The sequence below is a fragment of the Gymnoscopelus microlampas genome, assembly GCF_963454915.1.
Source record: "Gymnoscopelus microlampas genome assembly, chromosome: 3".
Classification (NCBI taxonomy): domain Eukaryota; kingdom Metazoa; phylum Chordata; class Actinopteri; order Myctophiformes; family Myctophidae; genus Gymnoscopelus; species Gymnoscopelus microlampas.
The window spans coordinates 57,254,824-57,308,326 of record NC_139940.1 but is presented as its reverse complement, the minus strand read 5'-3'; the positions used below and the strand labels follow the sequence as shown (position 1 = coordinate 57,308,326).

The 53,503-nt window shown below is 42.0% G+C and overlaps 1 protein-coding gene across 1 annotated transcript; it reads left to right on the top strand.

Moving 5' to 3' along the window:
- Positions 1-37,960: 37,960 nt before the first annotated feature.
- LOC311041943 (beta-1,3-galactosyl-O-glycosyl-glycoprotein beta-1,6-N-acetylglucosaminyltransferase 3-like) lies at positions 37,961-39,247 on the top strand (the record flags this gene model as incomplete). The annotated part of the gene is made up of 1 exon (XM_084052424.1): positions 37,961-39,247. The coding sequence occupies one exon, from the start codon at positions 37,961-37,963 to the stop codon at positions 39,245-39,247; it is 1,287 nt and encodes a 428-aa protein (XP_083908550.1).
- Between the last annotated feature and the right edge of the window lie 14,256 nt (positions 39,248-53,503).

Genomic DNA, 53,503 nt, shown 5'->3' with positions numbered 1-53,503 from the left:
GGGATGCTAGGGTTCAGAGTGGTTAAGTAAGGTAAAAAGAAAGAAATATCACACAAAGATTTTGCGGGCCCCCTGTAGTAGCTCTGAGGACCCCCTAGGGGCCCGGACCCCCTGTTGAAGACCCCTGATATAGACCATACGTCTACGGGGACCTGCCAGAGGTCACAGTCGGGACAAGGTCAGAGAGAGAAGGATGAGCCTGCTGGCTGTAGGCACTGCGTTTGGCACCCGGAACTGGTTGGGAGCAAACTGACACTGTGTGGGAGCCAACCCAGGCAGCCTGGTCGCCAGGAGAAAAAAAAACGTTGTCCCAGTACGCTTTGTAGAAATGTACAGTGATAACATTTGTCATCCCAAAAACGTTGCATGTGAACGTGGCCCGCAGATGAGAACCATGCAGTCAATCGTCGATTTTGCGTTGCATACAAACCTAACCCTACCCTAACCCTAAACTAAAGCAACCCTAACCCAAACTCAGTGGTGTAAAGTAACTAAGTACATTTACGCAAGTACTGTACTTAAGTACAATTTTGGGGTATTTTTACTTTACTGAAGTATTTCCAATTTTCAGTACTTTTTCTTCCACTCCACTACATCTCAGAGGCAAATATTGTACTTTTACTCCACTACAATGCATCGCAACGCATTGTGACCTTGTAGATCTGCTATTTTCAAAAGATTTTTATACTTTTATACATTTGAAAACTTGTGAAATGGGACATTCTGCACAATGCGTACTTTCTACTTTTGCTACTTTAAGTACACTTTGATACCAATACTTTTGTACTTTTACTTTAATTACGGACGTTTAGTTGTAACAGAGTATTTCTACATTGCAGTATTGATACTTTTACTTACGTAACAAATGTGAGTACTTTTTCCACCACCTGCCTAAGCTCAACCCTAACCCTAACTCTAATCGTAAAGGAGAATTTTGCTCCAGGCGTTTTCTTACAGTTATTTGAGGTCGTTAACTGAGTGGTCTAGGACCCCCCCCCACACACACACACACTGCAGCTCAGAACGGGAGTCCGCTAAATCTGCTTAGTTCTGTGGCTTATTTCTGTCCACCGCTCTCCAGACCGGCGGGCGGAAGTATCGCGAGACGAGATTTCAAACGTGATTTCAGTAAAAACAGATTTGTAAACCCGTAATGGCGGCGCCCATGTAGCAATAACACTGCACCGAGACGGTCAGACGGTCCACACACAACAGATACAAGAAAAAACTATTTTCGAGCGACGGAAATAAGCAGATTTAGCCAGGAACCAAAGACTTCTGAGCTGCGGTTGAGGGGGGGGGTCCCTGAAATGGAGAACATCGCTCTCTGCACACACAGACACGCACACGCACACGCTTTGCGACGCGTTGTGAGCTTGTAGATCTGCTATTTTCAAATAGCCTATGTATAAAATAGGGCTAAAGTGGTTAATGTATGTTTCGTAATATCATAATTTATCTCTGAAAAGCAACTAGTAACTAAAGTGTTCAAGTAATTGTAGTGGAGTAAAAGTACAATATTTGCCTCTGAGATGCAGTGGAGTAGAAGTAAAAGTATTGGAAATTGGAAATACTCAAGTAAAGTACAATTATCACCAAATTGTACTTAAGTACAGTACTTAAGTAAATGTACTTACAGCAGTTACTTTCCACCACTGCGCGCGCACACACACACACACACACACACACACACACACACACACACACACACACACACACACACACACACACACACACACACACACACACACACACACATCAAATCATCAATCAGATCAAAATGACAATGACAAATTTCATGATCAATGGATCCAATCATATTGTTGATTGGCTTTGTGTTGACTTTTTTAGGCTGGTAATGTCATCAAGCACCCTGAAAAGACACTGTGGACTGGACTGTGGGCGGAGCTTCATTAGCTTGTTTGTATCTCTCTATCTCTGTGTCTCCGCCCAGCTGGGCTCTTTATATAAAAAGGTAATAGAAAAATATTGTGTGATCAGCTCCTGCCTGACACTGTTTGACACTGTTTGACTGACCACAGCTACAAGACATTCAACAATTACATTTTAGTGTAATTTCATCCATTACATTTACATTTCTTCAGACGAGGAGCGTGGATTCATCAGGACTTTTTTTTTCCATCGGGACTTGTGTGTGACAGGTAAGGACTTTAGACACGATTGAATTGAATTGAATTGAATTGAATTGAATTGAATTGAATTGAATTGAATTGAATTGAATTGAATTGAATTGAATTGACAGGAAACCAAACACACATGTGATGGTGTTACATTCAGTGGTGGACAACGTAGGCCTACTCAACCCCTGTACTTGAGTCAATGTATACATGTCACAGAGGAGGGCTGTGGACACTTCAGAAACCCATACAAAATGTATTTAGACTTTTATTAACGTGAGAACAATGGCTTCCATTATAGCACGCTAACTTTCCAGGAATAAAAAAGCCTGCAGTTTCTATTAGCTCTGATTTTCCATTGACAATGTCACTATTAAGCGGGTTTCTGAACTGTTCACAGAGACACAGAGAAGATAGGTTGAAAATTGGTGAAGTCGTCCTTTAAGTATTCAAAGGTACACCCATGTGGTAAGGCCATATGTTCAGGTCCGGTCTATAATGTGTTATAACCACATTTGTAATTTATTATAATGTTTTTATTATAAAACTTGTTATAAATGTTTAATATTATACATAACAACTTATAACAAGATGTATGAAGTATTATCCATTATAATAATACAATTTGTAAGTGCTGGTCATAATGCATTATAAACTCAGTCGAACAGCATATTATAACAACAATAATCACCTTTATGCATTATACAACTTACTTATGATGCTTCAAAACATTCATTTTAAATGTTTATAATTATACATAACAAAATAAATACGTTATGGTAGTTATAATGTGCTGTTCCACTGAGCTTATAACGCCTTATGACCAGCACTTAAGCTATTAGCGTTAGGTGATAGCAATAAGTTATAAACATTGTTATAAGTTGTCATACATGATTATCAACATTTATAACGAGTGTTATTATGCCTTATAAGCACATTATAAAGCATTATAAATGTGATTATAATACATTATAAACCCGACCTTTAAGCAAAGGCTTTAATATATATATATATATATATATATATATATATATATATATATATATATATATATATATATATATATATATATATATATATATATATATAGGTATTCAAACGTACATTGAGTTTGTTTTCTTTTTCATATAAATGCATTGCTGTTTTACAATAATATGTTACCCCAAAATGATAAGATCATAAGAATTTCCCAAAACAGTGAAATTGTGAGCATTGTGAGCTGAATCTGATGATTCAATCTATTTAATGACATCATCATCCAATTAATGATCCAGTTTACAATGACAGGAACACAACTAATCATCCAATGATCCAATCAGTTGCTGGATTGGCTTTGTTGACTTGTTGACAAAGCCAATCCACACACACACACACACACACACACACACACACACACACACACACACACACACACACACACACACACACACACACACACACACACACACACACACACACACACACACACACAGGGATGTGAGGGAAGCTTGTTTTTCTTTATTTTTATTTTTTTTACAAGCACTGTACTGTATCCAACACAGTTTCTGTTTGATAGTGGACAGTATTGAACCTTTTGTGTGGAAAATAGACAAGAAAACATGTTTGAATCCTTTTTTAACATGGGCATCAATGGGAAATTGTGATATCACCTATTTCAGCATTTTTCAATATGTTCCACCACTGGGATTTCTTAGGACTTTTGATTGTTATTGTTGTTATTACGAACATATTTGTGAAACAAACAAGTTTAAAGAGTTTCTGTTGCAATTGTTGCCCTAGGTTAACCCCTTAACCCCTTATTTTCCATAGAATGGGTGCAGCCAGCTCTCTTGGAGATCTTCCAGTGATTCCAACTCGCACACTACATGATAACTGGAAGGTGATCGGTGCAGGTGGATTCGGTCAAGTCTACAAGGCCAGACATCTTCAGTGGGGACGGGACGTGGCCATTAAAATATTATGTACTGATGACCGGTAAGTGGAAAAGCCAGTGGTGGACAAAGTACTCAACTCCTGTTTTCGAGTCAAAGTATAGATACTCTTGATCAAATATTATTCAACTGCAAGTGAGAGTTGCTTGAGTTGAAGTACTGGTGTACTTTATTGAAAAGTGCTAAATAATAATGAAAATGGCAGGTCTACAAGTTCACAATGAGTCGCGATGCAACGCGGCTCAAGTACCGATAGTTAATTCATATCTCATGTGTCTTCTTCAGATCGAGGGATGTTGAGGAATTGATTCGTGAGGCTGATCTGACGCTACGTGCAGAGAGCCCCTATGTCGTGACGGTCCTGGGGATCTTCAGGGGCCGGATACCCATGTACCCCCACATACTCTGTGACCATGTGGGTATGGTCACAGAGCTGGTGGAGAGAGGATCCCTCACCACCTTGCAGGTCAGGTTTTTTCCCCTCAGAAGCTAAGATTATATCAGATAACAGATCAAGAAGGCAATGAAACAACAACAAATTGAACATATATTATAATTTGCATTACATTTATTATATTGCATTATACATTTTACATTACAGTTATAATTTGAGGAACGTGCATGAAGGGCTTTAAAAGTCATATCTTAAAACAATTCTAAATGTATCCATTGAGAAGTCATTTTCTGTCTCTCTACATTTATTCCTTACCCTTTAAAGGAATATGTTTTTTTTACCTATCAATTACTCACCCCATGAAGCCTTGAATTCATGTCGCATTCCTGAGCCAATAATTCAATAGTAGGTAGGAGACCAATGCAAAACTATATAAAAGAATAATATAAAATCCAAAACAACTCTCACTGATGTAATCACTGATGAGCCTATTGACGAAGCCACAGAGAAGCCTATTCTCTGTGGCTTTTTGTTTGTTATGTTTCTCCTATTAACTTCAATTAGTCAAATATTGGATTATTGGCTCAGGAATGCGATGAAAAAAAAATCTCCATGAATTAAAAGCTTACGTTTTTTTTGGATGAAGTATTCCTTTAAGGTACTCCTTTAAGGTTTTATAAAGCAGAACAACCCTCATCTGAGTTATAGAGTAAGTAGACAGAAATGCCATCTTGTAATGTGCATTAACTGAGGGCCAATTAAGATAAGGTTGAAAATAAGGGATGTGCTCCTTTAAGGATTATAGCTTTATTTGTATTTGTGTCTGTGATTGTGAATTCAATGTTTCTTTTTTACCCCAACCCTCAACAGGCGAAACTAAGAAGGAATAAACTAACGCCACCTTGGTCCCTGGTATTTCGACTGGCTCACCAAGTGGCTCTGGGCATGGAGTACCTTCATAGTCTCAGCCCCCCTCTCATCCACAGAGACCTGAAGCCTGACAACGTACTACTGGACCAAGGTCTAAATGTCAAGGTGAGTCCCAGGCACCTTTTTGGGGGTGATCTTTACCCCCAATGATGGGTCAAGCATGCCCTCCTCTGGCACTGTTCAAACTAATCTCTGTTCTGTTTTTTTTGTACGAAGCGAATGCAACTGAGATTTAATATTAGTACACAATCGTCTTTGTTTATTTAACGTCATCACTGACTGCCTTTTTTTTGTGATTAAACTGAACCGAAGCAGTTTAGTACGAAGGAGAGGGGCTGAGACTGTGGGTGGGATTAACGGACTGTGACGTCAAAGTCCACGGGCCAATCACAGCACTTTTTCTGAGCCTAATTATTCAGAAAACCCCAGACCACAGAAAATCCACTGAATGAAAACCTAAAAAAAGAAACCAGGAAAAATATATATATTATTTACATTTGTTGACATGAAACCTTCAAACACTGCTGTAACACTGCTGTAGTGTCCTACAGGTGTGTGTATTTTTTATTTTTTTGGTGTGGCTATTCTCATGGCAGACCATTGAACATTGTTTGTGCGAAGTTTGGTGTGAATTGCAGCAATGGTGTGCCTCCTTGAGAATGTGTCTCCCCTGGGGGCCCCTGACAAAGTAAGTTTGGTTGTACAACGTGGCCCCTGGTGTGAATGCTGTCATGGTAGAACCCTGAACTGTGTTTGTGCCAAGTTTGGTGTGGATGGGTGCAACAGTGTGCCTTGCAAGTATGGATGTTATGTTTCTGATGTCCACTATCTACCCATTCTGCTATTTTAATATAGGATAGGACAAGATAACCAGAAGTCCCCAGGTATGAATAGGGCTTTCGATTCTAATGACAAGCTTATGGCCTATTTCCTCCTCTTTCTCAGAAAAGTCACAGTGAGCAGGAAATTATTTCAGGTGCCTTGTTCAACAGACTCACTTCCTCTTGGGTCCGTGAATGAATCGTGCATGCTTAGAAATCACGTGGAAAGTCCCACTCAGTCAGAATCATTAGCCTTCTGTTCGTCCACAAAGCCAAATCAATTAACTGCCTCTTGTCCCATAGAGTATATCAGTGCATACGCTGGCTCCTCGTTGAGCATCAATACAAACCCGATACCCGGCCAGTCTTCTGGCTTGGCAAAGTGAAACTGCTCCAATGTCCAAAAATTCTGGACTGTAGACCCAGAAATGTAATTTCCCAATAAGCGTACCATGTCGGCTTCACTTCTGACAAGGCATGAGGAAGTATGAGTGTAGCTCACAGGAATACTAGACCAACATAATTATTTTGTGTGACAGGCCGGACCGGTAGCAGGCAGTGTTTATCAGCCCTTGTTCAACAGTCTGATGGTAGCCACCGGGTACAAACTCTTCAAAAGTCGGGTGTTCAGGCATTTGATAGCCTACTGTGGTAGAGCTTGCCTGGCCGTTGTCTCAGTAGTGTTGCATCATCAGTCACTCTTGCTCTCTCTCTCCTTCCCCTCTGTCTATTCCTCTACCCCTTCTCTCTCTCTCTCTCTCTCTTTCTCCCTCTCTTATTCGTCCAGATCACTGACTTTGGCATCGCCAAGTTTGTCAGCACGGTGACAGGTGAACATGTGGGGACACGCTTTTACATGCCACCAGAGGCCGGCGGACAATGCCCCGGTGATGTCTACAGGTATTCATCATTCCTTGTGCCATTTTCTCTGTAGCTGCAATACAACAAATGAACACTGACAAATACCCTCAAAACAGAAACATACAGTATAATTGGCGATTTTATCCAGTTGCTATTTAGTTATTTTTGTAAGTGTTCTTATTGGGCTAACTATAACACTGATGCTGAGAATTAGTTGCTAATGCTATCTGTCCCATGTGTGATGATTAAGTGGATATGTATGCTAATTGCTGATCAATGTCTCTTTTTATTTTAGTTACGCAATAGTGGTGTGGACCATTTTAAGTGAGTAATTCTCTCCCTCTATCTTCTTTATTTTGTCTTGCTTTCTCCGTCATTGTCTTCATTTTCTGTTCTCTCTCCATCAATATCTCCCTCCTTTAGTGGCTGTGTCCACCAATACGTTTTTTTATCCCGGCTGAAAACGGCAAAGTGCTCACCTATAAACACCTCCAAACGCCCGAGTCAATAACATTATCTGAGCAAAATAAATGCTTAGTGACTCATCACGCTGCAATTCAAAACTGCGCTCAGAAAAAAAAAGGCTTGGTGGAAGCTGCCTCTCAATCACTCATTGTCTCTGTCTCAAAGATTCCGTTCTTTGACTTAATGTTAATTCAATAATAAGAATCATTAGAAACATGTTAGTGTACCTGGTCTCCTTTGTATTACAATTCCCATCCCAATCATGTATCTTTCCCTCCATTCTCTCAGATACTGGCCAGGAACTTGAACCGTATGATGTCTACAGCGGAGAAAGGCCACCCCTAAAGGATATTAAGGATAAATAAATACTGGAGCTGGAAAAACTCATGGTGAGGTGCTGGAACCAAGATCCAGATGAAAGACCCAGTTTTACAGGTGAGAAGACTGCCCTGCAACCATCACTTGGAAAGTTGAATAGTTTTATACCTCCCACCTGTAGCGATACTGGTGAAATGGTCACCAAGGGGAGAAAATTAAATGGCGCTGAATAGAAAAGAATGCAGGAGAAAATAATAGAGTAGGAAAGTTGGGACGGCAGAATCAAAGTAAAAAATTAAAACATTTCCTGGAGAAACTTTGTGCTTGCTGAAAGCAATACAGAAAACATGCTCAGTATCATTTGTGTTCAAATGTACAAAGAGTGTATGCAAACCAGAGAGCTGAGTTCAATTACTGTTAAAACTAAAAGTTGTCTAGATTGGGTGTTAGGTGGTTGCTATCATTAACTGGTAGATGTGTTCCATTCCATACAACACCTTCTAACTTTCTTGTTTTCAGAAAGGGAGAATAAAAAGGAAGGGGGGACAAGGAGAGGGAGCGCAAGAAAAAAGTTATTACAGTATAAAAATCGACATACAATCAAAGATATCTATAAACATAGCAAAAAAACAAAAGATATAGTATGTGTATGAGGTTAATCGTAAGGTGTGAAAGTGGTAACACATCGATAGGTCCACATAGCAGCAGTGACTGCAATCTGTCTGAGCAGCTGAAACAACTTTATGACTTTGTTGTCCCCACATGCGCTGCTGAGACAGGAGGCCTGTATGAGAAGCACACGCCTGCAATTCATGATGCCGTCGACCAAGTGCAAAAGGAGCTGGTAAAGAATATATGATGCATTCTAAACTCATTCACTCACTTTAAAATAATGATGTTACCCTTTTCTGTGTGCCTGTCTGTCTAAATTGTTTCTCATTGCTTCCTTTCTTTCTCTTATCTCCTCCTCCCTCTTTCAAAGGCATAATGTTGTTTAATAGAGCTCATACTGTACAATACCATACTGTACATAATGTTGCTGATATGAAATAACATGACTTTGTTCAACAGGGTGGTCTTTTGGATGTCGGATTTGAGAAGTGGCTTCAAGACGGTTAGTAGAAGCCAATGGGGCTCCTTTTGTACACATGTTTTTACTGTCTATGATCCTGATTAAGATTGGCTTCCAAAGTTTGCAGGAGGGGCCCGTTTTGAACAAAATGCCTCAAATCATGAACGCAGCATCCGATTGCTATGAATCTTTGCGCGCACATTCCCACTGGGTCAAGGATGAAATACATTTTTCCACTCGGCCTCATGGTGGCACTATAACAGGCTGATTCACGTTTTTACCTATAACTGGACTGATCGGTGTGAAACCTTGCACACACACACTCCCTAGAGGCCCAGGAAAAAACCTTTTATAGCGTCACCAGGAGGCCAATTTTTACAAATCTTATTTTTTTATATTACTCCTACTGATTTTTTCAAAACATCACGCAAATCAGAACCCATTATCTCTATAGTCACGTGATCAAGATGAATCTGTCCGATTTGTGACATTCCATCCTGATTGGCATGTAAAGTTTGCAGGAGTGGCTTGTTTTGAGCAAAATGCCACAAATCATGCCTAATGTTTGATTGGCGTGAAATTTTGCTCTCACAGTCCCATTTGGCCAAGGAAGAAATGTTTCAAATTGACCTCATGGTAGCACTATAATAGGACGATTCACATTTTGGCCTATAACTCTTGAACCGTAAGTCATACAATCAAAACTCTTTACCCTTGGATTTCTTGGATTATTAAGGAACTCCACAAATTTCCTCCTGACAAGTTTTCCGCCATATTGCGTTTTTGTTGCATAACACGTTTTTTGTTGCAACTACTGTAGTACCAATGTTGTCCAAACCTCACCCAAATTGGTACACATTATCCCTGAAGTCATGTTACCAAGATGTATCTGAAAGCCAATCGTAGTCAAACAAAATGGAATTTGAAAACCTGACAAAGTTTTCAGGAGGGGCACGTTTGCACATAATAACACAAGCATTGCTGGACCCATCAGTGAGAACATTTTAACGCACACTCCCAGTAGGCCAAGGCAGAACCTCCATTCAAAAGTATTCAGATTGTCCTGGTTTAGCGCCACCATGAGGTCAATTTTAGCTACCTGCATGGCCTGTTGGAGACCTGTCCTCTGAGGAGCACTTTTTCTAGTTGTATACAAAATTCATACTGATACATTTCTCTTGTTTTGTTTTCAAGATCCTGGCAGATATTTGCTGCATCCTGGTGTGGTTTGTGATGGCTGTGAGGGAAGAATTTGGGGGACCAGGTATAAGTGTACAGTGTGTCCTGATTATGACCTGTGCTCACGCTGTCAGTCCACTCGGCTTCATAAGGAACACAGTCTGCGGTCCATCCAGTCCCCATTACAGGTCAGAATATAAGCAATGCTGTTGGCAGAACCCTCATATCTCCATAATTATGTCAATTCTTATGTTTCCCCCCATCCCTCCCGTAAATGAATGTCCTACTTTGTCATACTAGTGTCACACAAGGTAGCATAAATAGCTAACTTGCAAGCTCACAACGCACAGCATTGCAACGCGATGTGAGCTTGCAGATCTACTATTTTTGCTTTTTTTGTGTGTGCGTGAAAGTGATTAAGTGTGTCTGTGGATTTTATAAATATTCAACCAATGAAAAGTATTAATACGAGCTTGTGACAAAATAATAACTACATTGGATCCATTGGAATACAGGTATTTGTTTTTTTATTTCCTGAAATGTAACGGTTTTTGGACATCAAGGTTTACACCCGACAGCGACAGTAAATGTTTTCATCTGAAAACTGTGCAGTTGTAACCTTTAAATACCCCAGGGAATGATTGGTCTATCCCAGCTTAACGCAGCGGATGTCAGTCAACAACAGTTTACTGCCATTAGCACTTGTCTTGCCTCATTTAGCACACATTTTAGTCTCGTCTAGTAGGCATACATCCTCTAATTTTGACGTTTTAATCAGTGTTCAGAGTCAACGCACTGGACAACCCTGATCCTGAGTTGGGTCGGTCAGTTTGTACTTCCAAAAGCACCCATTTATTTACACATACTTTGTAGCCTACAGCGTCTCCAGTGGATCCAATCCAGTCTCCAGTGGATGTTTCACGTCCACCAGTGCCTCCAGGGAGCACAGACAGAAAGGACTTTTTAAAACGTAAGTACATGGTGATTAGTACAATGTTTTTAGACAAACCGGGCATACAGCAGTGTTTCCGCTAGACAATTTTGGGGGCGGCCACCATGGCCAACAGGATTATTTTTTATCGGCCAAAGAATACATTTATCGGCATTTATCGACAAAAAAATATCGGCCATATTATAATTAAAGTCCCGTGTTTGCAGATACATGCACCCAACTGATGGTTACACCTTGTTACGTTAGCACTGCGCTTTTTTCCACTTCTTTATGCCTATATTGACATGGCCAATACAGAAACACTAGGTTGAAAGTGTTTAATTTTGTTGTACATTTTGTCATGTATGTTCTCACAGATTCCCGTTCACTGTCACTGGACCCCGACTCAATGAACATCAGGCTCTCCCTGTCAAAGGACAATAGGAAGGTGACTCTTACCGAAGAAGACCAACATTATCCGGATCATTCAGACAGATTTACCTGTTGCCCTCAGGTGTTGAGTAAAGAAAGTCTGTCTGGACGTTGTTACTATGAAGTAGAATGGATTGGACATTTGGTTTCTATAGCAGTCAGTTATCAAGACATCAACAGAAAGAAGGAGCATCTATCAGCCTTTGGGAGAAATGACAAGTCCTGGCTGTTATGGCACTCTTATGGAAGATACAGCTTAGGACACAACGGCATTAGGACTGCAATGGTCAAGTTGGGGGGCGATGATAGGGGAGTAGTTGGGGTGTATGTAGATCACAAAGCCGGTACTGTGTCATTCTACAGTGTTTCTGACAACACAATGATTCTCCTTCATACAGTTCAAACCACCTCCACAGAACCTCTCTATGCAGGGTTCTGGGTTGGTTCTTCTGGTACGGCAGAGGTGCGTAAGATCTGGTAAATGTTGAGCAGGGCCGGCGCGCCCATTAGGCAGAGTAGGCAGTTGCCTAGGGCGCCACTAGGGAGGGGGGGGGGGGGGGGGGGGATAAAAAACGCTGGCATGGGGATGAAAAACGGTGTTTTAATGCTGGCAGTCAATGTGTTAAAGAAGAAGAAAAAAGGAAATATTCTGAAATATTCAAAATACTAAATCTAGAAATGATGTAAAAAATATTTGTGAGAATTTTTTTTTTTTTTTTGGGGGGGGGGATATTTTGTTTGATGTTAAGTCTTTCTTATTTGAAATAAAACATATTGAATCATAAGTTTAATGTTTTTTTTTCCAAGGCGTATTACACTTTAAGGAATAAATCCCCCATCAGTGAAGAAGTATTCACATATTATTTTATTTATTCATTTACTTTAAACGTAATCTCTCAAGAACAGATTCCGACCTGCGGTGGAATCTGTCGGAGCGGTTCGTCCTAACCAGTGCGCATTGGCTAAAAGTGGGCGTGCCTTCAGATCAGGAAGTGGGCCGCGCTTTACCCAATCAAATGTAGTGGGCGGGATTCACGTGTCCATCCACCATGATCCACCCTCCCCCCCTCGAAACTAGCCGAAACTAATTTAACAATAGCGTCCTCGGAGCGGACAAAACCACGGAAAGATATTCACATTTTAAATGACTCTTTCATCATAGAAACAAGTGGGCTTATAACCAAAACCATCCATGTTCTCTGGGAGAAGTGGTGTTAGTGTTCCGTGTAGAAATATTGTTAGTGGGAATGAAAACATGGTCGCACCAACCGGAAGTGATGCGCTATAGGCAGACATGAAACCGGTGTTTCCCTGCGCTCTAGTCTAACATTATACTCCTGCCAGACTCCACAGAATATCAGAAAAGCAGAGGTCGCTGTTTTTCATTTTCTGTGGGGTCTGGCTACGCGAGACTACTTTAAACGTAGCAATACCACAATGTAGAAATACTCTGTTCCAAGTAAAAGGCCTGTATTTAAAATTTTACTCGAGTAAAAGTAACAAAGTATTGACATCAAGATACACTTCAAGTGTGTAAAAGTAAAAAGGTAAAAGTGTTAACGCTTTGCAAAATATGTCAAACCTTACCTACGTGCTGTGAACTTTACTGTACAAAATTACCGTAAAAGGAGATTGCTTTTATGTTGACGTCAGTCATAACACTGTTTAATTTAAATGGTCTGGGGATCTTAATATCATGTGTATGTTCAATTTGAACCAAACATAGAAAAACACTTTTTTGAGATTTTCGTCCCCTCACAAAACAAACAGAAGTGTGCTTTTGTTTGTTTGTTTTCCTTTTTTCATTCTGAATTGAAAAATAGTGAAAAGGCTAAAGAACAAATCCCTTCTTTCAGTCCTTTTTTTATTTTGTAACAAAAAATTAAGAAATAGCACATTTTTGCCTTTTTTGTTCATAATTGAAAAATTGTGAAAACGCTAATAAGAAAATCACAAAAATGACCCCTTTTTAGGTCCTTTGGTCTTTTTTGATTTGTAACCAAAAATAAGGAATTGCTGATTTTTGCCTTTTTTTGTTTGGAATTGAAAAATCTTGAAAACGCTAATAAAAAAAACATGACAATGCTCATTTTTTTTTAGGTCCTTTGGTCTTTTTTTTTTTGTAACAAAAAATGTCAAATGGCTCATATTTCCATTTTTTCTGAATTGAAAAAACGCTTTACCAAAACGCTCCTTTTTGCGTTTCTGTCATATTCCTTTGGTCATTTTTTGAATTACAACTGACAATGGTGAAAGGTTTTTGTTTTTCAGTGTTTTTAATATTCAGTCCGATTCCTAAAAGTCAACAAAGTTCATGTGACTTTTCTGTTCACTTGGTCACCTGGTGAAATCACGTGGTCTTTGTCCTGCTACAAGGAGACAGACAAGCTGGCAGGCATGCAGGCAGGCAGGCAGGCAGGCAGGCAGGCTGTCAAATGTCTTGCAGAAAACATTGGGCCATACTGCTGGGGACCCCCCTGGTATCCCCCCAAGGACCCCTGGGGGTCCCACTTTGAGAACCAACGTCTTAAATATCTATGATACTGTACAGCTTATTTATTTTTAAGGCAGCATTGCCATGTTGCTTTCAGCTATCATTTCAAGTTGTTTTTTACATTCATCTCCCAACTTGATTCAGTTTTCACCTCATTTAGTGTTGAGGCCCTTGGCTGATATGCTACTGACCACAGTTTAGAGTTCACCTTGAGGTCCTGCTCACTGCTGGGCCTATGTCTGGATCACCAGGCTCACTAGCTGTTTAGTGCTGATATTGAGTGATACCCTATTTGAGTGTTTTCCATTTGTACTGCTGTGTTTATTTGGTGCCGATTCTAAATTGATTTTGTCTGTTACGCTAATCTGTGGGCTAACTCTCAGTGAAGGTTCCATTGAAAAATATTCATTAGCTTTTGTGCTAGCTAGCAAAACATCCGGGGAGTGCAGGGAGGGACGAATGGCGCATTACGGACGGGAGGCATACGTAAGTCCGACATCCCATTTCTCCGACTATGTGGCATCCGCGTGCGGTTAGGGTTAGGGTTCGGGTTAGGTATAGGGTTAGTATAGTAAACGTCGGAGGCACGGACAGGGAGGGTTCGCAATTGTATTTAGTGCGAAGGATACAATTGATATGTATTTGGCCGCGGACCCCCACCTGAAAATATGTTGTGCCAGCCAAGGACCCCCAGAAGCAAAGATTTGTGTTTGAAATGTTCTCCTTAAAAAAAAAAAATGTAAAGACATGCACACATTTTCAAGATTTTACAAAACATAGCAGATCTACAAGCTCAGAGCGTGGCACTCGGTGCTGCGCTATGAGCTTGTAGATCTGCTATTTTTGAATAGCCAAAGTATAAAATATGGATGAAAGGGTTCAAATGATTGTGAAGCTATATTATTTTGCTGGGGACCCCCTGGTATCCCCCCAAGGACCCCTGGGGGTCCCCGGACCCCACTTTGAGAACCAACGTCTTATTTAGTATCATTGCATGCTAAAACCTGTACAGGAAGTAACGTTAACTCTTTATGTAAATATGGCTGCTGTGAAAAAGGCCTATTGGCATTGTAGGTCAGCTATACCAAGTAGGTAGGCCAGCTGGCATTTCTCTGATCATGAAGATTACCTTATGAATGTGCCATATGAAGCTTATGATATTCAGATATAGTTGCTCAGGAGGTATAAAGTGGCTGTCTGACCCCAGAGGGTTCCCGGTTTGATTCCCGGCTCGTTCCCGGCTCTTCCTGGTGTCCCTTGAAAACGCTGAACCCCTAACTGCTCCTGATGAGCAGATTTGTGCCTCGCATGGTTTCCCTACACCGTTGGTTCTCAAAGTGGGGTCCGGGGACCCCCAGGGGTCCTTGGGGGAGTTCCAGGGGGTCCCCAGCTAAATGATGGATAATTAGGAACCAAATGGACCCTTTTGGGTCTGTAACTCTGAGACGGGTCCATTTGGTTCCATTTGTACACTCTCAGAGTTAAATTAACATTGATTTTACAATATAAGTTGGGGTCCCAGAGATAGAAATGCCATTAAGTGGGGGTCCGTAGCCCTAATGCATGTCAAACTGGGGAGTCCTTGAAATTAGACTGTCTATTTGCAGATATAAATTATTACATTGGACCATTGCACTGGTCCAATACAAACCAATACATGAGTGCGCTCCCGATGTGCATATCCAAATGCACCCTATGACATAACCTATGTGCTTTAAAAAAAATGCTTTCTATAATAGCCGATCTACAAGTTCACAATATGCTATTATCCAAAACGTTTCACTCCTTTTGGGGGAAAAGCATACTTTTAATTGCTTTTACTTGAAGTATATTTTGTTGCCAAATCTTTTTTGAAGGCTTGTACACACACACACACACACACACACACACACACGCGCACACACACATGCTCTCCTAGTGTTCGTTTTCTTTTTACCAAAAGCCCCTCCCACAGCACTGTTTTCAATCAACCAATCAATAAATGGTCTTTGTGTGTGTGTGGACAGACAAAATGGTCAGCAAATTAGCTCCGTATTCAGGGAAGATCAATGGATGGATGTGTGGCGTTGATGGATGAATGAATACACTCCAATCAACGTGGATCAATGCTATTGATCGGGGGCTAACGAGCAAGGCACGGCGTTAACCGATCAGCCGAATGGATCCACGCGTTCACACGTCACATTGAGATGGAGGCGTCTCACACTGTTGTCTTAATGAGGAGCAATGCTCTAATATGTACCACTTAACCCATTGAAACCCGGGAACGCATCTGTGTCATTTTAGATTCATTTGGCTATTAAACAAATTGCAGATCTACAAGTAGATACTTGTAGATCTATTTTGTTTTGAAAAGGCATGAAAATGTGTGCAAATCTTTGAATGTGTATCTATTCTTTTAACATTTTTTACTCAAATCTTTGCTCATGGGACAACATATTTTGAGATGGGGGTCCGCGGTAGCCTGGTAAACCCCCCTCCCTCCGGAAATCTCATTTGCATTTGATTTCAGGAAGGAGGTCTGGGATCGCTCAGGGAGTAAAGCTAACCGGTCCGCTGTGTGTTCGAACCAATCAGCGGCTGCTAGGGGCGGGATCACCTGCCAAGTAGCTTGAAAAAATGAAAATGCCGTCTGTCATCGATTCTGCTTCAGGAGTCTCAGATGGAAGTAGGCTGTGAAACAAAATGTGTGTCGCAAGCTTCTTCCATTTGACAGAGTCGGGTTAGGTCCGCGGCAAAATCCATATCATTTTGGGGGTCCTTGGACACATTGACAAGTTTGAGAACCACTGATTATAGCAACGTAAGTTCTTTTTTTTTTTAAACTGTTCAGATTTAGAGGACATTTGTAGATTCCCCAGAAGCAAAGATTGGAGAGAAATGTTAGCTTTAAAAATATAATTATATTCAAAGATTTGCACAAATTTTCACGATTGTTTTTCAAAAATAGCCAAAGAAATCTTAAAATGACACACAGATGCGTTCCCGGCCTTAATGGGTTAAACCCCTCTATTCTCAGTCAAACGTGTCTGATTTAAAACTACTCAGACCCATTTTTTTCCCCCGTCAACACCAAATCTCTTTGCCAAATAAAGGCTGTTAATTTAACATACGATAAGACCTTTATTGAATGGAAATTCTGTCGCCAAAGGCAGCGCAGCGGTTAAGATACAGATTACAGGGCAAGAAAAGCTACTGTAGCAGGGTAAAAAAAAAGACATCACACTCAAAGAAACTCAATCAATAATTGCCCAAAAACCTTGTAATATTCAACACTGTACACCTTCAACATGTCTTTCTTTTACATTTAGATGTAAGTAATGTCTGCAATGTAAAAAAATGTAAAGTAAAAGTATAAGGTATTGGTATCAAAATGTAGCCTATTGAAGTACAAAAGTAAAAGTACTCATTATGCAGAATATCCCATTTCACAAGTTTTCAAATGTATATGTGAGCTTGTAGATCTACTATTTTCCAAAGATATTCTTTTTGGAAAATAGTAGATCTACAAGCTCACAATGCGTCACATCGCGACACATTGTGAGCTTGTAGATCGGCTATTTTTAAATGGTCCAAATGTATACAGGGCTGAAGTGGTGAATGTATGTTTTGTAATAATAATCAAAGTCTACAAAGTAACTAGTAACTAAACGTTTTCAAATAATTGTAGTGGAGTAAAAGTACAATATTTTCCTCTGAGATGTAGTGGAGTAGAAGTAAAAGTGTTGAAAATTGGAAATACTCCAGTCATTTTACAAAATTGTACTTAAGTACAGTAACTCAACTGCAATAAGCCTGACGTTCCTCACCGTTCTCTTACCTGCACACGGCACTCAAAACCTCTGCCTCCACTTTGATGTTTCCATCGTCACCCCCTCCACCCAAGTCTGTATCCGGACCCCACCCTCTCCTTCCAGCTCCGTGTCAACCACTTCACCCAAACCAAATGGTTCCCAAATGTTATAGCTCGAGACCCTCAAGACATATTTTGATGTCTCGCTTGTGAGCTTGTAGATCTGTTATTTTCACTACTTCTTAAAAGGTTTTGGGGGAATCTCTTAGATTAATACAAAAAAAAAGTGACATTTTCAAAAATGTTTGACCTTTTTAATTTCTGAAAAAAAGAAGAAAAAAACGAAATGTTTTGATAGGCTCTATGCACAGCAGCCATATTGGAAGGAAATTGGGCGTCTTCCTTACTTCCTTCACAGGTGTTACCGATGATGCTAATGAAGGCTCTGTTCCATTTCGTGTAACACAGTTGTTCTCAAATGCCTTTTTAATTTCAAGGACCCCCTTTAACTCCGAGAGTGTACAAATTGAACCAAATGGACCCGTTCCATTTGTACACTCTCAGAGTTACACACCCGTAAGAGGCCATTTGGAACCCCCTCAAGGAACCATGAGGGTCCCTGGACCACACTTTGAGACCCACTGGTGTTCCCAGTGAGCCAACATGCACAACATCAGCACCCTGACTCTGTTTGACCCGAATGGAACAGAGCCTTAATTAGTATTATTGGTAACACCTGTTAAGGAAGTAAGACAAGTCCCAATTTCTTTACAATATGGCTGCTGTGCATAGAGCCTATTCCCTCAGGGCTCGTGATGTCAACCTCCTTTACCCCTCAGGACAAAGCACCTAACCTGGGGTCACTAGGGTCTGGTGCTACCCATAGGACCAGTATAGTGGACTAAGTTACTCAACTACTGGTGAAAGTTGCTCTGTCAAATTTGTAGTTCATGTACTGAGCACTTGATTTAAACAAAAAGCACAAATTACAAAGTAGGCTACATTTTCTTTTTTAATACAAATACGTTGCTGTTAAAACATAGTGCAGTACTCAAGTAAATGTACTTTGTTACTGGCCACCACCGCTCACTCCCAATTCACATTAAAGCTGCCCCTTGTAGCCTCTTTGCAAGGCAGTGTTTTCTTGAACAACACTGCTCCCCTACAGGCCGGACCCCACCCTCTCCTTCCAGCTCCGTGTCAACCACTTCACCCAAACCAAATGGTTCCCAAATGTTATAGCTCGAGACCCTCAAGACATATTTTGATGTCTCGCTTGTGAGCTTGTAGATCTGTTATTTTCACTACTTCTTAAAAGGTTTTGGGGGAATCTCTTAGATTAATACAAAAAAAAAGTGACATTTTCAAAAATGTTTGACCTTTTTAATTTCTGAAAAAAAGAAGAAAAAAACGAAATGTTTTGATAGGCTCTATGCACAGCAGCCATATTGGAAGGAAATTGGGCGTCTTCCTTACTTCCTTCACAGGTGTTACCGATGATGCTAATGAAGGCTCTGTTCCATTTCGTGTAACACAGTTGTTCTCAAATGCCTTTTTAATTTCAAGGACCCCCTTTAACTCCGAGAGTGTACAAATTGAACCAAATGGACCCGTTCCATTTGTACACTCTCAGAGTTACACACCCGTAAGAGGCCATTTGGAACCCCCTCAAGGAACCATGAGGGTCCCTGGACCACACTTTGAGACCCACTGGTGTTCCCAGTGAGCCAACATGCACAACATCAGCACCCTGACTCTGTTTGACCCGAATGGAACAGAGCCTTAATTAGTATTATTGGTAACACCTGTTAAGGAAGTAAGACAAGTCCCAATTTCTTTACAATATGGCTGCTGTGCATAGAGCCTATTCCCTCAGGGCTCGTGATGTCAACCTCCTTTACCCCTCAGGACAAAGCACCTAACCTGGGGTCACTAGGGTCTGGTGCTACCCATAGGACCAGTATAGTGGACTAAGTTACTCAACTACTGGTGAAAGTTGCTCTGTCAAATTTGTAGTTCATGTACTGAGCACTTGATTTAAACAAAAAGCACAAATTACAAAGTAGGCTACATTTTCTTTTTTAATACAAATACGTTGCTGTTAAAACATAGTGCAGTACTCAAGTAAATGTACTTTGTTACTGGCCACCACCGCTCACTCCCAATTCACATTAAAGCTGCCCCTTGTAGCCTCTTTGCAAGGCAGTGTTTTCTTGAACAACACTGCTCCCTACAGGCTGGTTGGTGCATTGCATGGTTGCCTCTACCATCTGTAAGTCATGTATTAATAGACGGGTTTCCTGTTAGTAAACATGAGAGGAATATGACCGCGCAGAGGAGGGGGAAGCCTATGGGTGCGTTTGGAAATTACGCACCGGAGCACACTCGCCTATTAGTTTGTATTGGCCAGTGCGCTCACTGCCGCTCAGGGCTGTATTTTCGAACGCGCCTTTCACCCGGACATGCGCAGATTGCGCATTCTGCTCTGTGATGACGTCGCGCGGAAATCCGTCTATAGGCCCTATAGCAGCCATATTGTAAGACATTCACAGGTGTTATCAATGATACTAATGAAGACTCTATTCCATTCTGGTCAGACGGAGTCACTACCAGAGTAGCCTCGGAAACCCATGCTTTTTTTTTGTTACTCCCAGAGTGGGAAACACTCCCAAATACGGGTGTGTAACTCTGAGAGTGTACAAATGGAACCAAATGGACCCGTAAGTCCATTTGTACACTCTCAGAGTTATGGGGGTTGTGGAAATCTGAAATTCAAAAATCTGAGAACTACTGTGCTACACTAAATGGAACAGAGCCTTCATTAGTATCATTGGTAACACCTGTGAAGGAAGTGATAATATGGCTGCTGTGCATAGAGCCTATCAAAGGCTTGGAGTAGGAAGACTATAAACGAGATACCATTGTGTTTTGAGAGACAGTTTTGCAAATGTTTATGCATTTATGTATTTTCCCTTTCAGCAATGGGATAATAATGTTTTGGTTGGTCAAGTAGTTGAAGTCAAAAACATCTATAGTGGTCTGTATCTGTATAGGGGCCAGGTGGTCAGTGGTGTAAAGTAACTAAGTACATTTACTCAGTAATTGTGAGGTACTTTTACTTTATTGGAGTATTTCCAATGTTCAGTACTTTTACTACTCCACTACATCTCAGAGGCAAATATTGTACTTTTACTCCACTATACTCCACTACAATTATTTGAAAACTTTAGCTACTAGTTACTTTGCAAATATAAATGACTACTTTATAAAACATACATTAACCACTTTAGCCCTATTTTATACCTAGGCTATTTGAAAATAGCCGATCTACAAGCTCACAATGTGTCGCATCGCGTCACACTGTGAGCTTGTAGATCTGCTATTTTCAAACATTAGGTACTTTTACTTTTGCCACTTTAAGTACATTTTGATACCAATACTTTTACTCAAGTACATTTTGAATTCCAGACATTTACTTGTAACAGAGTACTTCTACATTGCAGTATTGATACGTTTACTTCAGTAAAACATTTGAGTACTTTTTCCACCACTGCAGGTGGTCATTATATGTAGGACTGTTCAGCAGTGTCCATTGCCGGCATGGAAGGTCCCTGATGAAGCAATAGATGTGTTTGGGCTTAGCCGTCTCCCACTCCTGCTTTCAAGATACCGCCAGTCATCATGTGTTAATTGACAGAGGGTAGCAGCCTCTTGGTCCGATCAAACATAGGCCATTGTTGCAGAACTCAGCCACAGAGGTCCTCCACCACACAACATGACGTGGATGAACCTCTGGTGGTGGTTCAGAAGGCCCTAGTTGGCCCTTTGGTCTTCTGAGCATGTCTTTAAGAAAGAATAATAGATACGATATTTCACCTTGTAATAATGTCAGTTTATAGGGGGTCACTGTTTCAGCCCAGCAACCCTATGTAAAGCATATAGGCCACCAACTAGGTTGCACATGAACTCTGCAGCCGCACTGAGACCACTGCTGGAAAGCATCCCAGCCCAAACATTAACGTAACTAACACAATGAGTGCAATAAACGGTCCGGACCGTTTTTTTATAATCCAAACGAGGAGTGCCGTAAACGGTCCGGACCGTTTCTGACCCAATTTTATTTTTATACGTGGGGCCCACGTGGGGCCCACGCGATCACTCTGCAATGAAGGATCGCATTGGAAATATTATTGTTCCAGGCATTAGTCGGGACCCTCCGCCGTCTCGCACGCACGCTTGTTTACATGCACTTCCGCGTCCGGGCTTCTACAGCACGAAACATACCAACGTAAGTGGATGGAAGAAATGCAGGCACTGAACGTATAATATTTTAATAAACCTCTGGCACCCGATGTGCTAATAATTGGGCCGCGCGACCCGGAAATGGCCGTAATGATCCTAAAACGGGAGCAAAAATATAAAAAAAAAAAATATATATATATATATATATATATATGCCCAGCGGCCCACCGGGCATATGCCTGGTACGCCAAATGGCCAAATCCATCTCCCTCCCTGAGACACAGTCATGTCGTTTGCTCACAACGCCTCGCAACACAAGCCGTTATGAAGCTCATAACGCTTCAACACCGGCTATTTTCACAATGTCTGCCTCTTTCTAATATTAATTGACAATTTGGCCAATGTTTGGACCGTAATGTATAGCATAGTTTGTTCTTTTCTTTAATTAAAATGGTCTTAAAAGTCCTTAAATTGTCACTACACTGTCATCTGAGCCACCCCCCCAAATAAATATATAAATCATATGGGGTCCCAACCCACAAGTTGAGAACCACAGCACTGCACCATGCCACCTCCTTTATCTACATGTGATGACAGACAGTTTACCATGTTGTTATGGTTTAGAGAGTAATCTCAAAAAACAATATTTTAGCCAATTCCCAATTCAATATGACAATAACTATTTATACTTTCAAAGCAGATGCAGTATGGAAACTCAGTAAGGGAAGCTGCCCTCTCGACATCGTCAACACGCGTAGGCATCCTGCAAAAACCCACCTCCACACAGGGTTGCCAGATCTGCGTATTATAATTTCCCCGCAAGATTTGATTTGAAAATAGCCGATCTACAAGCTCACAACGCGTCGCATCGCGACGTGTTGTGATCTTGTAGATCTGCTATTTTCAAATAGCTGATGTACATGTTAAAGTACTTGTGTGGCTCATAGTCACTTCTTTTGGGCTGGTTTTTCCTAGACCTGGTTGCTTGTTTCTCTCACAGAATCTGGCAACACTGCCTCCACATCCTTGAGCTCGCCTGCCATGTTCTTGGCCAACAGGGTGACGTAGCCTCTCGTTGCGAACTTCACAGCATCAAAATAACAATGATATGCATGCTATGAGTTAGAAAACCGTAATGTAAGAGTATTACTGAAGAAAGAAGACAAGCCGTTGTTTCGTAACATAATATATTAGTCATGTTGCCCGCCGTAAAATAAAGGTCGCCATCCTATTTTTTAAAGCAGAGTATGTCTGCATGAATAAATAAATCATTTTCTTAAAGGATCAAGAAGGTGTGATAGTATGCAGTGGTGGAAGAAGTAGTCACATGCTGTAGGCTACTTAAGTAAAAGTACCAATACCACATTGTAGAAATGCTCTGTTACAAATACAAGTTTGGTACTCAAAATGTACTTAATTTACTTAAAATGTACTTGTACTTGTAAAAGTAAAAAAAAGTATTTACTAACAAAATATACTTAAAGTGCTAAAAGTAAAAGTAGTCATTATGCAGAATGTCCCATTTCACAAGTTTTCAAATGTATAATTAATGTATAGAAATCTTTTGAAAATAGATCTACAAGCTAAGAATGCTACGCATCTCTCTGTGTGTGTGTGTGTGTGTGTGTGTGTGTATATATATATATATATATATATATATATATATATATATATATATATATATAGGTGAAACGGGGGTTTCTTAACATTTTTGTAAATGTTTTTATTGGTGCTTAATGTATAATTATTTTCCCATTTAACAACCACCATCTTATTATTTTCTGTACAACCATTTTGCACTGTGCGTTTTACAATTGTTTTCCCCCGGTCCCTTAGTCCATTTCATTGAGAGACATTCAGTGGCAGAGAGGTGGTCACGGGGTCACGCCCAAGGACACGGTCATGGCCAATGTTGCCAGACGTTATGTCACCACGGCACGGACGAATGAAAGAGAAGGAAGGTGTGGTTTTGATAGGTAAAAAAGAGGAGGCGGGACAGTTTGAAGGGGAAGCAGAGCCCAGAGAAACCAAGGTGTCAGAAGGGATTGAAGAGGACAGCAGCAGGGGAGGTTGTGTGAAGAGACACAGAGCAGAACGAATGAATACGTGAGTGTAGTCACACCAGCCACCTGAGAGTTTGGAAGCCGAGGTGTGCGTACATGCTGTAGGCTACTTAAGTAAAAGTACCAATACCACATTGTAGAAATGCTCTGTTACAAATAAAAGTTTGGTACTCAAAATGTACTTAATTTACTTAACTTAAAATGTAATTGTACTTGTAAAAGTACAAAGGCATTGGTATCAAAATATACTTATAGTGCTAAAAGTAAAAGTAGTCATTATGCAGAATGTCCCATTTCACAAGTTTTCAAATGTATAATTAATGTATAGAAATCTTTTGAAAATAGCAGATCTACAAGCTAAGCATGCATCGCATCGTGTCGCATCTCTGCCGTCATGGTGATGATGTCATAATGATGTCAGTCTTGCCCAAATACGGAAAGGCGGCGGCTTGCATTCATGGGTGTTGTTAGGCAACAGTTTGTGTTGTGAGTGAGGTAAGAGCAGAGCTCTGCTCGGCCTGTATAAAATCTTAATTTACTGCAGACTTCCTCTTAATCCCGTTGAGGCCAAAGGTTAGAAGGATCTGAGACTTCCACGTCATCCCATCGAGAGGTGTTCCTCCCATCGAGAAGTATTCATCCCATTGAGAAGTATTCATCCCATCGAGAAGTGTTCCTCCCATCGAGAAGTATTCATCCCATTGAGAAGTATTCATCCCATCGAGAAGTATTCCTCCCATCGAGAAGTATTCATCGTATTCATCCCATCGAGAAGTATTCATCCCATCGAGAAGTATTCATCCCATCGAGAAGTATTCATCCCACCGAGGTAAAAGGATAAAGATATACTTAAGGCTTCCAATTCATCCCACTGAGTCCAACTTTGTCCTGAGAGAAAAAAGAACATAAGGAGATATCTGCCAGCCCCAGCAGAACCAACTCTGTCTTCATCACAGTCCATAGCAGCAGCTCTGACGATACACCACCACTCCTAGAAGGAAAGAGTCTGAATACTTCCTGACTCAGTTCTCTTGCGCTAAGTGTACGTCTGCCTTGACAACTCTCTTTAAACACATGCAGAGGACCCACGACCTCTACTGCAAAATGATGTCCGGACAGATCCCCTCAGCAGCCTGTCAGCAAAACACCACCAGCTGTGGAACCAGCCAGGAACATGAAGACACTGACAAACCAACGTCTTACAGTCATCAACAGTTTACAGAGACTTTCACTCAACCAGGAGAATTAAAGAATACTTACATAAGAAAGAAATCTCACATCTGTAAACAATGTGACAAGAGTTTCAGTCAGTTAAGTGCCCTGAAGAGACACCTGCATATCCACACTGGAGATAAACTTTTCCACTGTAAACGTTGTGACAAGAGTTTTAGCCAGTTAGGTAACCTGAAGACACACCAACGCATTCACACTGGAGAAAAACCTTACCTCTGTCAACAGTGTGACAAAAGTTTTAATCAGTTAAGTGCCCTGAAGACACACCAACCCATTCACACCGGAGAAAAAACAACCCATTCACACCGGAGAAAAACCTTTCCTCTGTAAACAGTGCGACAAGAGTTTCAGTCATTTATATAATCTGAAGTTACACCTGCGTATCCACACGGGAGAAAAACCTTTCCACTTTAAACAGTGTGACAAGAGCTTCAATTAGTTAGACCAGGAATTTTCAAAAAATGTCAGGCCAAGGACCCCTTAGCTTAGAGTGAGACGAAGCAGGGACTGCCTCTACTTGTATAAATCTTTATTTATTTATTTTCTTCTTTTCTTTTAAGCCTTCCATGCAACTTGATACGAGCTTTCAAAGCTAGCTCACTATATGTAGCTGATTGTCTTATCAATGTTCTTTGACCGTGATGGTGATGTCATAATGATTATGTCAGTCTTGCGCAAATATGGAAAGGTGGCGGCTTGCACTCATGGGCAGTCTTGCAATGCTGAATTGGAATGTGGTTGCACTCTATTTTAACCCTTGCATTGTGTTAGAAAACTGCATCCACTTGTGGTGTTAGCGGGTCAAATTTGACCCGTGATTTAAATCAGCCCAAAATACTCAAAAAATAATTATTTTCATTTTTTTTTCTCCCACCTCATAGCTGACTTGTAATGCATTCATATTCATGTAAACACTTTTTAATATATTATGTTGGGTTAGGGTTAGGGTTTCATCTTTCAATATATCTCGTTTTCTATTATGATTTTTTTTGAAATTCACTCATTACATTTCCTATAATGAAGGCAATGGATAATGATGTTATCTAGCTATAATAGAATAATTAAGAATAATAATTGGAACCCACATCCATAATACATTTATTAAAAAAAATCCTTTTTTCGTTTTTTAACTTTAAAAAATGTCAATATCATTAAAAATAGTGACACTAGTGGTGTTAGGGTCCGAAATGACCCGTATACCATAGAAGTAAAAAGTCATTTATTTTTCATAAACTCAAACTTTATTTTACTCCTGATAGCAAATGCTAATTGAGGACAAGTCTCTCTCACTCTCAAACATGTAAACATTGAATATTGACAATTTGGGGGGAATTGAGCCACACTTCTCTTCCGGGTAATTTCGGACCCTAACACCACAAGTGTCACTTTTTTTATAGAGACCATCAGAATTAATTACAAATTATGATAAATAATATTGTTGCGTTAAAATGGCTATTTCTGAGGATATCATGAAGCCTCGTTCCAATAAAGAAATGTAAAGGGTACTTTTTACCTATTTAAACTTGAAAACGGGTAAACAATGACCATAACACAATGGAAGGGTTAATGATGTGACGCGCACGTCGCTTAACACCTACACTACAGGTCACACCATGGACAATTGATATGCGTTTAGGCTCATTTCTATGTTAGTCTACCTGGTGTGAGTCGGGAGCCTTTGTAAACTTTGTTGAGGTGTGAATCTAAAGTTGTTTTAAATCTACGCGTGTGCCTGTGCGTGCTCCTGGTCAAATAGGTTCCTGCACGGCGTCCCATGAGCAATGCAACCCTGCTCATGGGTGTTGTTAGGCATGCATGGCAACAGTTTGTAACTTGTGAGTGAGGTAAGATCAGAGCTCTTCTCGGCCTGTATAAGGTCTTATTATACTGCAGACTTCCTCTTCATCTCACTGCGGCCAAAGGTTAAAGGTATTTAGGACTTCCACCTCATCCCATCGAGAAGTATTCATCCCATCGAGAAGTATTCATCCCATCGAGAAATATTCATCCCACCGAGGCAAAAGGATAAAGATATACTTAAGGCTTCCAATTCATCCCACTGAGTCCAACTGTGTCCTGAGAGAAAAAAGAACATAAGGAGATATCTGCCAGCCCCAGCAGAACCAACTCTGTCTTCATCACAGTCCATAGCAGCAGCTCTGACGATACACCACCACTCCTAGAAGGAAAGAGTCTGAATACTTCCTGACTCAGTTCTCTTGTGCTAAGTGTACGTCTGCCTTGACAACTCTCTTTAAACACATGCAGAGGACCCACGACCTCTACTGCAAAATGATGTCCGGACAGATCCCCTCAGCAGCCTGTCAGCAAAACACCACCAGCTGTGGAACCAGCCAGGAACATGAAGACACTGACAAACCAACGTCTTACAGTCATCAACAGTTTACAGAGACTTTCACTCAACCAGGAGAATTAAAGAATACTTACATAAGAAAGAAATCTCACATCTGTAAACAATGTAACAAGAGTTTCAGTCAGTTAAGTGCCCTGAAGAGACACCTGCATATCCACACTGGATATAAACTTTTCCACTGTAAACGTTGTGACAAGAGTTTTAGCCAGTTAGGTAACCTGAAGACACACCAACGCATTCACACTGGAGAAAAACCTTACCTCTGTCAACAGTGTGACAAAAGTTTTAATCAGTTAAGTGCCCTGAAGACACACCAACCCATTCACACCGGAGAAAAACCAACCCATTCACACCGGAGAAAAACCTTTCCTCTGTAAACAGTGCGACAAGAGTTTCAGTCATTTATATAATCTGAAGTTACACCAGCGTATCCACACTGGAGAAAAACCTTTCCACTGTAAACAGTGTAACAAAACTTTCAGCCATTTAGTTAACCTGAAGAGACACCTGCGTACCCACACGGGAGAAAAACCTTTCCTCTGTAAACAGTGTGACAAGAGTTTTAGCCAGTTAGGTGCCAAACCATTCACACTGGAGAAAAACTTTTCCACTGTAAACGTTGTGACAAGAGTTTTAGCCAGTTAGGTAACCTGAAGACACACCAACGCATTCACACTGGAGAAAAACCTTACCTCTGTCAACAGTGTGACAAAAGTTTTAATCAGTTAAGTGCCCTGAAGACACACCAACCCATTCACACCGGAAAAAAACCTTTCCTCTGTAAACAGTGCGACAAGAGTTTCAGTCATTTATATAATCTGAAGTTACACCAGCGTATCCACACTGGAGAAAAACCTTTCCTCTGTAAACAGTGTAACAAAACTTTCAGCCATTTATTTAACCTGAAGAGACACCTGCGTATCCACACGGGAGAAAAACCTTTCCACTTTAAACAGTGTGACAAGAGCTTCAACTAGACGCGTCGCAATTCAGGGCAATTGCAAAGTGTGGTTGCGCCGACGCCGGTCGGGACTCGAGGAATACGCTGGGAGGAATACCGTCGGAGGCTGCGCCAATTACATTGTCACGTCACTCCTGAGATCACTTGCGTTTCATTTAGAGAGGATTGATCCCGGCAAAATACGTTTTTTGCATCAAAAGGTTACATTTTTAGCATTTGTGGCGCCCCGTATGGATCAAAGTGGAAATTATTTTGGGTATTTGTTGAGTAAACCACCCTTGACATGTGATTCAAATTTGGGATTGACCGGACGTTTCGTTCGTGATTTGTGGGCTTTTTTGTGAAACGGGCCCCTCCCGCTAACTTTGGAAGCCATTTACGGACGAACGGTATGGGCTATCAAAAATCTGTTTCGGTCCAGAGTATCGCATTGGTCCAGAAATCATGTGTACCGATTTGTGTGAAATTTGGACCAAATTTATGGGAGGAGGAGCTAAAAGTGTGTTTTGAAGAAAATTCAAAATGGCGGAAAATCTATCCTGACGCAAATGGGTGTGGCCTATATGGAAAGTTGCGTAATGACCCAAGGAATCCAGGAGGATTACGCCAGGAGGAATACTGTCGGACGCTGGGCCAATTACATTGTCACGTCTCTCATGAGATCACTTGCGTTTCATTTTGAGAGGATCGATCCACCCCGAAATAATGTTTTTGCATCATTTGTGGCGGTTACTTTTTGCGCATTTGTGGCGCCCCCTATGGATCAAAGTGGAAATGCTTTTGGGGATTCGTTTAGTAAACCAACCTCGACATGTGATGCAAATTTGGGATCGATTGGTCGTTTCGTTTTTGGCATTTTTGGTAAAACGGGCTCCTCCCACTAACTTTGGAAGACAATTACAGACGAACGGTAAGGACTATCAAAATGCCGTTTGGATAGGTTTATCGCATGGGTCCATAGATCACGTGTAGCGATTTTTGTGAGATTTGGAAACAAATTGTAGGAAAAGGAGCAAAAAGTGTGTTTTGAGGAAAACATTTAGATTTTTCGACCTACGGTTCAAGAGTTATAGGCCAAAACGTAAAGGGGGCTGTTATAGCGCCACCATGAGGCCGACTGGTGTAATTATTTTTTTGATAATTTTGGACTAAATTATGAACCTCCCCTCAAAGTCTAACTCTAGCCCTTACCGTTTCCGAGAAAAAAAATATTTGAATGTGAGTTTTTTCATTTTCCCATTAAAGTGTATGGGGAAATTTAATGCACTAATACATCAATATCAATTAAAATATGCAACCAATCTCTTAGAAAAATACAAGTGCACGATTCCCGGTGAAGCCGGTCATTTTGACATATGCCACTAAATTAGGAAAAATCACACCCAGTGTGAAGTGGGCGGTGTGTGGTCATCACAACATGACTCACTTTAAAAAAAGGATAAATGACTTTTTTAAAAGTCCATACTGCTAGGGCTGCACATGTGTCATGTGTTTCGCTAGCCAATCACAGTCCTGAATTTGCAAAGTCAGCCAATCACATTACAGTTAGTGGTGATGACACTAGCTGTAATGTGATTGGCTGATATGAAAAAAGTATCGATTTGCATTAACAATGGAAGGGTTAGGGGGTACACAATTTTTTTGGTCGGTGTCCAAAACTCACTTATAGGGGGCGGCTACACCGCCCCAAAAATAAATTGTGGGAGGAGTGTCGCGGCCGCCTGGACCGAGGAATATGCCGGGAGGAATACCGTCGGAGCCCGCGCGACATGTGATTCATTCGATTCGTGATGCGTGCCGTTTTGATTTTAGGAAATAGGCCCCTCCCACAAATGTAACGGGCCGATCATATTGTTACGTAATTCCTGAGATCACTTGTGTTTCATTTTGAGAGGATTGATCCCCCCAAAAAACTTGTTTTTGCATGGAACGGTTACGTTTTGCGCATTTGTGAAGCCCCCTATGTGTCAAAGTGGAAATGCTTTTGGGGATTCGTTGAGTAAACCACCCTCGACATGTGATTCAAAATTGGTTCAACGTTTCGTTGGTGATTTTTGGCATTTTTGGTAAAACGGGCTCCTCCCACTAACTTTGGAAGCCAATTACAGACGAACAGTAAGGACTATCAAAATGCCGTTTGGATAGGTTTATTGCATGGGTCCATAGATCACGTGTACCGATTTTTGTGAGATTTGGAAAAAATCTGTAGGAAAAGGTGCAAAAAGTGTGTTTTGAAAAAAAATCAAAATGGCGGAAAATCTATCCTGACGCAAATGGGCGTGGCCTATATGGGGATATGCGTTGTGAGCCAAGGAATCCAGGGAAAAATAAATTTTGATTTTACAACCTACAGTTCAAGAGTTATAGGCCAAAACGTAAAGGGGGCTGTTATAGCGCCACCATGAGGCCGACTGGTGTAATTATTTTTATTTTATTTTATTTTTATTATATTTTATTTTAATAATTTAATAATTTCGGACTAAATTATGAACCTCCCCTCTTCTTCTTTCGTATATCATCAGATGGCCAACTCAGTGTCCTGCAGCCACGCCCTCGTCTCTGGTCCTAAGTCGAAAAGACCAGCTTCTGAGGGTGGGCTGAATAGGGGGCAGCCGGTGATAATGTGCTCGGCAGTCTGTTCAGGCTCGCCACACTCGCATGCCGCACTGTCCGTTAGGCCCCACTTCTTCATAGAAGACTTGAAGCGCCCGACTCCAGTGCGCAGACGGTTCAGCGAGGTCCATAGATGGCGTGGCATGTCTTCTCCTTTTACACCTCCTCCTGGGTCCTGGATGTGTCGCTGGATACGGGAGGGTCCAGCTGTCTCCCATGACCGTTTCCACGATGCTGCCAGCCAGGCGTCTCTGGACAAGTCCTCAGGGATAGACTGTAGCATCTCTTGTGCTGCCTTGTTGTAGGGATGGCGAGACTTGAGCCTGCCTGGTGGTGCCGGTGTTGTTGTGGCTTTGTGCAGGATGTGCCAGTCGTACTTCTGGGCCTTTCTTGCCAGGGCGAGGGTAGCCGCATCCCGTCGGAGACTGGCTGGGGCGATTCCAGCTAGGACTGGCAGGTAGGACACAGGGGTGGGTTTCAGACAACCAGTTACTGTCCGGAGAGCGCTGTTGATGACAGTGTCAACCTTGTTGACGTGGGGGCTTCTGCTCCAGACAGGGGCGCAGTATTCTGCTACGGGCAGGACCAGGGCTTGCGTGGATATACGTAGGGTCTGGGGGGAAGCTCCCCAAGTTGAACCTGCTAGGCGTCGAATGAGCGAGACCCTTGCTGTTGTTTTGGCCTTCACTTCATCCAGATGTTGCTTGTAGGAGAGCGTTCGGTCCAAGCATACGCCGAGGTACTTGGGGGCTTGCTGGAACTCCAGGCGGTGGTTGCCAACATGCACATCCAGTTCCCTTCTTGCTTCCCGGTTGTAGAGGTGGTAAGCTGCAGACACTGTTTTGCCCATGCTGAGCTGAAGATGCCACTTCTGGAGGTAGTTTGCCAGGATGCCCATGTCTCGGTTGAGGCCGTCTTCCATCGCCTTCCATGTTGGACGTCGAAGCATGATAGCCAGGTCGTCCGCATAGCCGTACTTGGTGGATGTTGTATCTGGCAGGTCATGAATGTAGATGTTAAACATCATTGGTGAGAGGACGGAGCCTTGCGGGACGCCGTTCCTCAGCCTTCTGAGCCTGCTGGTCTGGCCATCGCTGGTCTGTAGGATGAAGCTCCGGTTGGATATCATCTCCATGATGAACCTCACCATATGCCGGTCCGGGATTGTCCTCAGCAGTTTCAGATGTAGTCCACGGTGCCACACGGTGTCGTAAGCGGCTGTCAGGTCCAGGAATACAACTCCGGCTTTCTCGTTGTCCTGAAAGCTGTCCTCTATGTCCTGAGTGAGTAGCGTAACCTGGTCCACTGTTGACCTGCCTCTGCGAAAGCCGGCTTGTTCCGGGGGGAGTTGTGGGTCCACCACTGGCTCGATACGGCTGTGTATGAGCCTCTCCAGGATCTTATATGGGACACAGTGCAGAGAGATGGGCCTATAGGACTTCGGGTCTTCGGGGGGTTTGTTTGGTTTTGGCAAGGCTATGACGGAGGCACGGCGCCAGGTCTTTGGAATCTTGGACCTCCGGAAGCATGATGAGAAGAACGAGCAAAGCCAGTGGGATGTTCTTTCACTTTGGTGTATGACAAACTCTGGATGGATATTGTCTCGACCTGGTGACTTGCCCGGCTTCAGTTTTTTCATTGCTGTCCTTAGTTCCGCTGTCGTGAAGTCTCCCGAAAGGTTAGCATCCACGCTGGCTGCCCTGGAGAGAGATGATACCTCACACGATGTCAGACGAGTGAAGTGTTTGTCTGCCTCAGGGAAGCGGCCATTTTTTAGGAGCTGGGAAGCAATGGCGTCGGCTGACACTGGACACCTACGGGGTGTTGTTTTTCTCCCTGAGAGCAGGTTGATTGTCTGCCATGCCTTCCGGCTGGAGTGGGTGAAGTCGATAGATTCCACTACTTCAGTCCACCTCCCCTCCAAATCTGGAAACTTTTGTTACCAGGTAATTTGAGTTTTTTCACTTTTCCATTAAAGTGGATGGGGAAATTTAATGCACTAATAAATCAATATCAATTAAACTATTTCACCAATCTCTTAGCAAAATACAAGCGCACGATTCCCGGTCAAGACGGTCATTTTGACATATGGCACTAATTTGGAAAAATAAACTGTGGGAGGAGATGCGGTTTGAAATAAATAAAGTTTATCTAGAAAGAAATAAAGTGTATTGAGTACTATAGTCTGGTTGCCCTGTTAGTGCAACCACACTAACTAGAACCAGGAGACCTGGTACTGCTAGACCCCTAGTGGTTGAAATCTGAATGGCCGGACTTCGCATGACTTGTGTATCTGTCTGTGTATCTGTCTTCCCATTTATGCCATATATGGAGAAAAGATGGACAAAAGAGGAAAAGAGGGACAAAAGAGGGATCCGTCTGTCTGTCTGTGTATCCGTCTTCCCATTTATGCCATATATGGAGAAAAGAGGGACAAAAGAGGGAAGAAAGAGGGACAGACAAAGCCTCATGTAGGCCGACCCTCTGGGTCTGGCAAAAAAACATCATGAAATATCTTGGCCCTCTGGTGTGTACAAAATGTAACCAAACTAGAAGTTCGGGCCGCTATGCGGCCCGAACGTCTGGCGTGACGCGTCGTTCACTTTGCAGTGCCACCTTACAGGCACCTCACAGTGTGAGAGAGAGTTTTGTGCTCTCCTAAACTTATCACTATGGAAGCCGTCGAAGCCGTCGAACTGGTGCGATCTGACGGCATCCTAGAATTTATAGGTAGGATGTGATGTCATGCTGTCGTGAGATTACGTCACACTGGCGTTGTGTCCATATTCGGGACGACCGTCTCATCGTGATGTCATGCTGTCGTGAGATGACGTCACACTGGCACATACAACGTTACAACGTTCGTACATACTGACAACCGACATGGCGCAGGATTCAAATTGTATATACTAGAAGCTCGGCCGCCCGAAGCGTCTAGCCCTTCGGGTTGCCGAGGGTCTAGTCGGGGACCGGCCTACACAGGAACGATGTAAATAGGGAATGAATGCTCCACCCTTTAAATCAAACCCCATTATACCTGTTGTCATAGGACCCGTTTTGGCCATCTGTTTGCCTGTGTCCATTTATGCCCATCTGTGTGTGCATTTATGCCCATATATGGAGCTATCTGTGTCTGTGATATATGGACATCTCTGTATGTGTCTGGGTGTGTCCCTTTTATGCCCGTATATGGAGATCTCTGTGTCTGTCTGTGTCCATTTATGCCCATTATCCTAAAGGAGTTCGCTATAAACAATGTTGTCAGTAATGCCCTTGTCATTATCCACAATGAAAACTTTTACAGCGCTGGCTCTCTTTCCTCTAGAGAAGGCTGTGTAGAGTTGGCCATGAGCGAACACAGGTTTAGGCAAGTAGATGCCAACTCGTTCATTCTCTTGGCCCTGACCCTTATTGATTGTAACAGAGAATGCTAAGCGGATAGGGAACTGTCGTCTAATGAAGGTGAAGGGAAGCTCACCTCTGTCATAGTGAGGTATTCTTGGTAGGAAGATTGTTTCACCCCTGTTTGTGCCTACTGCAATCTCACACTCAATGACTCTGTCCATCATTTGCATTACCACCATTCTGGTGCCATTCTTGAGAGTGCGGTCAGGACCTGATTGCAGGTTTCTAAGCAGCTTGACTGGTGCGCCTACTTTCAATTTGAGGTTATGATCAGGGATTCAACATAACACTGGCATTGATGAATCTGGAGATCTCATCCCTGTCTTCAATATCGAGAGTGCCAACATCAACTCCTTTATGGACGTATTTGTACAGGTACTTGATGGTACGGAAGGAGCCAACAAATTCAACATTGATGTGGCATTTATATTTAAGTAGGACCCAAGCGTTGTAAGGAACGACCCACCTGCTGTCAAACAGAAAGTCATTCTTCTTATGGGTGTGACCGACAATGGGCCGTCTGTACTCTGGGTAGCCATGACCATCATGAGGCAGTCGTGTGTTGGCACAGAAGTTTTTAGGGAATTTCTTAGTACAGATACCATTGACCATGCAGGGGCTGTTAGGGTAGGCCGGGCCACAGGGTCCATGTAGCATGAATCGACACACCAGCTCATACAGCTCTGGCTCCTTTTGTTTGTCAGGTATGTCTGCTCTAATTATTTGATCAATGTCATCGACAGTCAAAATCTCATGTAGGAGTAGCAGTATGTGGGCATGTTTCAGTCCTCTCATCTGTCCTTCAATAGTGTGTATTCTAGCCTTCATCTTCCCAAAGACGCCGAGCTTTGTGTCGTGGAGGAGCTCATCCAAACTCCTTTTGAAAACTTTGTTAACAATGTCTGGTCTGTCAGTGGGCTGCTGTCCTGGAAAGATGTTACTCAGTACACCTTCACTCCTTGCGTTTGACGTCATGGTAATGAAGAGGTCAAACCTTCTATATATGGCTGCTATGGCAAGGGCATCTTGAAAGCGCTTGAATTGGTATCTGGGGCTACCAGTGTGTGAGCCTGGAAGAATTATCTGTTGACCAATCCTGGTGGCCTCAGTCTGTCCTGGCTGTGCTTGCTGTGCAGTTAGGGCATCATCCAGACCTGAATACTGGTGGGCCCTGTACTTGTCTTGTTGTTCCCTACTCCTGTAGAATTTCATCCGGCAACTTTCAATTTTGGAGTATTGATCACAGAAGTATTCTTGAGTAAGTCTCCCTGACTTCAGAAGGGTGTTGAAAGAATTAGTTCTTTGTTGTAGATGGAATCTGAAGAACTCCTGAAGAGTGACTTTGCCTCTGGCTGAATTTGCATTAACCTTGAGGATGGGATTGTCGATGCTGAAGCCAGCATCTCCATATGGCAAGATCAAGGGATAGGCAGCTGGGTCATACATAGGGTGGAGTGAATTGATATGTGTAGTTTGTCTGTGATTAGGTGCATCAGCTGGAGTTCTGTACAGAACAATGTCTCGAGGTTGTGTCTGGTCTCCTGGTGCAAAAATAACAACGTCAGGGACATCAGGAACACTGTCTCCTCCTCCGTCTGCTCCTCCTGTCTGGCCAGCAGATGTTGACTGTCCCATCTGATCCCCTGTCATAGTTTTATGCCCATATATGGAGATCTCTGTATCTGGTTGTCTGTGTCCCTTTATGCCCATAATGGAGATCTCTGTATCTGTCTGTGCCTTCGACTGTGTTGCAGACACAGTGCCGGTTCCCCCTTTAATGCAAACCCCATTATACCTGTTGTCATTGGACCCGTTTTGACTTTATTATGGAGATCTCTGGATCTGTCTGTCTGTTTCCCTTTCATGCCCATATATGGGGATCTATGTATCTGTTTGTATGTGTCCTTTTATGCCCATATATGGCATATATCTCTGTCGCTTTTTGTTTGTTTCTTCTTTAAGCAGAATATGCAGCCTGCATAAATCTGCATCATTCAAGTCATCATCCCAGTCCCACGCTTTGTTGCTCTTTTCTTTTTTGTAGCGGGAGAGTTCAGCTTGAGTTTTTTTGGAGAACTTGTTTTTTGTTGGTCTTGTGCTGTTGATTTAGCTTGTCTTATGTTTGTCTCCCCCGTCTGCACCTCATCCAACTCAGATCTTGACTGATCCTTGTTTTCTTCAGTAAAAGCAGCACAGTTAATTAATTCTTCATCACCAATCTCATCAAAAAAACTGTCTCCTCCTCTGTCTGCTCCTCCTGTCTTCCCACCAGATGTTGACTGTTCCATCTTCTCCCCAGGAACACTGTCTCCTCCTCCGTCTGCTCCTCCTGTCTGGCCAGCAGATGTTGACTGTCCCATCTGATCCCCAGCAACAGCATTATTAGCTTTCCATTTCGCATCCCAATCGAGTTTTGTAATTCTTTGGTTCATTTTTCTTTTTTCCTGCTCCAGTTTTTGTATATAAAGAAGGACTTGAGTCGATGTCTTGAAGGCCTGCTCCTGCAATTCCTTCCGGATTTCCATGAACTTGCACTGATAATTTAGAAGTACCAAGTTGTTACGAATTATTTCTCCTTCACCGGGGTTTAGCTTTGGTAGCTTTTCTGGAGTACTCATTTTTTTGAGAGCTGCTTATAGACTATATGCAGAGGTCTGTCAAGAGTGCTGGACTTAGCTTAGAAGCCGGCTTATATACTTTCATCTGACACGTATGCCACGTGATGTCAGAGCCCTTTATGGTGTGATGTCACAATGAGTCAGCGCTTGCGCGAGAAGTGATTGGCAGGTGAGATTGACCACCCGGAAGTAAATTTGGAGCAGACACTTTATGACACTTTATGATTATTTTAAAATGAGGCACATGTGAAGGTTGTAAATTAAGTAGAATTACTTATATACTTTTGCATGAGTGATTTTTGTAGCAAGTTGGGAGGGAAATGGAGCAGTGCTTTGGCCGTGAGTTGTTCCTTAGTGGTTGAGGTTCCAAAGGCGCACGGCTCTCTGATTGTATTGTTGGGATGGGATAGATAGATAGATGGACCCATAGGGGTCAATGGCCAGGTGGCTTGGAATGACACTGCACCCAGATATGGAGATGCCTGACGCTGTACAGTACTGACATCATATAGATGACATCACAATATAATATAAATAGAGACAGTTTCTCAGAACAAGTGAAACAGACGTTTCAGTGTGGAAGTTTGTCAAATAAGCTATTAATAGTCCTGTTAATTTTCAAATAAGAACAGATACAAACAGAAGCAGACGTGGACCAGTTCAAACCGCAGATAGGTCAAAACCAAACCAGGATGAGTGGTAAATGGCTGAAACGCTATGCCTTTCTCTTAGGCATAGCGTTTCTCTTAGGAATCCTATTCCTACTGAATGGGCCCTCTGGATCGCGCCCAGTGGCCCCCGGCCTGCCACGGGTACCACAAGAGGTCTGCTCTGCCATCGTCAACGGAGAGATGGTCGGCAAGAAAGATGAGATTGATCAGCTTATGGGGTCTAAGCAGAGGCTCTCAGAGATGTCATACCTTAGCATGACAAAGGACTGTAAAGCTTACATAGACAAAAGAGGTTTTATCACGGAGCCCCTCAGCGAGGAAGAAAGGGACTTTCCAATTGCCTACTCCATGGTGATTCACGCCGATGTCGAGATGTTTGAAAGACTCCTGCGTTCCGTTTACAACCCTCAGAACGTCTACTGTGTGCACGTGGACAAGAAATCCCCAGAGATATTCCATACAGCTGTGACTGCAATTATTTCCTGTTTCCCTAACGTCTTCATAGCTTCATCCTTAGAAAGAGTGGTTTACCGATCCTGGTCAAGAGTGCAAGCGGATTTAAACTGTTTCGAAGACCTTGTGAATTCTCCGGTCCAGTGGAGGTACCTGCTCAACACTTGCGGCACAGACCTCCCCATCAAGACCAATGCAGAAATGGTTCAGGCGCTGAAGATGCTCAATGGAAAGAACAATATGGAGTCTGAGGAAGTGCCAGACAGTAAGAAGGTCCGCTGGCAGTACGCCTGGCAAGTCACCGATACTGATCATACTCATATCAATACTATCGCCAATACAGGAATCAGGAAAACCCCCCCACCAATCCCCATGTTCTCAGGCAGCGCTTACGTTGTGGTCACGAGAGACTTTGTGAAACACGTGCTGCAGAACAAAGAGATTCAGAAGTTTATTGAGTGGAATCGCGACACGGATTCTCCCGAGGAACATGTGTGGGCCAGTCTGAACAGGATGAGCTCTGTACCAGGGTCACTGCCTGCGCACAGGATGTACCACCTGTCTGACATGAATGCCATCGCTCGCCTGATGCATTGGAGTGGTCATGCTGGTGATGTAACAGAAGGCGCCGCGTACCCTCCATGCACTTCGGTGGTTAGAAGAGGTTTATGTGTATATGGCACTGGTGATCTCCAGTGGATATTTCAACAGCATCACCTCATGGCGAACAAGTTTGATCCAGAAGTTGATGACAATGCTATTAGATGGATCGAGTCAATTCTCCGTTTGAAAGCATTGCATAAACAAGACTGCAATCTGTCAATTGCTAACTTGCGCCTTGAGAAAAAAAACTGAAAAAAAGATTGTAAACAAACCAATGTTATTTTTAAAATATAGTCAAGACTTCAATCTAAAAAAAAATGCAGTGTTAGTAAATAAAAAAATAATTGAATTAAAAAAAAAAACAGTGATTCAAGTATATTATGTTAATGTAGTAATTATTAGGAAAAAAATAGTTCAGTTAATATCAAGTACAACATTTTCTTGGTTTGTAGATAAATATATCCTAATTAAGTCATGATCTGAATAATATGTGTCTTTGACTTCAATAGTTATATTATTTTCTTGACCATTGTTGTAGTACACGTGATCTAGAAGACTTCCATGATCTGTTGTTGGAGAATGTACTAATTGTTTAAAATTAAATGTTGAAAAAAATGTGTCTATATGTTCGTCTTTGGTCTTTAAAAGGTCATCATTAAAATCTCCAAGAATGAGAGTTTGTGTTGTAGATATATTTTTTAACATTAATTTCATTGTGTTCTTAAAAATATTTAATTTCATCTTTGGTTCTCTGTAAATAAGGATTATACGAAGTTACATACCATAATGTAAAAGAATGCTTAAGTATTCTAAGGTGTTAGAAAAAAATAATTCTTCTTTGTGTATCTCATAACTTTTTGTAGTTAAAAACATTAAGCCACCTCCTTTTGCTTTTATTCTGTCTTTTCTCAAAATGTTATGGTTCAATCCTGATAATTCCATGGTAGAAAAACAATGATCACTTTTTAAATGTGTTTCAGTCAAAGCAATAATATCTAATAATAATATCGGTTCAAGAGTTATAGGCCAAAATGTAAAGTGGGCTGTTATAGCGCCACCATGTGGCCGACTGGTGTGATTATTTTTTAAATAATTTTACAAAAAACTATTAACCTCCCCTCCAAGTCTTGTAACTGTAGCCCTTACGGTTTCCGAGAAAAAAATACTTGAATGGGAGTTTGTGCAATTCCCATTAAAGTGGATGGGGAAATTTAATGCACTAATAAATCAATATCAAAAAATCTATCCATACGCAAATGGGCGTGGCCTATATGGGGAGTTGTGTAATGACCCAAGGAATCTAGGGAAAAAAAGATTTTGATTTTACGACCAACGGTGCAAGAGTTATAGGCCAAAAGGTAAAGGGGGCTGTTATAGCGCCACCATGTGGCCAACTGGTGTGATTATTTTCTTAATAATTTTGAAAAAAACTATTAACCTCCCCTCCAAATCTGGTAACTGTAGCCCTTACGGTTTCCGAGAAAAAAATACTTGAATGGGAGTTTTTGCAATTCCCATGAAAGTGAATGGGGAAATTTAATGCACTAATAAATCAATATCAAAAAATCTATCCAGACGCAAATGGGCGTGGCCTATATGGGGAGTTGCGTAATGACCCAAGGTATCTAGGGGAAAATAAATTTTGATTTTACGACCTACGGTTCAAGAGTTATAGGCCAAAAGGTAAAGTGGGCTATTATAGCGCCACCATGAGGCCGAATGGTGTAATAATTGTTTCAATAATTTGGCAATAAACTATGAACCTTCCCTCAAAGTCTTGTAACTCTAGCTCTTACGGTTTCTGAGAAAAAAATATTTGAATTTTAGTTTTTTCACTTTTCCATTAAAGTGGATGGGGAAATTTAATGCACTAATAAATCAATATCAATAAAACTATGCAACTAATCTCTTAGCCTTATACAAGTGCACGATTCCCGGTCAGACCGGTCATTTTGACATATAGCACTAAATTGGGAAAAATAAACTGTGGGAGGAGTAGTGGCCCGAAGTATTGTTTATCTAGAAAGAAACAAACAAAGTTTATCTATAACGATAGTCTGGTTGCCCTGTTAGGGCAACCACACTAATAATAAAGTGTGAAGATAACTATAGTCTGGTTGCCCTGTAGGGCAACCACACTAATTAGTTAGACCAGGAATTTTCAAAAAATGTCAGGCCAAGGACCCCTTAGCTTAGAGTGAGACGAAGCAGGGACTGCCTCTACTTGTATAAATCTTTATTTATTTATTTTTGTCTCCGCCAGGCTGAAAGGCATGACGAGAGAGTATGTTTTACCCCCTGTCCGTCCGTCCGTCCGTCCGTCCGTGTGTCCGTCATTCGATCTGTCTGTGTACAGCTAATCTCCGGCACTGTTGGCTTGCTCGCAGCCAAACTGTGCACACACAGTCCCTGGATACCAGAGCAGAACCTCTGCCCCAAATTTTTCACAGGGGCCTGTTATAGCGCCACCAGGAGGCCGATTTGTGCAAAACACATTTTTTGACAGTACTCCTACAGATTTTGTCCAAAAATCCCACAAATCGGTACACAGTATCTCTATAGTCATTAAACGAAACGGGTCTTTCAGATTTCTCATATTCCATCCTGATTGGCTAAAAATGCCTTCCAAAGTTTGCAGGAGTGCACCGTTTTGAACAAAATGCCTCAAATCATGAACACAGCATGCAATTTCCTTGAAATGTTGCACGCACATTCCCATTAGGCCGAGGAAGAACTAACATTTCAACATTTTCAAATCAGCCTCATGGTGGCGCTATAACAGGCCGATTCGTGTTTTTACCTATAATTGCACCGATCTGTGTAAAACTTTGTATGCACACTCCCTATAGGTCAAGGAAAAACCTTTGACCTGCATTTTTCACATCTGCCTTTTATAGCGCCACCAGGAGGCCGACTTGTGTAAAACACATTTTTTTGTACTACTCCTTCCAATTTTATCCAAATTTCACGCAAATCGGTACACATGATCTCTATAGTCATGTGATCACGACGGATGTGTTTGATTTTTCATATTCCATACTGATTGGCTAAGATTGACATCTAAAGTTTGCATTATTGGCTTGTTTTGAACAAAATTCTGCAAATCATGAACGCACCGTCCAATTGCGCTCAAACTTTGCACGCACATTCACACTATGTTGAGGAACAAATGCCAACCTTTTAACATTGGCCTGTTATAGCGCTACCAACAGGTCTAATTTAGCGAAACACATGTTTTTAACAACATTTCTCAAATCATGAATGCAGTCAGTGTCCGATTGTCATGCAAGGCCTAAGAAGAAATGGCACCCTTTTCACGTTGGCCTATTATAGCGCCACCAGGAGGCCACAATAGCCTACCTGACCTGGCGGAGACCTGTGCTCCGAGGAGCACTTTTTCTAGTCTTCTTTTCTTTTAAGCCTTCCATGCAACTTGATAAGAGCTTTCAAAGCTAGCTCACTATATGTAGCTGATTGTCTTATCAATGTTCTTTGACCGTGATGGTGATGTCATAATGATTATGTCAGTCTTGCGCAAATATGGAAAGGTGGCGGCTTGCACTCATGGGCAGTCTTGCAATGCTGAATTGGAACGTGGTTGCACTCTATTTTAACCCTTGCATTGTGTTAGAAAACTGCATCCACTTGTGGTGTTAGCGGGTCAAATTTGACCCGTGATTTAAATCAGCCCAAAATACTCAAAAAATAATTATTTTCATTTTTTTTTCTCCCACCTCATAGCTGACTTGTAATGCATTCATATTCATGTAAACACTTTTTAATATATTATGTTGGGTTAGGGTTAGGGTTTCATCTTTCAATATATCTCGTTTTCTATTATATATTTTTTTTGAAATTCACTCATTACATTTCCTATAATGAAGGCAATGGATAATGATGTTATCTAGCTATAATAATAGAATAATTAAGAATAATAATTGGAACCCACATCCATAATACATTTATAAAAAAAAATCCTTTTTTCGTTTTTTAACTTTAAAAAATGTCAATATCATTAAAAATAGTGACACTAGTGGTGTTAGGGTCCGAAATGACCCGTATACCATAGAAGTAAAAAGTCATTTATTTTTCATAAACTCAAACTTTATTTTACTCCTGATAGCAAATGCTAATTGAGGACAAGTCTCTCTCACTCTCAAACATGTAAACATTGAATATTGACAATTTGGGGGGAATTGAGCCACACTTCTCTTCCGGGTAATTTCGGACCCTAACACCACAAGTGTCACTTTTTTTTATAGAGACCATCAGAATTAATTACAAATTATGATAAATAATTTTGTTGCGTTAAAATGGCTATTTCTGAGGATATCATGAAGCCTCGTTCCAATAAAGAAATGTAAAGGGTACTTTTTACCTATTTAAACTTGAAAACGGGTAAACAATGACCATAACACAATGGAAGGGTTAATGACGTGACGCGCACGTCGCTTAACACCTACACTACAGGTCACACCATGGACAATTGATATGCGTCTAGGCTCCTTTCTATGTTAGTCTACCTGGTGTGAGTCGGGAGCCTTTGTAAACTTTGTTGAGGTGTGAATCTAAAGTCGTTTTAAATCTACGCGTGTGCCTGTGCGTGCTCCTGGTCAAATAGGTTCCTGCACGGCGTCCCATGAGCAATGCAACCCTGCTCATGGGTGTTGTTAGGCATGCATGGCAACAGTTTGTGTTGTGAGTGAGGTAAGATCAGAGCTCTGCTCGGCCTGTATAAGGTGTTAATATACTGCAGACTTCCTCTTCATCTCACTGCGGCCAAAGGTTAAAGGTACTTAGGACTTCCACCTCATCCCATCGAGAAGTATTATAATGCCTTTTAACAGGTCGTTCATGAAAGTCCTTGCGGTCTTGTTTCCAATGAGAACCTGTGAGCAATTAGGGGTTATAAGAGTCTTGCTCAGGGACAAATTTCATTTCATCGACACATACTGTATGCTGGCCTGGCCTGGAATCGAACCTGGGGCAACCAGGGCCTCTGGCTCTCTAGGCGGGCTCACTAACCACTCAGCTATGGCCGCCCCTATTCATCCCATCAAGAAGTATTCATCCCACCGAGGTAAAAGGATAAAGATATACTTAAGGCTTCCAATTCATCCCACTGAGTCCAACTTTGTCCTGAGAGAAAAAAAAACATAAGGAGATATCTGCCAGCCCCAGCAGAACCAACTCTGTCTTCATCACAGTCCATAGCAGCAGCTCTGACGATACACCACCACCACTCCTAGAAGGAAAGAGTCTGAATACTTCCTGACTCAGTTCTCTTGTGCTAAGTGTACGTCTGCCTTGACAACTCTCTTTAAACACATGCAGAGGACCCACGACCTCTACTGCAAAATGATGTCCGGACAGATCCCCTCAGCAGCCTGTCAGCAAATCACCACCAGCTGTGGAACCAGCCAGGAACATGAAGACACTGACAAACCAACGTCTTACAGTCATCAACAGTTTACAGAGACTTTCACTCAACCAGGAGAATTAAAGAATACTTACACAAGAAATAAATCTCACATCTGTAAACGATGTGACAAGAGTTTCAGTAAGTTAAGTGCCCTGAAGACACACCTGCATATCCACACGGGAGAAAAACCTTTCCACTGTAAACGGTGTGACAAGAGTTTTAGCCAGTTAGGTAACCTGAAGACACACCAACGCATTCACACTGGAGAAAAACCTTACCTCTGTCAACAGTGTGACAAGAGTTTTAATCATTTAAGTGCCCTGAAGACACACCAACCCATTCACACTGGAAAAAAACCTTTCCACTGTAAACAGTGCAACAAGAGTTTCAGCCATTCAGTTAACCTGATGACACACCTGCGTATCCACACAGGAGAAAAACCTTTCTTCTGTAAACAGTGTAACAAAACGTTCAGCCATTCAGTTAACCTGATGACACACCTGCGTATCCACACAGGAGAAAAACCTTTCCTCTGTAAACAGTGTAACAAAACGTTCAGCCATTCAGTTAACCTGATGACACACCTGCGTACCCACACAGGAGAAAAACCTTTCCTCTGTAAACAGTGTGACAAGAGTTTCAGTAGGTTATGGAGCCTGAAGACATACCTGCATATTCACACTGGTGAAAAACCTTTCCCCTGTAAACAGTGTGGCAAGAGTTTCAATCAATTACGTAGCCTGAGGAAACACCAGCATATCCACACTGGAGGAAAAAACCTTTCCACTTGAATCTTCCAAAAATGTCAGGCCAAGGACCCCTTAGCTGAGAGTGAGATGAAGCATGGACCCCCACTACTTGCATAAATGTTTGTTTATTTTCTTCTTTTTTTTAAGCCTTCCATGCAACTTGATAAGAGCTTTCAAAGCTAGCTCACTATATGTAGCTAATTGTCTTATCAATCTTCTTTGACTGTGGAGAGATGTGAGACTAGGTTGGAAGTCTTCCACAGGTTTTTATTTTAAGTGGCCATGGTTTGTCTCCAAGTGATGCTGAAATTTGATGACTTCATTGTTTGACAGTACTATCATGAGTGTTGAGTTTTCAAATGTTATTTTGTTTGTTTGATTGTTCATACACTATCTTTGATAATAATATGTTGGATACTTTTGAATGTGTATTTTCCGACATAATTGTTAGTAAACATTTATTCTAAATGAAAATTAAAACAAAATGGGCTATGGGTGAAATTGCTTTTACTTCTGTGTTGACGTTTTTTTTATGCCCCTCCCCTCCTAGAAATCTTGGAATCCAGTCATAGCCATTTGGAATGGAATCTGAAAAATCTCCTTTTCCTTGTTCGATCTCTTGGGATAGTGCTATTCTACTCTTTTAGTACTATAGTGAAAATATAAAAATTCCATTAATTATAAAGGAATTTAACATAAACAACCCACATATGGTTATCAAAAACACGTTTGCATATCTGTAGAAAGATATTCCTCATACCTCAATGGCAAGTTTCCATTTTTGGAGCTGGCAATCAGGGCCACTGCTTATTCTGTCCATGTGGCCAGATGCTGTTTTTTTTTCCGGCTTAACAGATGCCAAGGGCACACAGAGATGACCTTCTGGGCGCATCCATACCTCCACAGCTCTACCCCTACACAGGCATGAACAAAGTACAGCGTGCGTAGCTTTGCTGTGTAGAGCATGATGGATCGCACCACCCCCATCCTTTTATTAAGGAAGCGTTTAGTTCCTTCTATGTCTGCACTGTTCAATTACACATTCATGAAAGCATTACTTCATATTCACAAACTAAAATAAAAAGTCACCAAGGTAATTCATCAGCTTTACACATTTATATGAAGAGTAATGTGTGACCTGAACCTAAACCTATGGAAGTTGATTTGGACATTGGTCTATTTTACACTAGAAACTAGGCTGTGTATTCACAATGTAACGTAATTTAACTACCCCCTCTAATAACAACAGCAACGCAGTTCTATGTTTTAGATCTCCCTCCACACAGCTGATTCAAATTAATGATGAGATTCAGCAAGTGTCATAGCAGCAAACACCCGAAACACCCGTCGACCCCAGGCTCCAACACTGATGATATACGTCCCAGGTGCATCCACGTGATGTTTTTATTTATAATTATACATAGCAGCAACAGCAGTAATCCGATCCAAAAGAAAGAATACGAATAACATGAAGAATAAGGGATACAGTATATCCAAGGGATCACACCAGGCACAACGTCAAACTGTTTTAAAATCTCAATGAAACCTTGGTTCTATTTGAACACTCTCACAGTTACAAATTGATCAAAATGAACCCTCAGGATTTTACTGTGTGAGAGAGAGAGACACTGTGCCCAGTCTACAGCTCTTCACGGGTCCCCCCGATTCCGAGAATACCCGACAGGACCCGAGACCCGTGTAGGTCGGATCCGTGTTTTATCAGGATTTTTTTACCTCGGAACTTGGGTCTGTCCATCATTATGTGTAATATCCAAGTGGATCCGAGAAGACCCGTAGTATGTCTACTGTGAGTGTGCACGTGGCTGCACTAATCAGGTGAGAAACGCAATGAAGTGCTGTTTAACTTGTGTGTGATGACAGACCTAGGACCACGTTATTGCAGCAGTGACCTGAATGGCTGTGCATCTTGCGAGATGTTCTAGGCTGGTTTAAGATCAGATTACTGCTATTATGGTCCACATTTATTTACAAAGAAAACCTTTTGTCACGCATATTAAATTAATACCCCTGCGCATATTTATTTATTTTTTAATTTTCATATATGCGCTTTTTTGAACGGGTGTCTGGGTCGGGTCAGTCTAGGAATCTCAGAAATTATCGGATCTCGGAACAAGTTTCTGAAAGAAAAGTCGGAACGGCTCGAAATCGGACCAAATTGTCATGGGTCCACTCGGGTTTGATTCCGTTATTTGAAAATAATCTCGGAACGGCTCGGAATCGGACCAAATTTCCTGGGACCTTTAACCCGTGAATAGGCCCTATGCACAGCAGCCATATTGTAAGACATTCACAGGTGTTATCAATGATACTAATGAAGGCTCTGTTCCATTCTGGTCAGACGGAGTCAGGGTGCTGATATTGTGCATGTTGGCTCACTGGAAACACTCCCAAATGGCCCTTTACGGGTGTGTAACTCTGAGAGTGTACAAATGGAACCAGGTTCCATTTGTACACTCCATTTGTACACTCTGAGAGTGTACAGAGTTATGGGGGTCGTGAAAATCTGAAATTCAAAAGAACTACTGTGCTACACTAAATGGAACAGAGCCTTCATTAGTATCACTGGTAACACCTGTGAAGGAAGTGATAATATGGCTGCTGTGCATAGAGCCTATTGCTCTAACCTCGATGAGGTGCCTACTCTTCCTTAGTGCTCACTCTTCTTATATCCAGATTAACAGTAACAGGGATTCCTAGAATAAATAAGAAGGATGGATTACAGGGGCGTGCTGGGGGCGTGTCCCAGCGTAGTACCGGGGTATTGCACATGCGCAGTGTTATCAGGAAGTGCACGACGGAGTGTTCCAGCAGAGGCGCTACATAAAAAACCCCAGGATCCCTTCTCAGTCGGTCGAGGTGTGTGTTTGTTGTTCTCTCCACTCAGCACCTAAACAGCTGGAGGTTTGTAATTCTAATACACAAGTGGACTAAATGACTTACATAGTTATAAAGAACAACAACCAAGTGACATAAACCCCCATATCCAAGTTATTAATATGCATATCTATTGTGTTTATGTCCCTACTGTTTATTATTGCTTTCATTGTTGTTGACCCACTGTTTGACTGAATTAAAGTTTTGATATAATTCAATTGTCACATGAATATTCATGCCAGGTGCAATCTATATAAGCCCTTGGGCACCTGTGTTCATTCAACCATGCCTTCTTCATGTGTTTTCCCCTGCAGGGACAGGAAAATACGGAGAGTGTTCAGATTTAAAAAAAAATCTAAGAAGTACCCATTATGGGTAGAAGCTGTCAGGAGGGCCACAGGAAAACCCGACTGGACACCTACAGACGACTCTAGAGTTTGTTAGGTAAACCCAACTCACTGAGGCACTAATTATAACTGTTTGCTGTGAGATATTTAAGATTAATGGTTTTCATTATTTTCCTCAAGTCGTCACCTTATTAAACTAATGGCCTAAGTCATTTTTTGAGGAAATGATATTTTTGCCTAAGTCAGGTCCTCATCACACTGGCCACCTCTGGTAAAATGGCCCATCTCCTAATTGAAAAGGATCATGCTGTTCACGCCCCTTTTAGTATAATGGCCTAACTCCCTAGTGTGACTTAGGACAAAATAGGCCTTTTGTTTGGCCTAAGTCACACGGTTTTGTGACTTAAGCCAAATTATTTACTGATTTAGGCCATTTTGTAATTTGTTTTGCTTTTTATTTCGGCCTAAGTCAGATTTAATCCTATTTAAACCTATTTAAATCTCTTATGTTACATAACTGACAGACAGTGTTATTTCTATTTAAATAGTCATAATTTGTTATAAACATTTTGGGTGAAATGATTAAGAAATATCATAGTTTTGTTCTGGATGAGTTTTTTATTTTTCCTGAAAACCTTGAAAAAATGACTTAGGCCATTAGTTTAATAAGGTGACGAAGTATCATTTCTCAAACGAAATTTGATGTGAGGGGGGGGGCTGATGTGAGGGGGGGGGCTGTTGGACAATGCTGTCCCACTATGGCCCCTGCCCCAGCCCCACCAAACCGTTCCGCGGCCAAAATCATCAATTTTCATGGAACACAGTTACTGTAAGTCTGAACTCGCCTAGAAAATGTATTTATTAAGTAAATGTCACAATTTTACACTTTGTGTGGCTAAAACAGTCTATAATGTAATGTGAACTGCAACTCTGCAATTGGAGATCAGATTGATAACGATATTTATTTAATCAACTTAGGTTTGCTGCAGCCTCCAACACCAGTCCACCGGTGTTCACTCTCCATTCCGACATCTCACCACTCCGACTAGTGGCTTCCGCGTGCGGTTAGGGTTAGGGTTAGGTATAGGGTTCGTCAACGTCGGAAAGGCGACATGTCGGAAAGGAGAAATGCACCCCAGTCCACCCTGTGGAGTTGGAGTCATCTGACATGGGTAACTCACACTTTGCAGGAAGTCTGTCATGTCTGTCATTTATTTATCTAATTTGAGAGTTGTACATATATCTCCCCCAGAAGATGATGTACCCCCACAGCAGCTCCCTGAACATGCCGCAGTCCACCTGGAACAGATGGGATCATCTGAGAGGGGTAAGTGTGCATTATCTCAAATCAGATCTTCACCAGCAGCCATTATCAGGAGCATCGTCACCTCTTCAGCCAGCGCAACCAGAGTCAACTGGCATGGGTAAGGGGCCAAAAAAAAAAACGCCTACCATCTGAAGCACAGTCACAGCATGCCTTCAACATATTATTTGCCTTGCCTTCCTCCAGAATCAGAAGATCCACTGACTGTTGCTGACGAGTGTGTGTTGTCCAAAGATGAACTGATTGCACAGCTAAAGCGTGAGCTGGTGAAAAAGGTCTGTACACTACAACTGCATTATGGATGTTGAAGGTCACCATGCAATAATACAAATTACTAATAATAATTGCATGTTAATCTTTTCCAGGACAAAATGCTTTCTCAATTATTTGAGAAAGATCAGACAGAATTTCTTGAAAACAGGTAGTATGTGTACCTATTAAGATTTCTAATGAAACAGTGTAATGTATGAATCATTGATAATCATCCACATTCGTTCTTGACAGGCTTGATCCATCTTGGTCATTTCAAAGCCACAGATGGTCTGCCAAGACTGTTTCTAGGTGCCTTTCACTCAGGTTGGCTGTTGGTTGTGATGGATATGAGTTCCTGCGCAAAGGTAACGTCAATGAACAGCGACACATACTGTATTGTCAACAGTGAAATGGTAAACACAATTCTCTAATCTAAGTGTGTGTGTGTGTGTGTGTGTGTGTGTGTGTGTGTGTGTGTGTGTGTGTGTGTGTGTGTGTGTGTGTGTTTTTTTTTTCCCCTGTCCTTCCAAGACATGCAATATCCGATTCCATCCTATTGCACCATCTCCAGAAGGCTGCAGGGACTGCCATTTGCCCCAGGGGTTCAGCTTGACATTTTAGATTTAATGTCGGCAAAGCTGAAGACCCTTGCTAGTCATGCTCAGATGGTGGTTCTCAAGGTATGACTTATTTATTTGTCTACCAATTCAAAGAAAGATCCTACTTATATTTCTCATTGTCAATCTATTGCGTATGCTTCAGATGGATGAGATGTCGATGGCTCCAGGTCTCCAGTACGATCCATCCACAAAGACCGTGTTGGGGTCGGTCACGTTGCCTCCCACTGCAGACAAAAGCGCGAAGAAACTTCTCACCTGCATGCTGAGCTGCCTCACTGTACATTATACACAAGTGGTGGCATACCACTTCACAGGGTCGTCAGTGTCGGGATCAGATCTGTGGGAGCTTGTACATAACATCGTCATGGCTTGTGGGGAGCGTGGGATCAGAGTGCTGGCTGTGGTAAGATCTCAAAGTATCATGTAACTGCTTTAAATGCCAAAGAGTTAACATCTTTCCTGTGTACATCTATTGAATGTTTGATTTTTAGCGGTGCCAACCGCTCTACACTTGGCTTTGTCCGTATGAGTGTCCGTCCGTCCGTATGTTATGTCCATGAGCACGGGATGAGCACGGGACTTTAAACAGCTATAACTCCAGTTTGCAGCATGCCACCAAGTCCACATTTGGTATGTGGACTTAGACCACCAATAGGCACCAGCATGAATTGATGAAGTTATCAAAGAGGGGTCCAGGGACCCCCAGCGGCCGTATGAGCACGGATGAGCACGGGATTTTAAACAGCTGTAACTCCAGTTTGCAGCATGCCACCAAGTCCACATTTGGTATGTGGACTTAGACCACCAATAGGCACGAGCATGAATTGATGAAGTTATCAAAGAGGGGTCCAGGGACCCCCAGCGCCCGTATGAGCACGGGATGAGCACGGGATTTTAAACAGCTATAACTCCAGTTTGCAGCATGCCACCAAGTCCACATTTGGTATGTGGACTTAGACCACCAATAGGCACGAGCATGAATTAATGAAGTTATCAAAGAGGGGTCCAGGGACCCCCAGCGCCCGTATGAGCACGGGATGAGCACGGGATTTTAAACAGCTATAACTCCAGTTTGCAGCATGCCACCAAGTCCACATTTGGTATGTGGACTTAGACCACCAATAGGGACCAGCATGAATTGCTGAAGCCCGAACCCTCTGTCTTCCCATTGGCTGGCCTTCAAACAGCCATAACTCAAGTTCGCAGCATGCTACGGAGTCCAAATTTTGTACATGGACTAAAAGCAGCAATAGGGACGAACTGTAATTACTTAAGCCCCGCCCCCTCTGTCTGCCCATTGGCTGGGCTTTAAACAGCCATCATTCCAGTTTGCAGCATGCTAACAAGTACAAATTTGGTAAGTGGACTCCGACCACCAATAGGGACGAACTGAAATGAGTTAAGCCCCGCCCCAAAGGGACCGCTTCCTTCACACAGGGTGTGATTTTTAGTTACTGAGAAGACAATGGGGCCCCACACTCATCTGCTCCAATGGATGTTAGTGACGCGCTGAAGAGAAATGGCTTGAAAAAGTTATTCAAATCATTGGAGCAGATGAGTGTACAGGCTTTTATTTCTTTTGTAGCGTCTCAGTAAGTGATGTCCCTATGTTCTATCAACTGTTTTAGTGTACTGACATGGACTCCAGTAACCAGGCTATGTGGCGGGCTGCTGGTCTTAATGGAGGCGAGGCCATGGATAGGTCCTACATTGAACATCCATTCTACCCTGGGGGTTACCTGTTCTTTTCACCAGACCCACCACATCTACTCAAAGCCATGAAAACAGCCCTGTGCAACCACAGCTTCCAACTGCCCACCAGTGTTGTGCAGAACCACAACCTGCCCAACAACATGGTAAGCAACATGTAAAGTATACTGCAAAGCTAAATATGATCTCATCTGTCGGTACACACTTGACTTTCTTTTCCATCTTTGTCTAATGTCCAGGTGACACTTAGGCCTATTGCAAAGGTCATAGACCTACAGGAACAGTCTGCAGAGAAGCTGGTGCACATGGCTTAAACCATGTGCTATCTCAACCAAACAGAGCTTTGAGAAGATGAAGGTACATAAAAGTCTAACATGCGTAACTTAAAATAGAGCTTATTTGTTCCTGTGAGTATTTATGACTTAAATACTTGGAATTCCATATCTTATACATACCTTTTCACTGTAGGTTGCTCCTGCATGCAAAGGATTCTCCAAGTCCATGTCTAGTGCCATCCGCCTGCTGATTGAATGTGACCTGCTACCCAGGGAGGACGAAACCACAGCATGGTTTTTGGAGCTGGTCAACGACTGGTTTGACCTCATGACCGCTCGGCGTCTTTGCTATGGTAGGCACCACCTTAAATGGGATATGTATCTGACTATGTCCATGTACAACATCATTTTTATTTGATTTATTTGGTCCTGCCCTATTCACGGGTAAATGTCTCATGTGAGGATAAACATTGCATTTCCACAGATGTTTAGATTTTATGTTGAAAGTTGCGATTTGAGAGTGTAATGGTAACCCAACCATCCCTTCCAATCCTACATGCAGCCCTGTCTTCACCTCTGTCAAATACCGACGCAGAGGCCAAGCTGAGGAGGGTGCTGGAGTTCCTTACAACATGGACAAAAACATCTTTTAAGTCTGTGAAGACTGGAGCTGTGAGCAACTGGAAACCAAGTCATACAGGTGTTCGCATGGCAACATCGACTATGCTAGTGTTGGCAGGTTCCCTGTTGTTCCCTTCTGCTATTTCTCAACATCTTGAGCATGTTCCCGCATCATTTATACCCCCAAACCCCAACTGGGTCTCGTCTCTGGGTGACACTGGTCCACTGAACAATCTGACCTTCTTGTTAACCGGCCGTGTGTCAACTGATGCAAATGAGAGCCTGCACTCACA